At 40.4% G+C, this 71,836-nt stretch overlaps 5 protein-coding genes and 1 non-coding gene across 6 annotated transcripts; 1 reads left to right on the top strand and 5 right to left on the bottom strand.

Annotated features, from left to right (window-relative positions):
* Positions 1-17,506: 17,506 nt before the first annotated feature.
* On the bottom strand, positions 17,507-17,896 carry LOC113755769. Its single transcript, XM_027299678.1, has 2 exons — positions 17,701-17,896; positions 17,507-17,637 (listed from the first exon to the last, which is right to left on the bottom strand). Exons 1-2 carry the CDS (start codon positions 17,894-17,896, stop codon positions 17,507-17,509), a joined length of 327 nt encoding a protein of 108 aa, XP_027155479.1.
* Positions 17,897-18,799: 903 nt separating this feature from the next.
* LOC113755768 lies at positions 18,800-21,029 on the bottom strand. The gene is made up of 4 exons (XM_027299677.1): positions 19,975-21,029; positions 19,781-19,843; positions 19,087-19,411; positions 18,800-18,976 (listed from the first exon to the last, which is right to left on the bottom strand). Exons 1-4 carry the CDS (start codon positions 21,027-21,029, stop codon positions 18,800-18,802), a joined length of 1,620 nt encoding a protein of 539 aa, XP_027155478.1.
* A 360-nt stretch (positions 21,030-21,389) lies between these two features.
* LOC113755767 lies at positions 21,390-22,586 on the bottom strand. The gene has a single exon (XM_027299676.1). It carries the CDS (start codon positions 22,584-22,586, stop codon positions 21,390-21,392), a length of 1,197 nt encoding a protein of 398 aa, XP_027155477.1.
* Positions 22,587-35,016: 12,430 nt separating this feature from the next.
* LOC113755766 lies at positions 35,017-36,266 on the bottom strand. Its single transcript, XM_027299674.1, has 2 exons — positions 35,883-36,266; positions 35,017-35,766 (listed from the first exon to the last, which is right to left on the bottom strand). The coding sequence occupies exons 1-2, from the start codon at positions 36,264-36,266 to the stop codon at positions 35,017-35,019; spliced, it is 1,134 nt and encodes a 377-aa protein (XP_027155475.1).
* Positions 35,594-35,700, top strand: LOC113755770. The gene has a single exon (XR_003465737.1). It is a non-coding gene; the product is annotated as a small nucleolar RNA R71 (small nucleolar RNA).
* Positions 36,267-65,791: 29,525 nt separating the features above from the next.
* Positions 65,792-71,334, bottom strand: LOC113755765. The gene is made up of 2 exons (XM_027299673.1): positions 70,435-71,334; positions 65,792-68,713 (listed from the first exon to the last, which is right to left on the bottom strand). The coding sequence occupies exons 1-2, from the start codon at positions 71,332-71,334 to the stop codon at positions 65,792-65,794; spliced, it is 3,822 nt and encodes a 1,273-aa protein (XP_027155474.1).
* Positions 71,335-71,836: the final 502 nt, after the last annotated feature.

Below are 71,836 nucleotides of genomic sequence, written 5' to 3'. Positions count from 1 at the left end.
TTCGTCAAAATACAAAAAATTAAATTTGATTTTCCAAGAAACAATATTTTGAACTTGTTTTTTTTGATTTTTTTGAATTTTTCTGATTTTTCGAGAGAATCTTTTTCACAAATAATTTGCCCCAGTGTAGGGCCCTTCTCCCTTCTTTCTCCTCTCTTTCTTCGGCATCGGCCTTCCATATCACCAGACGCTCTTTCGTCGATTTCAACTATGAATACCTGCACAGGGCTTACATGCACTCAAATGAGCGTGACTGATTTGAAAAAATGCATTATTTTGATTCTTGGACGAAATCCTCAATTGGACTACAAAAATATTTGCCCCTGTGTGGGCTTATTTTGCGAAATTTTGCAAATAAAAATTTTGCCCCAGTTTGGGCCCATTTGATTGCAAAAATTGGTTTAGATGATTTCCCATTTACTTGAACAAAGAAAAACCGCACTTTCTAAAATTTAGAAAAGAGTGCACATATACAATATTGTGAAGAAACTTTAATCGTCAAGTTTGAACTCATGCAGAGATTTCATGATGAATTCCTCGAAATAACACCAAATTTAAGAAGAAGATTTCTTCCTTACTTTTAGCATTGGTGCTTAGGGTAACGGGTCACCACTTCTGGTTGACTCATCTTTTCAGGACCAATCAAGTGACTTTATTTTTGAAATGGCTAAGGAAATGGGAGATAAGAATCTGTCTCATTTTTGTGCCCCAGTTGTATGTAATCCATTCAATGTCACATCTTAGTGAAAGCAAAGAGTTTGTTACCCTTATTTTCAAGAAAACTTAGTCAACATACAAGCTTTCTAGGCTTGTAACGTATGGACAGAAGTGATAGCTAAACATGTGGAAACTGGTTATACCCTCATGATCATGAGTGATCGATGGGTTTTTATGAGCATAATCCTCACTTTGGATTGTCATGAAGGAATAAGTCAACGATGGACTTTATTAGCTTGTAATGTGGATTGAAGACGACAGCTAAAGAAATAATTTCCAAAGGATATTGCACCGAAGATCGCATTTTTCAACACTGCCCTCATCTGGACTCCAAATTCTTGGACTTTGTTTAACTTTTTATCATCACCCAACAGGGTCTTTCAGCATCAAATCTTTTTGCACCTTTCTTTTGCATTCATTTCGCTCATTTTTCTTTTCTTTTTCCCCCTTCGCGGGGTTTCACATGAAGAGCAGTGTCAACCTCACACCTAATCAATTCAGAATACAGCTAAAATTTTCCGGCATCAGAAATTTTCTTGACAGGGCCATTGCAAAGAACAGGAGTCAGGACTTTCGGCTTTGTAATGGGGTCAGGTGGGGTGCTTAGAAAAGTTAAGGCCTGAAAACGGATTTCAAAAGTGGTTTGAAGAATCTGAGATCGCATTGTTGCGCCAAACCCTATTTTAGGGTAAAATCAGAATTTGCCTCGGTTTTTGCTCAATTGAGGCTTTTCACTTTCATTTCCTTTTTCCTTTTGACTTTTCGGCCTTTTGCCATTCTTTTGAACTTTCATAAAATTTGCCCCAGTTTATTTTTGAACTGAGGTTCTCTTTTCTTCCTTTGTTTTTGATCTTGTTGCTTTTCACTTTTCACTTCTTGAAATTTTCTTTTCAACTCAAACTCGCCCCCAGTGTGGGGTTTGCGATTCTCAGGGGTTGCCAAACGAAATAATTTATTCTGATGGCTCAAAAGGGATAACTAGGGATAAAGTGTTTGATTGGAAAAGAAGATGGCCTGACTTGTATTCCATTCCTTACAACAACTCTGAAAGGAAACTTTCGTTAATGCGAAATTTTTTGCGTGTATCTGAATTAATTGACTGAGGAAGACCCTTGCTCATCCATATTTGTGAAACATAGGCGATTCACATGGACAAAAACCCTTCCTTTTCTTTTTTCAAACTTGGAACCCAAGTGGAATCAAATTTCCCCAATTTGCAGTTCCCTCCTTATTCTAGCATTTTTGCTTTTTCCCTTTTTTCCTTTTTTCTTTTTTGTTTTTTTTTTGAAAATTCTCCAATCTCCCTCCCCAATGTGGGGTACGACCATGAGTGCATTAGAAAAGAACCACCAATTTTAGCTCAAAATGGGGATGCAAGGGGTGATCAGTGTTTAGGTTGTAGAAACGACGGCCAAAGCATCATTCTTACACCTCATGACAACCAAAGTAACGAAACGGTTATTGAAAATCCATTCCCCTATTTGATATTTGAAAATTTTCCAATATAGGGTAGTGATCATTAGGGCTCTTATCTGAAACGAAATTATTCTTTTCATAGGCTCAAATGGGAGAGCAAGTGATAAAAATCTGTATAGGTAGAGAAAAGAATGCTCGAAGTATCATTCCAAATTTTCAAAACAAACAAGAATAATGCACATTTTTGCTTTCACTTAGATGTGAATTGAATCGATTAAACACAATGGATATTTTCAAGCAAAGATGGCCCCAATTTGCGATTTATCAATCAATGTGACTGATTTTATTTTGGGGTTCAGTGAAGGAAAAAAGATATCTCATTGGGCCTTCTGAATGACCTCTTTTAATTCTGAACACTCTTATTGTGAATTTTCAGGTCGGAGGTTGAAAAAATCCCAATTTAGTCTTATTTCTTAAAATTCATCATGAAATCTCCAATGAATAAGAATAAAGAATGAAATGTACATAAATATACACAAAACAATGATTGTCCAAACAGTTTATTGCTGAAAAAGTTTGAAACAAATTTTCTCATTCAATTACGATACAAGTGAGAAGGGAGAAACTTGTAAAGAGCTCCACATATACACTTTTGTCTCCTTTTCAAATATACAAAATTTCCCTTTGGAAAACAATTACAACATCTCTCAGAGGGTTTTCATCGTAGGATCCGCCCAAGAATCAAATAACACTTGTAATCTTCAAACTTTATTGGATTAAAATTATCATCAGATATAGAAGAACATTTTCGTCTTATTGAAATATTTTTATGAATGCAAGGGAGGGGGGAAACAAAAGAAAAATACCCCGAGTTAGTAGACAAAACTGCAAAATCGGTATGCATGTCCTATGGGGGGAACCCTTTTTATGCCAAGGGTAGGCCTAGCATGAAAATGCAATCCTCTAAGGTAGGCACCATACCATACCTGATGGATCTGATCAACTCATTGAGCGAAAAATAATTTTGAAAGAATTTGGTCAATTAGGGTGACGAGAGATATTTATCAAAATGAGGTCAACGTCCGAATGGATGGATCACTTTTGATCGGTACAAGAATTTGCAAAAACGCACGGGTTTGACCTTGACGAACTTCCTATCGAAAAGATTGGAATTCGTTGATAAAATTTCTCAGCGAATTACGGGTCAAAACCCTAATTGATCAAGTGGTTAGATGCAATGGACGGTTTTCTTCAAAATTGACTAGATTTTCCAATTTGGAATTTGACAATGAAACCCTAATAGGGCAAATGGGTTGAATGAAATTGACAATTTCTTTAAAATCGACCAAATTACCCTAAAAAGGGAAACAGGTCAAATGAATTGAATGAAATTTATCCAAAATTAATCAGATCACCCTAAAAAGGGTAAATTGATCAAATAGATTGAACGAAACTTGATTTATTCAAAATCGGCTCGGTTGCCCTAAAAATGGGTAAATTGGTCAAATGAATGAAATTGAATTAGGGATTTATTCAAAAATCAGCCGAATGACCCTAAAAAGGGTAAATTGGTCAAAAGACCCTAAAAAGGGTAATTTGGTCAATTAAATTGATAATTTATTCAAAAGCGACCGAATGACCCTAAAAAGGGTAAATTGGTCAAAGGACCCTAAAAAGGGTAAATTGGTCAATTGAATTGACGATTTATTCAAAATCGACCGAATGACCCTAAAAAGGGTAAATTGGTCAAATGAATTGATGATTTATTCAAAAATCGACCAGGCGACCCTAAAAAGGGTAAATTGGTCAAATGAATTGGATGAAATGAATTTATTCAAAAATGATTAGATTGAACCAAAATTGAATGAATTGGAAAAAATGGATTGGATAAGATGGATGATTTGTTCAAAAATCGATTGAATTATTCGCCCACTGGGTGGTTTCAAGAAATCATTAAAATGCCTTGGTCTATGAGCCTCTAAAATCAAAATTTGGCCTCTATATTTATCGTCTCAACAATGAGGAATCATTTGTGAATTTTCTTCGAATTAATGTCCTTTTACGCAAGGGAATTTTACCAATTTTGAGAAAATGGCCAAAAAGTGATTATTAGATGCTCATATTCCAAAAATTGCTTCATGAAAATGATCGGATCTTTACCTTACCTTGTGCACTACCCCTTCGGATGGTACAAGAAAGGTAAACGTGCAAGTCTCATTTTGGATTATATATTCGAGACATGGGGTGGTTTATTCCTAACACGGGATCCCCTAAATGGCATTCCCTTTCTAGGGTTTATGCGTGATGCCAGTTTATTAAAGCGATATAAATATGTGACAAATATGGCCTAAAGGATATAAATAATGCAACGGGGGAAAAGGTCTAAACATGAAATGTATTTACTGAAAGGTAAGTGCAAAGACTGAAATTTAGACATGTGAGCTATCTAGTGGATGAGTCACTAAAAGAGTGCCAAAGAGGCCCCTTATTGCTATGGCACATGAATGCAGGCCAAGAAAACAAAAAAATGGTTAGTGCAATTGATAGTACACATAACACATTATAACAACAAGATAAAGCAATCAAAGAAACAAAGCAATAAAAAGGAAAAAGGGGTTGGACCCCTCCCCTCGTGAATAGTGTCCCTAACAGGATAAGGCAGACTCTACCTTAGGCAATTCTACTATGGATGCATGAGGTTGGGGTTCGCTAATGCATCTAGACTCGATAAGCTCAGGTCCCCGAGCCTTCAGACTTAGAAATCAAGGGTCATCAATCCCAAGATTCTTTGTCGGTGGCTCGAGCGATTCCCCAAACACCGCTACGCACACATCGTGTCACGGCTACGTGTTTGAGTGAATCTATCAAAACCTCAATCTTCGACCAAAAGCTAAAGGCTATCAACCAATAGCTTTAAGCGGAAGATTGAGTGACCCATTGGAACATGCTACACACACATCGTGTCGTGATCACATGTCCAAGTGAGTCACTTAATCCTAATAGGGTGGAGTGGCGTGACAAGCCACTAAAGAAAAATAAAAGGGATAAAAGAAGTAAACCGTATGCTCGTATGCTAGTGCTCGTTTGGAGGGGAAGGGTCAAGAACCAACGCGAGGTTCTAGGGTGACCCATACCTCCCAAAATGCAATGCAAGCGCGAGATAACAAGTAAACATTCATTCAAACATACATTCGTGAGTCGAGGGATTGGTTTGATTACGTACATAAGAGGACAAAAAGCCCTAAAATGAGAAATGCAACCCTAATATCCACATGCTATACATAAAAGGGGTAGAAAAAGGAAAAGAATGGCTAAATCAAATGCTTGGACCCACTTAGGAAGTCCCCAGTGGAGTCGCCAACTGTCGCGCCCCACTTTTCGAAATGATTGAATGTGTGATGGTGTGTGAGTGTGTGTGATATACATGTGAACGTGTGCGGAATGAAAAGTAAAAGGCCATGGGACTTAGAATGCGACGATTTGGCCAAGTGAAGTTCAAAAGGGTTTTGGTATCAAAAAATGGAGTCGCCACTTGGTATAGAGTTAGGGTGTACCAAGTCACCCAAAAATGATTTTTGTTTTTGAATAAAAAAAAAGTAAATAAACCCTTTTTGAGAACTTTTGGGTCTGCGTAACCAAAAGAGGGATCGGGGGTCACATTTGACGAAGGGGAAGGCAAGGATAAAAATCCAAGGCACCCCTTCGACCTAGCCAAGGCTAGTTGCGTGACTTAAACCAATTTTCCTAATTTTTCTACCCAATGTATGTTCGCACGTTGGATATGACTATATGAATGCAAAACGGAAAGGAAAATGCAATCCTAAATTCTACGATGTCTCTCGTGAGGCTTTTGGTCCCAAACCACATGAATTGTGGCGGCCAACAAAGGAAAACCCCCATAGAGGTCGATTTAATGCAAATGAGACTCAAATGTGCAAGTGTGGAAGTGTATGAAAGAAATTAAAAATCCAAGTGTTTGTGTGCAAGTGTATGAAAAGGTGCACGTGTGCAATTGTATGAAAATTCCAAGTGTTTGTGTGCAAGTGTATGAAATATAGTGATAAGTGCATATAGGTGTAATTAAATGCAATTTTGTGAAGTAGAAATCAAAATGAACAATAAGGAAAGGAAAATGTGAATTGAAAAGAATGAGTGAGTGATAAATGAGAATGAATGAACCTAAGGGAATGCATCAGGTCGGGTATGGGAATGACTCCTAACTTGTCGACTTCGATTTTCCCTTTGATTAGAAGGCAAAACTAGCGTGCTAAGGCTATCGAGTAGCCACACTCGCTCGTTTCCCTTATCAGAAGGGGACCCTCAAGCAAATGGACCCTACAACTATCATGATATGCAAAAATCCTAAAATGAAGGGAAAGGGGGTTCGAGGAGCATGCCAAGTGATAAAACTAAGAAAAATGCATGATATGTGGTGAACAAGCAAATGATATGCTAATGAGGGGAAATCCCTAAGGGTCTAGCGTTGGACTAGCCCATTCTATGAATTCCGACTAGCGTTGGACTAGCGGAAACGTACATTCATCCATTCCATTCATTCATGGCTATGAAAGCAAGTAGACATGCCAAAATACTCGTAAACACATAGCATGTAGCACTTAGCATGCTCGACTAGATGCAAGAGCCTAATAAAGCAATTAAACATGTAGCAACAAAAACAAGCAAGCAAGGGGAAGGGGAAATGGACCAGGTGCTCTCCGAGCGCTATCTATTACAAGCCAAGAGGTGTACACATACCCCATAAAACATAAAGGGGAAAGGGTAAATGGACCAGATGCTCTCCGAGCCCTATCTATTACAAGCCAAGAGGTGTACACATACCCCATAATGAATAACTTAAATAAAAGTAAAGTAAATGAAATAAATGCAAGGAATTAAAGAAGGGCAAGGAAAGCGAAGTAGACATGCATATTCACATAACACGTAGGAGCACGTAAGGTCAAATGTAGTGCAAATGAGGGATAGAGTGTACCTCCCTTGAGTCGGGGCCCTAATGGAATGAAATTGTTTATTTATCCTCCAAAATCAAAGAAAAGGTCAAGGTACCAATTTATTTGGGAAAAATTAAAGGAAATAGGCAATCACAAGTTCACTTAATCGTAAAGCCCCTAAAGTCATGACTTGAGTGAAATTGAAACAGAGCATAGTGATTAATTAAAAAAACAAGCAATGAAGTTGTAGAATTAAAACTACCAAGGACAAAATTGAGGGGATTATTCAATTAATTGGGTCATAGCAGCATTAGATGGAAGTCAAAGGGTTGGAGTGCAATTTTTGGAAGTTATTTTCCATGCAAAACCATGCAACCTCACGTGAAGAAGACTTCTGCAAATATTATCTTAGGCTTTGAAGCCTTTACAACTTTGCATGACAGATTTTTAAAAAAAACAAAACTAAGACTCTCAAATCAAACCCAACTTCAAGTTCCTACCAAACTTATCATGCGCGCACGAGCCAAAACAAAGATGATCTCTATGCAAATCTGGTACAAAACCATTCCAGCAAACAAAAGGATTTTCAGCAACAATGAATGAAGCTTGCTGCAATTTCCTTAAGCAATCGAAAAAATGTTTTCGGCAAGCATTCAATCCAGATTCAAGTAATTTTTGGACTCCAAACAAGTGAAACTTACAATGCACGAACCTAGCATGCAGACATGGAACTAGCAACGACCCCCCTAGCTTCTACATCCACCGAATGCAAATGCAGAAAGAAATAAACAAATTCTTAAAGAACTTTCTTTTCCACACCAATGCAGCAAACTAGAGGAAGCCTGCTGCAATTTCCCAGCTATGATTAGCTATGCTTATGATGTTCATCATCAGATGTAAAACATGGCCAAATTCCAGCCAAACAGCAAAGTTACGATCTCAAACATCAAACCAGAAATGTTTTGACAGTTCACGCATCTGGTTAGTGGCTTATGGAACTAGCATGGACAACGTAAGGTGAGCAAACAGGAAAGCAAAACAGCAGCTGTTCTTCATGCGCTGGGTTATTTGGTGCAAGTATGCAAGTTCTTTGCTAAGCATAACTAAGAATTTCCAGCGAACATTAAACTCCAGCATAGACTAAAATTTCCAGCAAAACAGCAAACATTCCCAACTTTCAGATCTGCAACTCTAGCCCTTAAAGCTATTTAACCCAGCCCAAGAGAATGAGTACCCCAACAGAAACGTAGCCATAAGCAAAATCACGGAAGACATGCTTCAAAAGCTTGACAGGAACTGAATTTTAAGGAGAAAACTTACAATGCTTCTCGGTTTCTGAAGCTATCTTGAATCTGGAGTGGTGGTGGTGCTGGTGGTGGTCGACGGACAGCAGCAGCAACAAATACGGACTGGTGGTGGGAGGTTCGCGGGAGGTGGTTATGAGTAGCGATTGTTCGGCTTTCTTTTCCCCTGCCTCACAAAGCTCCCTTTTCTCTAAAACCCTTCTCGGCGCTCCTGGTTTTCCTTTCTCTTTCCGTCACTCTCTTTCGGCCTTTCTGTTTTCTAGCCCTCTCCAGATTTCTCTCACAGATTTCCCTCGGTTTTGGTTCTCCTCACCGCCTCCCTCTTTTCTAGCCACTCCCTCAAAGCTACCCTTTCCCTATCCGAAAGACCCAGCCGCCACCCTCTCTTCTCTGTTGGCCGTTTTCTTTCTATACTTCCAGCCGTCATGCTCTATCCCCGTATCCTCCCCTCTGTCCAGTTTTGCTCCCGTCTTTTCTTTCCGCTCCCGTTAGCTGCAAAACTCTCCCCACGATGAAGCTCTTTTTCTCCTTTTTTGCGGCTACCATTTCCTTTAGCTTTTATATCCCCAGTTCAACCCTAAGAACCTCTGTCCTTTTTCTGTATTTTGCAGCTTCAGGAGCCGTCCCAGATTTTTTTTTTGCAAACGGCGCAAGTCCGCAGCTTTCATGCTGCGGCAACAATTTTCCTTTTTTTTTTTTTTTTTTTTTTTTTTACTTTCAACTTAATAAATACATAAATGATAAAATATAAATAATAATAATAATAACAAATTAACAAAAACCAAGTAATAATAATAATAAGAAGAAAACAAAAATAACTTTAACCAAAAACTAAACAAAAATGGCCATTTTTAATTTTTTCCAATTTTGCATTTTTCATCATTTTCTTTTTCTCAAAATAACTTAATAAAATAACTAAAGTGCCCAACGATTGAATTTAAAGAAATAAACATATTTTTGTGAACAAATTTCCCTTTTTCCTTTTCCTCTTTTTTCATTTTTCCAACCCAACTAAAGCCTATTTTTTTTGAATTTTTCCTCTTTTTCCTCTTTTTTTCATTTTTTATGATTTTTCATTTTCATTTTTCTTTCAAGAAAGCATTGAATAAAAACAAAATGACTAAAATGATTTTTCTTTTCTTTCTAAAAACTCTATAAACTTAAAAACTAAAAAAAACTAAAAACTAAAAACTAGAAACTAAAATCTAAAACTTAAAAGTGATTAAAAACCTAAAATGACAAAATAAAAATGAATAGACAAACTAAAAGGGCAAAATGAATAAAACTAAAATAAAATAACAACTAGAAATGCAAAACACACAACAATGAACTAAATGCAAGCGATCTAAAATAAAAATCATGAAGTAGATGCCACATACAAATTATTCAAAATTTGGTGTCTACAGCCACTAGTTGTCAACTGAACGAATAATTACGGATTCAATTCAACTAACGTAGCAGTAGGCTATTAGATTAAATTAAATATTCTACCATTGATACTCAATTAATAAAATAACTATAAACAATTAATCCAAGAAATGCACGAATAGTAACGAATTGGAAGAAATAATGAAAATTCGATTAGATCTCACAGATATTATGGACCGTGCCCTCGCGTTAATCTTTGGGTAGAGAAGAAACCTAGCCACTCCTCATCATATCAATCTCGCGTGGTTCAATTGATTCCATCCACACAATTGCCAAAGATTAATAAAGATGAATTAACGAAGGAACCGAGGAGAAAAGCCTTCTTTCACTTTGTTTCGTGTTTATACCCAAGCAAAAGGTAGAAGCCCAGGTCTCACAAAAGACGTACGAAACACAAGGAGCAAAAACCGAAAACTCCAAGTCGTCTTCCAGGGGTAGCCACCGAAAGCTACTCCCAATTGCCTAGAACTAGAGCTAAAAGTCAAAAAGAAAAAGACGTCTAGCGCCTGGAAAAGAAAACTAAAGCTAATCTATTCATTAGACGTGAATCTGGCTTTCTAATTAATCCCTTGTAGCCGCCGCCCAAAAAAGAAGAAAAGACGTCTGGAGCAAGGCTTTGCCTAAGGGTTTTGATCCCCTGCATCTAGTCCATGTGGACCTAACCTCATAATTGCCCACTTTTTGCTGCTACCAATCTCGCGGGTCCGACTTTTGGGTAATTTCCTACAATTTCTGGCGTGGGCACGCCCTGAGATGAAGGGTCTTCTGAAAATTTGTCTCAAGAGATTACTTTTAACACCAATCACCTACAATTCACACAAATATCAAATACGAGCAAAATCTCAATTCTTAGCATCATGAGTAGTCAAAATTAGGACAGAATAATAGTGCAAAATGTGCCCAATAATTGCTCTGTCACATCTTTTCAAAATTAGAACTAGATTATCAAGATATTCATCAAAACTATTCCCGTATACACTAAAATCATCCATGAACACCTCAGTAATCTTTTCTACATATTCAGAGAAAATACTTACCATACACCTTTAGAAAGTTGTTGAAGCGTTGCAGAGACCGAAAGGTATCCGACGGTAAGCAAATGTACCAAATGGGCAGGTGAATGTAGTATTTTCCTGGTCCTCCAGCGCTATCGTGATCTGAAAGTAACCTGAAAAACCATCCAAGAAACAATAGTAAACACGACAAGCTAATCGTTCTACCATCTGATGAATAAAAGGGAGAGGAAAATGGTTCTTTTTTGTGACGAAGTTTAGTCTCCAGTAGTCAATGCATTGACGCCAGCCAGTAGCTTTCCTAACCGGAACCATGTCACCTTCCTGGTTCTCCTCTACGGTCACTCCCGCCTTTTTTGGGACCACTTGAACAGGACTCACCCAAGGACTGTTCGAGATAAAAAAAATGATCCCCACCTCCAGGAGTTTAAGTATCTCTTTTTTCACAAATTCGATCATCAGGGGATTCAACCTTTGCTGTGCCTGTCTTACTGGTTTCGCATCATCTTCGAGCCGAATCCGGTGCATGCATAAGTACGGACTTATTCCCTTGATATCTGTTATGCTCCACCCAATTGCCTCCTTATGATCCTTAAGGATTCGCACCAATTTGTCTTCTTGATTTGGAGATAAATGTGCAGAGATGATCACCAGAAGCGTCTCTCGGTCTCCCATGAATGTGTATTTTAGATGTTTCGGGAGAGACTTAAGTTCTAACTCCGGTGCCTGCACAACTGAAGGAAGCAACTTTGTCTGAGTTTCTGGCACAAAAAGAGAAGTAAGCTCATACTGACAGGTGCCGAACCTATGCAATAATAATAAATTTAACCTAACTACCACCTGAATCAGTCAATAATCCATTCTAGTACTGGAGCAGGGACTCTAGGTGTGCAATAGGTTACTTGATTCACCCTGTTCTCAAAAAGTTTACTTAATCCGATATACTTGAATTAATTATTTAACCGAATTCACTAACTAGTAGACAGTGACAAGTAGGGTCGTCTTCTCAGCGACTAGCAAGAAATTTGTTTCTTTTTGAGTCAAGATTAACCGGAGGAGGGGTTTTGGGATTAAATGCCAACTAAATAAATGAAATGCAGAAAATAATTAATTAAAAGAAATAATTGGGAGAACTCTAGCCAAGGGTTCACTTCAGAATTGGTTTATGCACTGATCATCGATTCACAGATAATTTCAACATTTATTAATAGATTAGTTATAGTTGTCATGAACGCGATAAACAACCAACCTTTCCTTAATTTTTCGATAGCTAAGGTACGACCGTTAACTATTTCTCTAACTCAAAAATAACCCTAGATACGACCGTAGGATTTAATTTCAAGATTGCATTAATAATTAGAAAGGCCCCATCCTAACTAATAAATACGCTACGAGGGTTTATTTAAATTAGATCATATATCCCCTTGATATAAATCCAATTATGCCAGTTGCTACTAAGACAGAGATAACGAACAATTACGGATTCAATTACCCCTATTTAGCAAAATAGCCTATATGAATAATTAATTATTGTGCACTAACCAATCATACACAAGGCTATAGCAATTAAAAGCAAGGAACATATAAATATTAATAAATGAAGAAAATAATTAAAAATGGTTTAGATCTCACAGTAACTACTGAACCAATTCGTCAGTTGCCCCTTTGACTAGAATTAGGGATTTAGTTCCCCATAATTTGAGAACAAGCTGCGCGTGTGGAGTTTGGAAAAGTTTTCAGATCAATTTTCCCTTGCTTCGGTCAACACCAAGAGAAAGCGCAAGGAATTTTTATTGCTTCCAATTTTCCGCCAAAGCATACAAATACGATAGTCTGATGTTGTCTCCCAATATCGATCAGAATTGAGTAAAAAGCAAATCCACAAAGTCCACAATGGCGGCTGCCTCTTAATTGCTCACAATGCTACGAGGAAAAGCTTTTTTCAATTGCTTCTTACTCAATTTGGTCAATACAATTGGAAAAGCTGTTTGCCAAGTCAACAATTGGGGCTTGTGTCCCCTGATTCTTTTTTTTTACAGAGCTCCGGGCAAACCCCCAATCGAAGGCAATAAGAACCAAAAGAAAACCTAAGCCAGACGAAAATTTTTTTTGCAAAAGCCTACCTACAGTAGTCTAATACTTCCCTCTTTCTGTTTTTGGTCCCACCGAAATTCAAGGAGGGGATTTTCCCCTATCGGAAATTGTTATTCAAAAATTAAAACACAGCTCCCTCAAATAAAATAAAATAAAGTCTATTACAATTAAGTTTCTTCAGCTTCTCAAGCGGACCCCACTACTTGAGGTGCCCCACGTACGACAAATCTTCTGAATTTTGATTCTAAGCACTTTTCAGCATCAAATCCTGCAGTTGGCACTAAAATCATATCTGAGTAGAATCCACTCAATTAGTGAAATATTTAGTCAAACAATTGTGCAATAATACCCAAAATACCCAACGAAAATGCACCCTATCAATCTTTCCCACACCTGAACTATGCTTGCCCTCAAGCATAATTAACTCAGAAGTGCAATCAAGATATCAAGCAATTTACAGCAGTTCATACCAAAATTGGCATTCCAAATTCCTCAAAAACCCCATCGAAATCAAAATATACCAAAATCAACAATTCTCGCAGTTTAAAGTGCACTCATTCACTCCAAAGTGTATAGGATATGTATATAAGATGGCTCTCAAATCAACACAATAGAATGACACTACCATAAGTTTGCTCATATATCATATCGCCACCACTTATGAATTTAAATGCAGCAATCAAGGGACTTGCAAGGTTGTAATGGGCTGGGGTGAGAAGGCCGGATAAAAAGGATTAAGAAGGGTGTAAAAGTATAAAGAAAATGCTCAGAAATTCATTACATAGATTCTTGCACATTTGGATCATCAAGGCATCTCAACCATCGCACAAGTGAAGTAAGAATTGACACTTGCCACAACTTTCGACTTTTTCTTTCTCCTCTTTTCATTCATCTACTTCCCCTCTCCTTTTTTCCTTTTTCTTTTCTCCCATTTTCTCTTTTCTTTTGTTTTCTTTTGTTTTTGTTTTTGTATAACTCCCAACCAACACCATAAAAATCAACTTTACTTGTTGATTTCTTGCACTTTGTCTTCTTTTCACATTTTTTCTTTTTCTTTTTTTTCATACATACATGTAATACCTCTCAAATAATACTCCAAATTTCTATGTAATGGAATCAAAGCACTTCTTCACACGAGATTCAAAAAGAAAGTCTAAAAAGAGGTTTTATGGCTAAAAACTAGGGTCTCAAGTGAAGAATAAGGGTTAAGGCTCAACTTGGCTCTCTAGTGGTAAATAATCTAAGGGTTGGTTTTAAGAAAGTCCAAAAATGGCTCAATTCTAGGTGCCCTATCATTTTAATGCATTAAACTCATTTAAATGTGGTCTTGGTGTGCATAACCGAGCAAGTTGTAGAATGACAAACCATGTGCAATAACGACTCAAACAAACGAAAAATTAGGCCCAAAAATCGCACAAGTGATCAAATTTATGTCAAGTTCAGCATATTCATCAATCAATTCATCATCGAGGAAAATGGAACACCCCATGGCATGAACTTACTACTTATACTCATATCTCAATTGCATTCATCACAGTTTAAAGAAAGGAACTACTAAGGCAAGGAAAAATTTAATCAGACAACTAAAAACACAACTAAAACATAGTTAACCCTGCCCACACTTAAACCTTGCATTGCCCTCAATGTAAGCACAGAAAGATCAAAACAGAGGTATTGGGGCAACGATACTTCCCTTAAACGGAGGAGGGCAGAGGTGAACTAAGGCTGTGGAGGGCATGGTGGGCGAAAACCCACGTGGTGGAGGTACTGCACTAAATTCTGGGCCATTCCGGCCATTTGACGCTCCATCCGCTCCATACAAGTGTCCATGTGCTGCATCTGGAACCGAAGGGCTGCAAACTGGTTATCGGTGGAGAAAGACGGTGGAGGTGCCAAAGAGGACGGTCCAGGGGCATCCGTTGAAGGATCACCAGTCTCCAAGGCGGTGGATTTGGAAACTTTGCGCTTCGGAGCAACATAGATTGGCCCCAGAGGGGCGAACTGAAAAACGCCATTTACCTGCTGTACAAGACCCATTTTTTCCAAGGAAACTAAATCTAGGGGCTCCATGGTACATGCCCGATGCAAATTATGATTATTCAAGTCCAAAATCCCAAGATTTATGGGTAATTGAGTGATATAAGAGCCCAAAATTAATGGCTTATTTTTCTTACTCAAGACAGTTCGGAGGTGCAAGGCGAACCAGCAACCCAAATTGACCTTAATCTGAGCGACCATGCAACAAATGAAAAAGAATTCGAATTTTGTCAGAGTACCCGAACTGTCCTTTCTACCCGAAAAGTTATAAGCCATAAATCTATGCAAATAACGGTAGGCGGGGCTCTTAAGAAAAGATGCCTTAGACTAGCTCGGATCATAGTTTTGTCGGTCAACCGACATTTCTTTCCAATAACCAGTGTTGTGAGAGAAATATGGCTCCGTGTATTCGCACGGACTGTGCATATACTCCTCACTCTGGGAGTAGGGAATGTCAATGAAACCAAGTGCCAAATTAAAATCAGTGATAGATTGTGTGAATTCCCTACCCATCAACCGAAAACGCACAACTCCAGGAGTGGTAACGGAAAATTCATCGGGGACATTAAATTCAAAAATAGCATAGAATTCCCATGTTAATTCAGTAAAAGTAGGCAGAATGATAGCAGCATATCGGGTCCAACCTATGGCAGCTAATTGCTTAGCAACCTCATCCTTAAGATTCAGTATATCAAGTGTAGGGCCGTGAATGTATTTACAAGGAATTATCTTCCTTGTGCAGGCCGAGGCGTACCGCTCCTTGTCGACAGATCGATTGAAGGTCAAATGAGCGCCAAAATGGGGTGGAAAGGAGATATGAACCTCCCTACTCCGTTCAAGGCCGGTCCGGGGCCCTCCCGGACTAGTCGCTGGGGCAGGTCCCCCCAAGGGGACCGTAGGCTGTGGGGTGGAGGTGGAAGGTTTGTTCTTGCCTTTATTCTTTGATTTGGTCATTTGATAGCAGATAACAGGACAGAGGCAAGGGAATGATGTTCACAAGAGGTCAACAAATAGCCAACAACAAAGTAAATGATTCCCAGGCACAGCTCCCAATCACAGACAAGTGCAGCAACGGACAATAAACTCATTTCAAAAACTAATTAAACCTGTAAACAGCAAAATATTCCCCAAATACTACCAATTCAACCCAAAAATCAATTAATTAGACAAACACAACAAAATTCCCCCAAAAACTAATTAAACCGGCAACCAGAGTAACTTTCCCCAAATATTACTGGTTGAACACAAAATTTAACAAATAGTCAACAATCAACCACAGATATATCACAACACCCAAACAAGCACAAAATTCTGTTCTCAGCTAATTAAAAACTAATAATCTGGCCTCAGCTAATTAAAAACTAATAATCTGGCATCAGCTACTTAGTGACAGAAAAATAAAGAAAGAAATCACCGGAGGGGAGAACAACAACAACAGCGGGTACGGTGGTAGAGGAAGGCGACGCGCATGGACCTCACGCGCGTAGGCTGAGGTACAGGAGGCTGCGTTGTTGCTACCGGGCTCGCTTGGGCGCGAGCTGATGGATAGGAGAGCGCGAGGAGACACGCGCACGCACAGTGCGCCTGGATGGCAGGGGCTGGAATGCGCGGAGGGCGTCTGGAGCGCACGGGCTCGCTCGGGTTTGCTGCGCGCTGAAGCTCGCTGGGCCTGGCGCGAGCTCGACTGAAGGAGAGAGGCTTGCGTGCTGTTGGGTCGCTTGGCTGCGCGCGACGGAAGCTCGTTGTTGTTGCGGCTGGGCCTGGACGCGATAGGCTCAGCTGCTGAAGGTGCGCACCTGTGCCGTGTGCTTTATGCGCACTGGTCTGGGGCGCGCGAGGGGAGAACGCGGCTGGGCGCAAGCTGCTAGCTCGCGGCGGTCGTGCGGAGCTGGAGGATGTCGCGCGAGCTGGAGGGGGGGCGGCGGACAACAAGGAGTGGGCGGGCAACGAGAAGAGAAGGAATGAGAAGAAAAGGAGTGGGCGGCGTGGACAGCGGACAAGGGAAAAGACAAGGGAAAAGAGAAAGAAAGAAAAGAAGGAAGATGAAGAAAGAAAAAGAAAAGAAAGAAGAAGAAGAAAAAGATTAGGGCTTCGAGTCTTTGAATTTTTTTTTGCAAGGGCAATTTCATCTTTTCACCCTTTTTTTTCAAGGAACCCCCGTCTTAGGCGTGGGCACGCCTAACTGCCCCCTAGTCTTCTGACCAATCTTCGAAAATTAAGTTTCTTAGGCGTGGGCACGACTAACTACTGTAGAGTTTTCTGACCGCAGACTGAAATTTTCTTCCCTTAAGCGTGACCACCTAGCGTGGGCACGCTTAACTGCTCTAGAGTCTTCTGACCGTCGCCTTTCAACTCTTTTTCTTAGACGTCACCACTTAGCGCGGGCACGTCTATCTGTCAATTTCCTGCCACAGAACAACAAACTACGAAATAATACCAAAACTTAACAAAAACTTCAAAAATATACGAAAATTAAAACAAATAGCCTTGGGTGGCCTCCAAAGTAGCGCCTTTCTTTAACGTCTTTGGCTAGACATGGCCGAAACCCTCAAACGAGATAAATTGGATTCTTGAAGTGTACAACTTCTACTTCTTCAACAGAGAATCCTTCATAATAAGGTTTTAGACGATGGCCATTCACCACGAACTTTTTCTCCGTCTTTAAACTTTGGATCTCCACTACACCATAATGAAACACATTAGAAACGACAAATGGACCAATCCAACGAGAACACAACTTACCAGGGAAAAGTTTAAGTCTCGAGTGATACAAAAGGACTTTTTGCCCCACTACAAATGATTTTCTTGAGATTTGCTGATCATGGAAGATTTTGCTTTTCTCCTTGTAAATCGTGGCATTCTCGTATGCTTCATTTCTAATCTCTTCCAATTCTTGTAGCTGTAATTTCCACTGAACTCCCGCCTCTTCAAGATCCATGTTACACTGTTTCACTGCTCAGAACGTCTTGTGTTCGAACTCCACGGGAAAATGACAAGCCTTACCGAAGACAAGTCTGTACGGGAATATTCCAATCGGCTTTTTATACGCGGTGCGGTACGCCCATAGCGCATCTTCTAACTTTACGTTCCAATCCTTCCTATCGGGCCGCACCATCTTCTCCAAGATTGATTTAATCTCCCTGTTTGTCACTTCGACTTGACCATTTGTCTGCAGGTGACACGGTGCGGACACCTTGTGGAGTACGCCGTATTTTCGGAATAAGGTAGTGATAGTTTTATTACAAAAGTGTATCCCCCTATCACTTACCACAGCTCTTGGCATTCTAAAGCGAACAAAAATACTAGATTTTAAAAACTCTACAACCACTCTAGAATCGTTAGTATAGGTGGCTTTGGTTTCCACCCATTTAGAGATATAGTCAACCGCAAGTAAGATATATAAGAAACCAAAAGATGATAGAAAAGGACCCATAAAATCTATTCCCCAAACATAAAAAATTTTAACAAACAACATGGGGGTTTGAAGCATTTGGTCCTTACGAAAAATATTTCGCACCCTTTGACACCTATCACAGGATTTGCAAAATAAGTGCGAATCTTTAAAAAGAGTGGGCCAGTAAAAGCCACTCTCCAACACTTTGCGAGCTGTTCGCTTGGGCCCAAAATGCCCTCCACAAGCAAACGAATGACAAAAATTTAAAATGGAGTGAAATTCACCTGCACTTACACACCTTCTTAGCACTTGATCCGAACATTGTCTCTAAAGGTAGGGGTCATCCCAAATGTAGTATTTGACATCACTCTTTAACTTGTCTTTCCTAGTTTTCGGCCAACCTGCAGGCAATTGATTAGTCACTAAGAAATTTACTATATCGGCATATCAGGGTGCAGACGAATTAACGGCAAGTAGTTGTTCCTCTGGAAATGTCTCTCTCAATGGTTGCTCCTCCTTATGTGCGGGCAAGCGGCTCAAGTAATCAGCCACCCAGTTCTCTGCCCCACTCTTATCTTTAATCTCCAAGTTAAACTCTGAAGTAGCAGGATCCATCTGATGAGCCTAGGTTTTGCATCCTTCTTTGTCATCAAGTACCTTAAGGCTGCATGATCAGAGAAAACTGTTACTTTTGCGCCTAACAAATAAGATCTAAATTTTTTTAATGCAAAAACCACAGCTAGTAATTCTTTCTCTGTCGTAGAGTAGTTGAGCTGAGCTCCATTCAATGCTTTCGATGCATAGTAGATTGCATGTGCCGCCCTGCCAATTCTTTGCCCCAACACCGCTCCCACTGTGTAGTCACTCTCTTCACACATAATTTCGAATGGGAGGCTCCAGTCTGGAGGTTGGATAACGGGCGGCGATGTCAATGACTCCTTCAATCTGTCAAATGCCACCTTGCACTCCTCGGTGAAGTCAAACGCTACATCCTTTTGCAATAGTTTGAACAGGGGCGCTCCAATTTTGAGAAATCTTTGATGAATCTCCTGTAGAACCCTGCATGACCCAAAAAGGAACGCACTTCCCGTACACTTATGGGGTAAGGTAAAGCAGAAATAATATCGACTTTTACCTTATCTACCTCTACACCCCTAACCGACACTACATGCCCTAAAACAATACCATGCTCCACCATGAAATGACATTTTTTCCAATTAAGAACTAAATTTGTCTCTATGCATCTTTTCAAAATCAAAGCTAAGTTATCAAATCATTCATCAAAACTATCTCTATATACACTAAAATCATCCATAAACACCTCAATAATCTTTTCTACATATTCGGAAAAGATACTCACCATGCACCTTTAAAAAGTCGTTGGAGCATTGCAGAGGCCGAAAGGCATCCTCCGGTATGCAAACGTACCAAAGGGGCAGGTGAATGTAGTTTTCTCCTGGTCTTCCGGTGCTATTGCGATATGGAAATAACCTGAAAAACCATCAAGAAAACAGTAATAGACACGACCAGCTAACCTCTCTATCATTTGATCAATAAAAGGGAGAGGGAAGTGATCCTTTTTTTTCACTGCATTTAATTGCCGGTAATCGATGCACTAGTGCCATCCTATAGGTTTCCTCACCGAGACTATCTCGCCCTCCTGGTTCTCTTCTACCGCCACTCCCGTCTTTTTCGGGACCACCTGAACTGGGCTAACCCACGGACTGTCCGAGATGGCGAAGATGATTCCCACTTCCAGCAGTTTAAGTATCTCCTTCTTTACCACTTCGATCATTAGTGGGTTCAATATCCGTTGCGCCTGTCTTACCGGTTTTGCATCATCCTCAAACTGGATCCGATGCATGCATAAGGAGGGTTTAATTCCCTTAATGTCTGCTATGCTCCACCCAATCGCCTCCTTATGATCTCGAAGAAGACGAATAAGATTGTCTTCTTGCCTTGGTGACAGGTGAGTAGATATGATGACTGGTAGCGTCTCATTGTCCCCGAGAAATGCATACTTCAAGTGCTTTGGGAGAGACTTGAGCTCCAACTCAGGTGCCTGCACAACAGAAGGCAACAATTTCGCCTGAGTTTCTGGTACAAAGAGAGAAGTAAGCTCATACCTTGGAGAAATTGATGGGAACGAATGCAGTGCTTCAACTGCACGGTATAACTCATCACTTATTTCTACATCAAGAGTTGCTCCCAACTCAAGATGTTTGGCCAATGCCACTGCCAGTGCATCGCCCCCATCCAATTCAAATGTGTCCTGTACAAGGGGCTCAATAATACTCAAAGTAAAATTAGAGTTAGCCTCATCCGGGTATTTCATCGCATCAAAGATATTGAAATTTACAATTTCACCATCAAACTCCATCGACAAAGTACCCTCATTCACATCTATTTTTGTCCTAGCAGTGCTTAAAAATGGTCTACCTAGCAAAATAGGTGACGGATTTAATGACCTCTCATCCCCCATATCTAGGACATAAAAATTTGCAGGAAAGACTAACTCATTGACCTGTACCAAAACATCTTCAACTAACCCCTCTGGGTAAGCGTTGGTACGGTCTGCTAGTTGGATTATAATGCCCGTGCCTTTTAATGGCCCAAGATTAAGAGAAGCATAAATTGTCTTAGGCATAACATTAATTGACGCCCCCAAATCCAACATCGCTTTCCTAATTGGGGTACCTCCTATTTTGCAGGGAATGGTGAACATACCTGGGTCTCCACATTTTGGTGGGAGTTTCCTTTGGAGTATAGCTGACACATTTTCTCCCACCGCCACTCTTTCATCATCCCTTAACTTTCTTTTGTGGGTGCACTAATCTTTCAAAAATTTGGCATACTTAGGTATCTGCTTGATCGCGTCCAATAAGGGAATATTAATCTCCACTTTTCGGAACACATCTAAAAGCTCTTTTTCTTTCTCTACTTTCTTTGTCTTTTCCAACCTAAAAGGAAAAGGAGGTAAGTTAGATTTAATAGTGGGTGGAGAAGTGCAGGTTACCTTAGGATCCTCGTGAATACGTCATTCCTCTTTAATTTCCTTCTCTATCTCCTCCTCACTTTTGCTTTTTGAATTTTTCACTTTAGGTCCTTCCAGTTCCTTGCCACTCCTCAGTGTCATGGCACTTACATTCCTGAGATTTGCCTTGGGTTGCGATGGCAACTTCCCATAGACGTGGGACTCCAAGCGGTTGATGACAGTTGCCAGTTGGCTTATTCGAGCATCTTGGTCCTTCATGCCCGCTTTGGTGTCCTGCTGGAATTGGGTAGTGCTCACGGTTAAGACTCTAGTCTCCTGCTGGAGTTGAGTGGTATTCGTGGTCAAGGATCTGATCTCCTGCTGAAGCGGAGTAGTAGTCGTGGCCAAAGTTTTGATAATATCCTCCAGAGAGCTTCCTGAATTGGAGGCCGTAGGTTGAGGTTTTGTTTGCCATGACTGCTGAAATCCTGGTGGACGGTTTGGGAATAGATTTTGTTGCTTGTTCCCGTAACTGAGATTAGGATGATCTCTCAAACCCGGATTGTACGTATTGGAATACGGGTCATACTGCCTGCGGGGCGCGGGCACGCCCCCTGCCATATTTACCTGTTCCGCCCCATTCTCTTGCAAAAGGGGGCATGTATCCGTACAGTGGTCCATACTCGTGCAGATTTCACATACTTTCGCTCGCTGCGTATTTCCTATGGCTAATTGCCTAACAGCTGACGTCAACTCCGACAGTTGCTGCTGAATGGATGATGTTTTTACCTCGTTGACTCTGCGGGTGGGGTTGCTCTCACGGGAGCCAAATTGTTGAGAATTTTCTGTCATGGCTTCAATTAGGTCCCATGCTTCCTTCGGTGTCTTGTTCGCCAGTGCTCCTCCACTTGCAGCGTCAATGATACTCTTGTCAGTTGACTGGAGCCCTTCATAGAAGTACTGGATCAACAGTTGTTCACTAATTTGATGCTGTGGGCATCTAGTGCACAACTTATTGAACCTTTCCCAATAGTCATACAAGGACTCTTCGGGACATTGCTTGATGCTGCATATTTCCTTCCTCAAACTTGCAGCTCGGGATGTGGGGAAGTATTTTTCTAGAAATTTCTTTTTCAATTGTACCCATGTGGTGATCCTACCTGCAGGTAGGTAGTACAACCAATCTTTTGCTGCATTCTTGAGCAAGAAGGGGAAGGCTCTAAGTCTAATTTGCTTCTCGGTGACCCCAGGAGGTTTCATGTTAGAGCAAACCACTTCAAATTCCTTGACGTGTTTGTGGGGTTCTTTACCGGAGAGGCCATGGAACGAGGGTAGAAAGTGAATCAACCCCGATTTCAGCTCGAAGAAGGTGTTCTCACCCAGAGTTGGGAATGTAATGCACAAGGGCTGGTGAGTCAACTCCGGGGTAGCCAGCTCCCTTAAAGTGTGACGACCCCACTTCTCCCAAGGGCGAACCCAAGGGTATCGGCGGGCCGCCTGCCTAACTCGCGCCAGGACTCAAAACTTAAAGAAATAAAACTAGATAAATCGAAAGAGCACTATATACAATATATACAATCCCAAAAGTTATATTTACATCTTCAAAAGTCTCGAGTCCAACCACTCTAATACACTATAACCCCAACCAGCAGAAGATAGACCCTAAGAAGGGTCCTTATACAAACCACCAAAACAAAAATAAACATCCTAACTGTTCAACTATTACAAGCCAATCTAACTATACTAGTATACGAGCCAAAAGTCCCCGCGTCGGCCCCTGCTAAGGAAAACAAAAGAAAAGGGGTAAGCTATATGCTTAGTAAGTAAACAGAGGCGAAAGCATAAATTTCACGTAACAACAGTCACACAATAGGAGTAAAGCAAAAGCAGAAAAGTAACATCACATAATAAGGATACAGGTGGTTCCAAAGCCAATTCATATGCCATGCGTGATCTCCTGCCGACACTCCGTCGACCACACTCAATGGTCCGTAGAACTTCACTTGTACACCCACCGACACCTTATCACCCTCACTGGCCAGTCACCTCACAAACTTGCTCGAGCGAACGAAATTGAACTTGCGGCGCAAGCTCGGTTCACAAACTTGGTCACCTTCTCGGTGAACCGGATTCACAAAATTGGTTCATAACATGAACCTACAAACTTGGTGACCTCAGACTAAGTTGGACTGACTTCGACCAAGCCCTAACCGGCTCGAATAGTCCATACAGGTCTTAGATCGGGCCCACGAACTCACAAACTTTGCAAACTTCACAAACTTTACTCGAAAGTCGCCCCGAGCCACAAGCTCAAGGGTTTTGGTTCCAAAAGGTTCATATACATATGCCAAGTACAATTATACATTCAAATTAGGGTTTAGGTCGAGTGCGATAAAGTACACCCTCGCCTAAGTACCCTTTTCACACATCTCAAACACATAGCAAAGAAAACACACTAAACTGGCCTGAATACTTACCCAAAATCTGAAATAGCAAAAACACGAAGTCGGATCGAAATGAACAGCTAGTAGTGGGCCCCACCAGTTCCGCCCAGCTCACCACCGTCTGACATAGAAGATTGTGTCACATAATATCGCAAACGGCTACTATCGTGCCTAAAACAAGCAAAACGGCAAAAACGACACGCGCGCACGTAAATATGACGGACGGAAACGGAAACGGCCGTTAGCGGAACCGGCAGATTTGACACTCGTTTCTAGTTTACTCATAAGTTGAGCTACGAATATCGGATTAAGGCGTATGAGACGCCATATCGAAGCTTAAAGGATGAACAACAACTGTTATGAAGACATCCAGAACTGAAACTGGAGGCTTCAGTCCCAAATGAACCAAACACAATCACTTACGAAATCTGGCCAATGCACAAATGGTCAGTTTTGAGTGCAAAATGTTTTCTATGCTACACATGGTCAAAAGAGCTGAAAATTGGCAGTTAGATGGTTCATTCCAAATGGAACAACTTTCATGAAGGTCGGCAATCCAAATTCAGAACGGAAATTGGTCATCAGGACCAAAACAGATCTGACCAGAAAATGGTCATTTTCACGGGCAGGCCTTGTTTGCACGGCTATATCTCAGGTTTTATAAATCTGATTCATGAAATTCCAAGGGCGTTAGAAAGCTCTGATATAGGGCTATAAGTTTGGTGTTTTGGTCGCAAGCCCAAACAGCTTGTAACCTAGTCAAATGTGAAGCCAAAGTTCCAGTCGTAAACTGTCCGGATATAAGAACAGTCCTGACATGAATTCTTATTTCGATCATAACTAGAGCTACGGGACTCGGATTTTGACGCACTTTATAGCGTTTCGAAGCTGTGACCAAGATCTACATTTCTTATGATAGAGTCAACCCAGATCGTACTCTATCAAAATCGAAAAAGTCACGGTCAGAAACTTTCCAAAAACGTAACAGAATTTGACGGTCAAAACAGGTCTGAGTATTTCGTTTATAACTCAGGATATACTAATCCGTTTAACCTGACATTTTACAGGAATATCCAAGACTTAAGGGGCTACAACAATGTAGAAGGCCACTCAGTCCAAATCCTAGCACAACTAGGTCAAATATGCAAAATACGAAACCAGAATTACCAAAACAGGTTTGCAAATCACATAATGCTGTAATGAGTCCAACTCAGTCTATACAAGTCCAAATGCATTGATTCCAATGGAATATGGTAGCTAAAACATTCCTCTATATTTCATCAGAAGACACCAACATCCAAATCCAAAGTAATTCCAGTCAAAATAGCCAAATACAAACGCAGTTCTGCCATCCTGATCAACCCAGAACAGCCACAGTAAAATCGACATATCTCACTCTACACTAATCCAAATGACCTGAAATTTTACAGGCACCTCAAACACATCAATACCTACAACTTTCATGTTTTAAGCAAAATCCAATTCGGCCTCTAACCCTATGATCCAAAACCGGACAGAATAAGGGGTGATAAAACCCTAACTTTCCACAATTCAATCCAAACCCAAAATTGGTTGCAATTATCACTAATTCACACCTACTAGAGTCATTCCCCCTCATTATCAACCATCGTAGATGACCACAACATCACATTCATATTAAACCAGAAAATTCCTCAAAAAATATAAAAACTTCACCAAATCACTTCAAATCAAGAAATAAATCACAAATATCATCACTTTAGCCACTACTAAGCATAACTTAAGCATTATTAGGTGTAGGAGTATGTTCAATCATCACTTACCTAGTATACAAGAGAAGAGAAGTTGTAGACCACCTTAGCTTTTCCAAAAATTTCACCAAACTCACCACTCACACCAAATGGACAGGTTGTATGGAGTAGAAATTAGTTTAGGCAATTGGTTTGGATGATTTGAGCTAGTTGAAAGCTTGAAGTTTGAAGAAGTTTTCTTCCTTCTTGGCAAGAGAGAGGGCCGGCTATGTAGGAGGTAAGAAATGGTAATTTTTGTACAATTTTTAAGATATTTAACCATTTTGGTCAAAAGTCAAAAACATGAATAGTAAATCATAAAGTATAACCAATAAGAGAGTGACACTTGTCACCTCTTAAATGCATTCATATCCCTTTCTTTTCCTCTCACATCAATCAAATTTCACTCTCTACTTATCTTTTAACACCCGATAAATTTCACACAGTATCCGGAATTTAACCTAATTGGCCGAATTTTTCCGAACTTTCCGCACTAGCGGGTCCCACGTCCGATATACGTTCTTATTTTCTCAAAATCTAACCAATACTAGAAAAATCATCTAAAAACTATATTTACTCATAAAATTATCTGGGAAATTTTTCTAATAAAGAAAATGTAGAAAAGGCGGGCGATAAATAATCTTCCACTTAAACTTTCTAATATTGTAACACTAGAGGTTTGCTAATCATTCAAACTTACTAAACCTTTGTAATTAAAACAAATCCTATATGTACTTACGTCAAGGCACACACTAGAATACCAAATATAAATTATAACTTGAACCTTATAATAATAATACGTAAACTAGGATTTTCAAACTTAACCGAATTAGGGTTTCCTTCCTAGCCATAAAACCCTATTTTCCATACCGAATATCAAATAACCCTAATATCGACTTCCGATCGGACTGGGGCCTCACAATCTCCCCCACTTAGGACAATTTCGTCCTCGAAATTAATTCGTTGATCAAAGCGTACCTTCAAAACCTGCCGAAGGGTCAATCGCCTCCTGTTGACCCATTGCATACACTCTTGCTGGCCCTTTAGGTCGATTGTCCCCTGCATTTGACGGCTTAGTTGTGGTCCCTTCAGTCGGTGGCTTAAATCCTTCCTTTTTCATCTTAGGGCACCGGGCAATCAGGTGTTCGGTGCTACCACATTTGAAGCATTTGCGTACCGAACTATTCTTCCAGCAATTTTCATCGGTGTGATTGCCCCCACAGAAACCACAGGTTGACTTGGCGGCTGTACTTGCCCCTCCACGCTGGACACTCCTCGGCCCCTCTTGCACTACCTGACCCCGCACAAAGTTATTCGGGGTCCCTGCAGGTCGTGGACCATCCGTACCTTTATTTATCTTGGCAGGTGGCTCGTTTCGCGAGCTTTGTCCGACCATGGAATCATTTGAGCTAGGTTGCCTTCTTTTCCGATCGTGGAAGGCTTTAACCTGTCCTCTGGCAGTCTCAATCCGCTGTGCTTTTTCTAGCGCTTGGCTAAACGTGTTCAACTGAGCAGCTGCTAGCGATTCCTGGATTTCCACATTTAAACCTTGAACGAATCGACGGATTCGTTTCTGCTCCGTTAACACCAGCTCTGGGGCAAAGCGAGAAAGTTTAGTGAACTGAGTTTCGTACTCCGCCACGCTAGATGCACCTTGACGCAGGTGAATAAAATCATCTTCCCGTTTCTCTTGCACGATGGGCGGCAAATACTTCTCATTAAATTCTCGGGTAAAATTGATCCAGGTCCAAGGGGTTTGTTCCCGCTCCCACTTAGCTCTGATCACATTCCACCAGGCTCGAGCGGCCCCCTCAAACTGGAAAACAGCAAAAGATATCTGCCGCTCTTCCGAATACCTAAGCGCGGCAAATATATCGAGCATTCGGTCCATCCAGGTTTCTGCTAAATCAGGATTAGGTCCTCCTATGAACTTAGGAGGTGCAAACTTTTGGAACAGTTCTAAGGCACGGTCCTCGCCCTCATGATTATGTCCCGGATTATGTCCAGGATTCCCAGTACTGCTTCCTTGACCTTGGGGATTTGCCATGCGTTCTAACAGATCGGCCATCCGCTGGATGGCTGTAGCTATTTGATCCGGCCCGTTTCCATTATTTCCTTCAGAGCCTTGTCCTAGCCCTCTAGCTCCACTTGGAACACCGGAGTCCATCTAGTGTACAAGTCTATAATTCGGAACAGTACGTATACTTATTATCCAGACTATGAGCAAAAGAAGAGACACAAAACTTACGCACAAAAGGCACACAAAAGATAAGTTCAAAATTCTATTCAAATATATACACGTATTTACAAAGTCACACCAAAAGATTTACACATTACCGACCTCCAGTCGGTACAAAACCCAATATACACGAGCACTCCGGCTCCAAAAATCTAGTTAGTCGGCCAAATAACAAAAGGAATTAGCCGAATTAGTTCTAACAAAAGTCATACACTAGCTAAACAAAAGTACAAAAGCGACCCTAATCGCATCCCCTAGGGCCCAGGTTCCCAACGGAACCTAACGTGTCCACCTCGTCCATCCTCTCTGGACCGGTGGCTTGTGGCGGTGCCTCTGCGGCTAGATCTAGAAGGAGCTCGCAGTCGACCGACATACTCCGAGCCCTATCCCTCAGCTGCCTCTTCATAGCGAAGAGGTGCTGGTGTGTGTCCTGAAACTGACGGTGCAAAGCATCCGTCCTCTCCCTCTCCTCTCGGAGACCCCGCTCCAAATCCCTAATACGCATCGCCTGCCCAAGGCCAACCTCTCTAGCCTCGTCTAGCTGTCTAAGCAGGCGGCGTCGCTCGTCGTCCACAGCCAAGACGACCTCGTCAAGGTAACAGTATGTGTACCAACATCCACAAGGTCGGTGCGCCACCTGACCAAAAGGGGAGTATAAAGTGTAAGGCTCTCCAGGTCTCTGCCGATAGCGGATCGCCCGCTTACGCAGCACTCGATCCTCTACGCCTCTCGAACTCGGAAATCTCGGTCCCACGCCACTGGGTCCCGCACCACTCGAACCGCCCGGATACATACCTACAAAACATTAAGTCGTCAGTCAACCAGCATTTCAGCTTAAAGATATCATTCAACTTAAAATGATCAAATATGCCTAGTGCCTATCGCGTATATCCCACTTGCCCAAGTCCTCTAACCTAGGCGCTCTGATACCAACTGTGACGACCCCACTTCTCCCAAGGGCGAACCCAAGGGTATCGGCGGGCCGCCTGCCTAGCTCGCGCCAGGACTCAAAACTTAAAGCAATAAAACTAGATAAATCGAAAGAGCACTATATACAATATATACAATCCCAAAAGTTATATTTACATCTTCAAAAGTCTCGAGTCCAACCACTCTAATACACTATAACCCCAACCAGCAGAAGATAGACCCTAAGAAGGGTCCTTATACAAACCACCAAAACAAAAATAAACATCCTAACTGTTCAACTATTACAAGCCAATCTAACTATACTAGTATACGAGCCAAAAGTCCCCGCGTCGGCCCCTGCTAAGGAAAACAAAAGAAAAGGGGTAAGCTATATGCTTAGTAAGTAAACAGAGGCGAAAGCATAAATTTCACGTAACAACAGTCACACAATAGGAGTAAAGCAAAAGCAGAAAAGTAACATCACATAATAAGGATACAGGTGGCTCCAAAGCCAATTCATATGCCATGCGTGATCTCCTGCCGACACTCCGTCGACCACACTCAATGGTCCGTAGAACTTCACTTGTACACCCACCGACACCTTATCACCCTCACTGGCCAGTCACCTCACAAACTTGCCCGAGCGAACGAAATTGAACTTGCGGCGCAAGCTCGGTTCACAAACTTGGTCACCTTCTCGGTGAACCGGATTCACAAAATTGGTTCATAACATGAACCTACAAACTTGGTGACCTCAGACTAAGTTGGACTGACTTCGACCAAGCCCTAACTGGCTCGAATAGTCCATACAGGTCTTAGATCGGGCCCACGAACTCACAAACTTTGCAAACTTCACAAACTTTACTCGAAAGTCGCCCCGAGCCACAAGCTCAAGGGTTTTGGTTCCAAAAGGTTCATATACATATGCCAAGTACAATTATACATTCAAATTAGGGTTTAGGTCGAGTGCGATAAAGTACACCCTCGCCTAAGTACCCTTTTCACACATCTCAAACACATAGCAAAGAAAACACACTAAACTGGCCTGAATACTTACCCAAAATCTGAAATAGCAAAAACACGAAGTCGGATCGAAATGAACAGCTAGTAGTGGGCCCCACCAGTTCCGCCCAGCTCACCACCGTCTGACATAGAAGATTGTGTCACATAATATCGCAAACGGCTACTATCGTGCCTAAAACAAGCAAAACGGCAAAAACGACACGCGCGCACGTAAATATGACGGACGGAAACGGAAACGGCCGTTAGCGGAACCGGCAGATTTGACACTCGTTTCTAGTTTACTCATAAGTTGAGCTACGAATATCGGATTAAGGCGTATGAGACGCCATATCGAAGCTTAAAGGATGAACAACAACTGTTATGAAGACATCCAGAACTGAAACTGGAGGCTTCAGTCCCAAATGAACCAAACACAATCACTTACGAAATCTGGCCAATGCACAAATGGTCAGTTTTGAGTGCAAACTGTTTTCTATGCTACACATGGTCAAAAGAGCTGAAAATTGGCAGTTAGATGGTTCATTCCAAATGGAACAACTTTCATGAAGGTCGGCAATCCAAATTCGGAACGGAAATTGGTCATCAGGACCAAAACAGATCTGACCAGAAAATGGTCATTTTCACGGGCAGGCCTTGTTTGCTCGGCTATATCTCAGGTTTTATAAATCCGATTCATGAAATTCCAAGGGCGTTAGAAAGCTCTGATATAGGGCTATAAGTTTGGTGTTTTGGTCGCCAGCCCAAACAGCTTGTAACCTAGTCAAATGTGAAGCCAAAGTTCCAGTCGTAAACTGTCCGGATATAAGAACAGTCCTGACATGAATTCTTATTTCGATCATAACTAGAGCTACGGGACTCGGATTTTGACGCACTTTATAGCATTTCGAAGCTGTGACCAAGATCTACATTTCTTATGACAGAGTTGATACCCAGATCGTACTCTATCAAAATCAAAAAAGTCACGGTCAGAAACTTTCCAAAAACGTAACAGAATTTGACGGTCAAAACAGGTCTGAGTATTTCGTTTATAACTCAGGATATACTAATCCGTTTAACCTGACATTTTACAGGAATATCCAAGACTTAAGGGGCTACAACAATGTAGAAGGCCACTCAGTCCAAATCCTAGCACAACTAGGTCAAATATGCAAAATACGAAACCAGAATTACCAAAACAGGTTTGCAAATCACATAATGCTGTAATGAGTCCAACTCAGTCTATACAAGTCCAAATGCATTGATTCCAATGGCATATGGTAGCTAAAACATTCCTCTATATTTCATCAGAAGACACCAACATCCAAATCCAAAGTAATTCCAGTCAAAATAGCCAAATACAAACGCAGTTCTGCCATCCTGATCAACCCAGAACAACCACAGTAAAATCGACATATCTCACTCTACACTAATCCAAATGACCTGAAATTTTACAGGCACCTCAAACACATCAATACCTACAACTTTCATGTTTTAAGAAAAATCCAATTCGGCCTCTAACCCTATGATCCAAAACCGGACAGAATAAGGGGTGATAAAACCCTAACTTTCCACAATTCAATCCAAACCCAAAATTGGTTGCAATTATCACTAATTCACACCTACTAGAGTCATTCCCCCTCATTATCAACCATCATAGATGACCACAACATCACATTTATATTAAACCAGAAAATTCCTCAAAAATATAAAAACTTCACCAAATCACTTCAAATCAAGAAATAAATCACAAATATCATCACTTTAGCCACTACTAAGCATAACTTAAGCATCATTAGGTGTAGGAGTATGTTCAATCATCACTTACCTAGTATACAAGAGAAGAGGAGTTGTAGACCACCTTAGCTCTTCCAAAAACTTCACCAAACTCACCACTAACACTAAATGGAAAGATTGTATGGAGTGGAAACTAGTTTGTGTGATTGATTTGGATGATTTGAGCTAGTGGAAAGCTTGAAGATTGAAGAAGTTTTCTTACTTCTTGGCAAGAGAGAGGGCCGGCCACAAGGTGAAAGAAAATGGTGATTTTTTTGTGAAATTTTTAGATATTTAACCATTTTGGTCAAAAGTCAAAAACATGAATAGTAAATCATAAAGTATAACCAATAAGAGAGTGACACTTGTCACCTCTTAAATGCATTCCTATCCCTTTCTTTTCCTCTCACATCAATCAAATTTCACTCTCTACTTATCTCTTAACACCCGATAAATTTCACACAGTATCCGGAATTTAACCTAATTGGCCGAATTTTTCCGAACTTTCCGCACTAGCGGGTCCCACGTCCGATATACGTTCTTATTTTCTCAAAATCTAACCAATACTAGAAAAATCATCTAAAAACTATATTTACTCATAAAATTATCTGGGGAATTTTTCTAATAAAGAAAATGTAGAAAAGGCGGGCGATAAATAATCTTCCACTTAAACTTTCTAATATTGTAACACTAGAGGTTTGCTAATCATTCAAACTTACTAAACCTTTGTAATTAAAACAAATCCTATATGTACTTACGTCAAGGCACACACTAGAATACCAAATATAAATTATAGCTTGAACCTTATAATAATAATACGTAAACTAGGATTTTCAAACTTAACCGAATTAGGGTTTCCTTCCTAGCCATAAAACCCTATTTTCCATACCGAATATCAAATAACCCTAATATCGCTATTTGTTTCTTTTCGAATCAGGATTAATGGGGAATTTTTGGGATTAAATGCCAACTAAATAAATGAAATGCAGAAAATAATTAATTAAAAGAAATAATTGGGAGAACTCTAGCCAAGGGTTCACTTCAGAAGTGGTTTATGCACTGATCATCGATTCACAGATAATTCCAACATTTATTAATAGATTAGTTATAGTTGTCATGCACGCGATAAACAACCAACATTTCCTTAATTTTTTGATAGTTAAGGTACGACCGTAAACTATTTCTTTAACCAAAAAATAACCCTAGGTACGACCGTAAGATTTAATTTCAAGATTGCATTTATAATTAGAAAGGCCCCATCCTAACTAATAAATACGTTACGAGGGTTTATTTAAATTAAATCATATATCCCCCTGACATAAATTCAATTATGCCTGTTGCTACTAAGACAGAAATAACGAACAATTACGGATTCAATTACCCCTATTTAGCAAAATAGCCTATATGAATAATTAATTATTGCGCACTAACTAATCATACACAAGGCTATAACAATTAAAAGTAGGGAACATATAAATATTAATAAATGAAGAAAATAATTAAAAATAGTTTAGATATCACAGTAACTGCTGAACCAATTCGTCAGTTGCCCCCTTGACTAGAATTAGGGATTTAGTTCCCCATAATTTGAGAACAAGCTACGCGTGTGGAGTTTGGAAAAGTTTTCAGATCAATTTTCCCTTGCTTCGGTCAACACCAAGAGAAAGTGCAAGGAATTTTTATTGCTTCCAATTTTCCGCCAAAGCATACAAATACAATGGTCTGATGTTGTCTCCCAATATCGATCAGAATTGAGTAAAAAGCAAATCCACAAAGTCCACAATGGCGGCTGCCTCTTAATTGCTCACAATGCTACGAGGAAAAGCTTTTTTCGATTGCTTCTTACTCAATTTGGTCAATACAATTGGAAAAGCTGTTTGCCAAGTCAACAATTGGGGCTTGTGTCCCCTGATTCTTTTTTTTATAGAGCTCCGGGCAAACCCCCAATCGAAGGCAATAAGAACCAAAAGAAAACCTAAGCCAGACGAAATTTTTTTTTTACAAAAGCCTACCTACTGCAGTCTAATACTTCTCTCTTTCTGTTTTTGGTCTCACCGAAATTCAAGGAGGGGATTTTCCCCTATCGGAAATTGTTATTCAAAAATTAAAACAAATCTCCCTCAAATAAAATAAAATAAAATCTATTACAATTAAGTTTCTTCAGCTTCTCAAGCGGACCCCACTGCTTGAGGTGCCCCACGTACGACAAATCTTCTGAATTTTGATTCTAAGCACTTTTCAGCATCAAATCCTGCAATTGGCACCAAAATCATATCTGAGTAGAATCCACCCAATTAGTGAAATATTTAGTCAAACAATTGTGCAATAATGCCCAAAATACCCCATGAAAATGCACCCTATCACATACCTTGGAGAAACATGTGGAAATGAATATAAGACTTCAACTGCATAGTGTAACTCAGCCCTTATATCCACATCAAGAGTTTCACCCAATTCAAGATGTTTGGTTAGGGCTACTTCCAATGCGTCTTTACCATCCAATTCAAAAGTTTCCTGCACAAGAGACTCAATAACACTCAAAGCAAAGACTAAGTTAGATTCCTCTGGATACTTCATCGCCTCAAAAATATTAAAATTCACAGTTTCACCATCGAATTCCATTGATAAAGTACCCTCATTCACATCTATTTTAGTCCTGACAATGCTATGAAACGGTCTACCTAACAAAATAGGTGACAGATTTAACGACTTTTCATCTCCCATATCCAGGATAGAAAAATCTGTTGGGAAACTAACTCATTTACCTGAACCAAGACATCCTCAACTAGCCCCTCCGGATAAGCATTGGTGCGGTCAGTTAGTTGGATTATGATGGCTGTTTCTTTTAATGGCTCAAGATTCAGGGACGCATAAATGGTTTTTGGCATCAAATTAATTGATACCCCTAAATCCAACAGAGCTTTCCTAATCGGTATATTTCCTATTTTGCATGGGATCATGAACATATCTGGATCCCCGCACTTGGGTGGGAGCTTCCTTTGGAGTATGGCTGATACGTTTTCTCCCACCACTACTCTTTCGTACCCTCTCAACTTCCTCTTATGGGTGCATAAATCTTTGAAAAATTTCGCGTACTTCGGTACTTGCTTAATTGCCTCCAGTAAGGGGATGTTGATCTCTACCTTCCGGAATACATCCAGGATCTCTTTCTCCTTCTCCGTCTTCTTTGTCTTCTCCAACCTGCATAGAAAAGGAGGTATATTAGATTTAAAGGGTATTGATGGAGTAAGAGTTATCTTAGGGTCTCCACGAATGCGTACTTCTTTTTCCATCTTCTTCTCGATTTCTTCTTCACTTTTGCTCTTTAGGTTTGTGGCGTTAGGCCCCTCAACTTTCTTGTCACTCCTCAATGTCATGGCACTAACATTCTTCGGATTTGTCTCGGGTTGCGATGGCAACTTTTCAAAAACTTGGGACTCTAAGCGATTAATTGCAGTCGTCATGTGACTTATTTGGGTCTCCAGATTTTTTATACCTGATCTAGTTTCCTACTGGAATTGAGTAGTACTCGTGATCAAAGATCTAGTTTCTTGCTAGAGCTGAGTAGTACTCGTGGCCAGACTCTTGATAATATCCACCAAAGAGCCTTCTGAATTGGAGGGCGGAGGTTGAGGCTTGGGTTGCCATGATTGCTGAAATCCTGGTGGACGATGTGAGAAAGAATTCTGTGGCCTATTCCCGTAGTTGAAGTTGGGGTGATCTCTCCAATCCGGATTATACGTATTGGAGTACGGATTGTACTGCCTACGAGGTGCGGGCACGCCTCCGGCTATGTCTACTTGTTCAGCTCCATCCTCTTGCAACATGGGGCATGAGTCAGTGGGATGGCCCATGTTTTTACAGATTCCACAAAACTTTGCTTGGTGCACGTTCCCCACAGCTAATTGCCAAACAAAAGATGTTAGCTCCGATAGCTGTTGCTGAATGGATGTCGTCTCCACCTCGTCACGGAAGCCAAACTGTTGAGAGTTCTCTGCCATTGCTTCAATAAACAACCATGCTTCTTTAGGTGTCTTGTTTGCCAGTGCTCCACCACTCGCAGTATCAATGATACTTCTGTTAGATGACTGAAGTCTCTCATAAAAGTATTGGATCAATAGTTGTTCACTAATTTGATGCTGTGGGTATCTAGTGCACAACTTATTGAACCTTTCCCAATAGTCATATAGGGATTCTCCAGGGTACTGCTTAATACTGCAAATCTGCTTTCTCAGACTTGCAGCTCGGGATGCAAGGAAGAATTTTCCAAAAATTTCTTTTTCAGTTGGGCTTATGTTGTAATACTACTTGCAGGTAGGTAATATAACCAATCATTCGCTGCATCCTTTAGGGAAAAAGGGAATGCTCTAAATTTGATCTGCTCCTCAATAATTCCTGGAGGCTTCATGCTGGAGCATACCACATCAAACTCTTGAATGTGTTTATGGGGCTCCTCACCCGAGAGACCATGGAACGTGGGTAAGAGGTGAATTAATCCTGACTTCAGTTCGAAAGAGGTATTCTCAGTTAGAGTTGGAAATTTAATGCACAAAGGTTGTTGGGGTAATTCCGGAGCAGCTAACTCCCTTAGTGTTCTTGTATTTGCCATAAGTATATCCTCTTGACCTGGATCACTTGAATCTTCACCACTTGAATCTATTGATTCAATCTCAGGATCAAGTCCCTGATATGCAGTGCTAGATTGCTCCTCTCTGAGCTGCCTAGTCTCTTTCGTAGTTCGGCGCGCGATTTTCTCTACCTTAGGGTCGAAAATCAAATCACCTGTACGAGAAGAACGAGGCATAAATTAGAAAAATGTCAGATAAATCCAACGAAAACAACTTAGAAAGAAACAAAATTAACCAAAACACCGTTCCCCGGTAACGGCGCCAAAAATTGACAGGTATCGAGCCTGTGTAATAATAATTACTAAAAAGTCCTATTTACCACCACAATTAATTATAGAACAAATCCAAGTACTGGAGTAGGGACTCTAGGTGTGCAATGAGTTACTTGATTCATCCTGTTTCCGAAGAGTTTGCTTGATCCGATATACCAGAATTGTCTATAAAAGTATTAAATTTGCATACAATGGCAAGTAAGGTTGATTCCACAGGGAACGGATAGGAAATTGTTTCTTTCCAAGTCAATAGAGCAAAATTGGGGGATATTTAATGGAATGAAAATAAAAATAAAATAAACAAAATTCAAAAGTTAACTCAACAAGTATAATTTACTAAAAATGGCAATTAATGAAATTCTACCCAAAGGATCAACTTTTCAGGCACAGTTCAATTAAATGATCATCGATGCAAAGATATTTCATTCATTCGTCACTAGGTTGGTTATAGTTATCAATAAACTTTGACAACCAATTCTTCTTTACTTTTTCGTCACTAGGTTGTGATTTTTCATTTTCATTTCTCTTTCAAGAAAGCTTTGAATAAAAACAAAATGACTAAAACATATTTTTGATGTCTTCTTTTTCTTTTTTTTCTAAAAACTCTACGCTAACTTTAAACTTAAAAGCTAAAACCAAAAATTAAAACTAAAAGTAAACAACGAATGCAAGCAATCTAAAATGAAAATCATGAAATAGATGCCACATAAAATTATTCAAAAATTTGGTGTCTACAAACTGTCGCGCCCCACTTTTGAAATGGTGTGAGTGGATTGTGTGGTGTGTGGTGTGCAATGTGAAAAGTAAAAGGCCATAGGACTTATAATGCGACGATTTGGCCAAGTGAAGTTCAAAAGGGTTTTTTGTATCAAAAATGGAGTCGCCACTTGGTATAGAGTTAGGGTGTACCAAGTCACCCAAAAATGATTTTTGTTTTTGAATAAAAAGTAAATAAACCCTTTTTGAGAACTTTTGGGTCTACGTAACCAAAAGAGGGATCGGGGGTCACATTTGACGAAGGGGAAGGCAAGGATAAAAATCCAAGGCACCCCTTCGACCTAGCCAAGGCTAGTTGCGTGACTTAAACCAATTTTCCCTAATTTTTTCTACCCAAGGTATGTATCGCTTATTGGATATGTCTATATGAATGCAAAAACCTAGACCTAGGGGGATTGGGGGAAATTTCTCTTCAAAGGTTGAGTGGTGCCAATCACATTAATTGTGAAGCCCAATAATGATCCTTTTGGAGAGGTCACACCTAAACCTAAATGACGTGAAAAATGAGTGGAATGCATGCCATGTGAAAGTGTGAGTTTGTGTGAAGTGAGAAAAATGATAAAAGTAATAAGATAAGAGTGAAGGTGTGCAAATGTAGATGAAAGTACTCGTGTGCGAGTGAAAGTGATAAAAAGGTGCATGTGTGCAAATGAAACAAAAGTGAAAGTGTAATGATAGAGTGGATTGAGAATGCATGAGCCTAGGGAATTCATGCATATTGGGTACGGGGAGACCTAAATCGTGACTTGATTTTCCCTTTGATTAGAAGGCGAAACTAGCGTGCTAAGGCTATCGAGTAGCCACACTCGCTCGTTTTCCTTATCGGAAGGGGACACTCAAGCAAAATGAACCCTATAGCTAGTATGGGATGCAAAACCTAAAATGAGGGGAAAAGGGGGTCGAGGATCATGCCAAATGATAAAACTAAGGAAAAATGCATGATATGTAGTGAACAGGCAAATGATGTGCTAACGAGGGGAAATCCCTAAGGGTCTAGCGTTGGACTAGCCCATTCTATGAATTCCGACTAGCGCTGGACTAGCGGAAACGTACATTCATCCATTCCACTCATTCATGGCTATGAAAGCAAGTAGACATGCCAAAACACTCGTAAACACATAGCACTTAGCACTTAGCATGCTCGACTAGATGCAAGAGCCTAATAAAGCAATTAAACATGTAGCAACAAAAACAAGCAACCAAGGGGAAGGGGAAATGGACCAGGTGCTCTCCGAGTGCTATCTATTACAAGCCAAGAGGTGTACACATACCCCATAAAAGCATAAAAGGGAAAGGGTGAATGGACCAGATGCTCTCCGAGCACTATCTATTACAAGCCAAGAGGTGTACACATACCCCATAAAAACTTAAATAAAAGTAAAAAGCAAGTAAATGCATGCAAGGAGGTAAGGAAAGCGAAGTAGACAGGCATATTCACACAACACGTAGGAGCACGTAAGGTCAAATGTAGTGCAAATGAGGGATAGAGTGTACCTCCCTTGAATTGACGCCCCAATGAAGTGAAATTATTCAATTACCCTCCAAAATAATAAAAAGGTCAAGGCACCACTTTATTTAAGAAAAATTAAAAGAAATGGGCAAAACAAGGCTCACTTAGTCATAAAGTCCCTAAAGTCATAACTTAAGTGCAATTTAAGCTAAGCATGGTAGTTAATTGAAGCAAACAAGCAATGAAGTTGCACAAATTAAAATTATCAAGGACCAATTTGATGAAATTATTCAATTGATTGGGCCATAGCAGGAGAAGGGGAGACTTGGGGGGTGAGGATGCAATTTTCTGGAATTAGTACATGCATGCGTGCAAACGTACGAAAGCATTCTCTGCATCAAACAAACCAAGTGATTATCATGCCAATTCATTCAACAGCTTCCATGATTTCTCAACAAGATTCGGCAAGCAAGATCCATTCAAAGCTTTCAACCAACTTCAATTAACAAACATGGCTAAACACCTCTGAAAAATATAATTCATGGCAGCACTTCATGCTAATGACAACTAGAAACAGTGGCTGCAACAACAAAATAGAATCTGCTGCGTTTTCACTGTCCTCAGGTTTCTGCAAAGTTTTCGGTCAACAATCTTGCTGCAATGTTCCCTCTTGTTTGTGCATCCGCAAATCATGAGACATTTAGACGAAAACATGCAATTCTATCCTTAATTAGTTACACCAGATTCAGCTAACAAGATGACCAAAAAAAAAACTAGCTTGTATGGGCTGTTATGGGAAGAAAAGAAAGCAGCAAATGATGAAGACGAAATGCAGCAAAAGAAAGGACGACACTTGCGGCTTCCTGTTGCAACCCTGCGGCTCCACTCATACACACAAAAAAAAAATGCACTAAGCTCATAGGTTTATCAACCCCAAACCAGTAAATATCTCAAGCGTTTAGTTAGCATAACCTGAACAAAGTTTTTGATTTTTGCACGCAAGCAAACAAATGCCAAAGACCTCTTTACTTCTGCAATTGCTGCTGCTACTTCCGCAGCTTACAGCAACTCAGAAAAATAATAAAATGCAGATGCAAACATTCAGCAAAATTGTTCAGCCAAAGAAACCCAGCACTAGTCAAATATCCTCAAACATGGATCTACTCTCTTTTATACAAAATCATGCTGGACAGAAAGCCAAGGAAAGAAAACTTCGAGCTTTGGGCAATCGAAAAAGAAAATCCACGCTGCTGCAACAAGCCAACTTCAAGCTTGTTGCAGCAAGCTTTCATGCACAAAATCTGCAACCAGACGAGGACCCATGCAACCGTGTGACCAAGAGTTTACATCATTAGACATTTAGACACAAAACATCCTAGAAACAGGCGACAAGGTTCATCAAAACCCTTTACTAGCCTTGAGCATGGAATTCACAGAATCAGGGAAAAGAATGCGCATACAGAAAGCTAGGGAAATAAAAATTCTGCAAATTTGTTCGTGCAGATGAAACTTATCCGAACCTTATGCATTAATTTATTTCCATCAGAGTCATAAGTTCAGCATAGAGGCTAGGAGAGGGACTTGGGATGAACATTCATGATAGACCACATTCGAGTTTCTGTCTCTCAAAACCAGTCCAAGCTAAACAAATCCAAGCATAAAAACAAGCAAAGCCGCAAGCTTTCTGCAATTCCCTTTCGGCCAAGACGTAAAACAGGTAAGAATCCAATACCTGAATGGAGAAAAGGCTCAAGATGATTCGGCCAGAAACCTCAAAACGTCAGCGAAAGAGCGCGGGCGATGACACAAGCCCTTCTTCGTCTTCGCGACTGAAGACCCTTTTGGTTTCGCTCCTCTCCAGCAGCCAACAGCTCCCCTAACAATCTTCTTTTTCCATCCTCAAGCTCACAGCTTTTCACTCAGCCCCCTACCACTCTCAGTCTCTCTGGTTTTGCTCGTTCATCAGCCCTCTCCCCTGTCCTAAAATTTTCTCGCCGTCACTTTTTGTTTCTCCAAGAAACTCTCTCGGCTCTCTCTGATAATTTTAGCCGTCGACCTTTCTTCCATCCCCCCCCCCCTGCGGCTGTCTTGCCTTTTTCTATTTATATCAAATGATCCTCCCTTCAACCCTAAAACCTCCGTCCTTTCTTCCTGTATTTGCAGCCCAAGGGGCTCACCCGAATCTTCACTTTGCAAGTCGCGGCAACTTGCATGCCGCGAATCAATTTCTTTTTTTTTTCTTTTTTTTTTTTAAAAAAAAAACTTAATAAATACAGAAATGATAAAATATAAATAATAATAACAAATTGACAAAAAACCAGGTAATAATAATAGTAATAATAATGAAAATAATTTAAAAACTAAACAACTAAAAACAACAAAAATGGCCATTTTTCCATCTTTTCACATTTTCTTTTTTCATTTTCATTCATTTTCTTTTCTCAAAAATAACTTAATAAAAATAACTAAAGTGCCCAAAGATTGAATTTAAAGAAATAAACATATTTTTGTGAACAAATTTTCCTTTTTCCTTTTTCTCTTTTTTTTCATTTTTCCAATCCAACTAAAGCCTATTTTTTCCTTTTTCTTTAATTTTCTTTTCTCCTTTTTTGTGATTTTTCATTTTCATTTCTCTTTCAAGAAAGCTTTGAATAAAAACAAAATGACTAAAACATATTTTTGATGTCTTCTTTTTTCTTTTTTTTCTAAAAACTCTACGCTAACTTTAAACTTAAAAGCTAAAACCAAAAATTAAAACTAAAAGTAAACAACGAATGCAAGCAATCTAAAATGAAAATCATGAAATAGATGCCACATAAAATTATTCAAAAATTTGGTGTCTACAGTTTGCCCCTCTTTGTCTGAGTTTTGAAAAAACTTGAGGCAAAGAAGTAGACACCAAATACTTACCTGTGTTATTCGGCTGCGAAAGATTCCAACGAACAGGAATTCTAATACGGGGCTGACCCGAACATGAAAAATAAAACGGGACTTACCCGAACAGAAATTTAAAACGGGACTGACCCGAACAGGAATTTTGAAATCGGGACTGACCCGAACAGGAATTTAAAATTGGGATAGACCTACGGGATAGACCCGGACAAAAATGTAAAATTGGGATAGACCCACGGGATAGACCCGGACAAAAGTGGGATTGACTAGAGATAGGAAATTCAAATCATGGGACTGGCCCGAACAAGCTTTAATCACGGGACTGACCCGAAAATGCTTTTGATCATGGGACTGACCCGAAAAATGCTCTTGATTGTGGGACTGACCCGAAAATGCTCTTGATCGTGGGACTGACCCGAATGAGCTTTTGATCATGGGACTGACCCGAAAATGCTTTTGATCGTGGGGCTGACCCGAATGAGCTTTTGACCGTGGGACTGACCCGAATAAGCTTTTGATCATGGGGCTGACCCGGATAAACTTTTAATCGCGGGACTGACCCGAACAGGCTTTTTTGATCGAAAATGCTTTTGAACTGACCCGAAAATGCTTTTGATCGTGGACTGACCCGAAAATGCTTTTGATCGTGGGACTGACCCGAAAATGCTTTTGATCACTGATGGATCATGGGACTGACCCGAAAAATGCTTTTAATCGCGGGACTGACCCGAACAAGCTTTGAATCGCGACTGACCCGAACAGGCTTTGAATTGCGGGACTGACCCGAATAAGTTTTGATCATGGGACTGACCCGAAAATGCTTTTGATCGTGGGACTGACCCGAATAACCTTTTGATCATGGGACTGACCCGAAAATGCTTTTGATCGTGGGACTGACCCGAATAAGCTTTTGATCGTGGGACTGACCCGAACAGGCTTTGAATTGTGGGACTGACCCGCATGTGCTTTTGATCATGGGACTGACCCGAAAATGATTTTAATCGCGGGACTGACCCGAACAGGCTTTGAATCGCGGGACTGACCCGCGGCTAGTGGCGATGCAAAATGAAATGCGCACTAGTGGGACTGACTTACAGCTAGTGGCAGAGTAAAATAAAAAATGCCTTGACAATCGGTCAGTAGGATTAAACCCGAGCCTGCCGTGATAAAATTTGTGTTGATTTTTGATTGATGATTTTTCTTTTTGCTTTTCTTTTTGACTTTTGAAAATCTTTCCAAAAAATTAATTTGCCCCAGTATGATGAATTTTTGCAATGTGAGTCCAGAGTTGATTCTGTATCGCTATGCTGTTGCATTTTTGATGAAATTTGCTTGCGACATTTTCATTCTGCCTTTGTTCACCGGAGGACTCTTTCTGGCACCGATTCCAGTGCGAGGTGTGATTACTTTCATCTGTGCATGCAGTTTTTCTGCAAAAGAGAAAAGAAAACAAAGAAATTGCCACCATCATTTGATCCGTTTTCCTTTGAGAATCGTGTAAACATGAGTCTTTCGATGCCTTTATCAACTTTTGTTGTGGCAGCCGATTGGGTTGGATTTTTCACCCTAAGGCTTTTCCGATTTACAAACTGATCAGGTATGTGCTTTGCCATATTGTGAAGTCTGCGTAACTGACTTTGTTGAACCTTAACCCTTTTCAGGAGATGACTGAACCCAAGTATGCTTCAAATAAACCACGGGGATTGTTATTCACCAAAATTCAAAGATAAAGAATGAAGTATGCAAGAAAATTCACATGTCATACAAGAATGCACACATAACCATTTTGTGCTTAAATTCTACAAAAATACCATGAATGCAAGAAATTTGGTAAAAATGAATTTCCTAAGCATGGATTTGCCAAAGAATGTTTTACAAAATGACACAGCTTTGGCCCAAGGATGCGTATTCGAATCTCTGAATATCCTTGTTCTGGAATTCAATATTGGCAGGGGTATGACAAAAATGAGGAGAAATCCAAATGGTTCAAACCACCAGTTGTTCCTCCTTGTGCTTGCTCATTGCGGAAATCTTACCTTGGCGCCCTTTCGGGTTTTCACCAAGGTTGCCCCCACTCCTTTTCTTTTGTTTTGTTTTTGTTTTTGTTTTTCTCTTTTCCTTTTCTTTTTCTCCTTTTCTTTTGAGGTTGCCCTTTCGGGTTTTTACCTAAGGAAGCAATGGAAGAGCTCAACCTTAATCGCCTCAGGAGTATGAGTTAAAGATTTCTGACATCAGTAAAATGCACTTCCCCTTGTAAGATTAGGCGAAGGCATTATGGACATCACTTGTCAGTTGATTAGCAAACTTTCCAATAGAAATACAGCAAGTGACGAAAGCCAGGACTTTGGGCTTTTGTAATGGGGTCAGGTGGGGTATTTCAAGAAAAGTTGAGGCTTGAAAGCAAATTTGATGAGAGGTGTGAAATAACCTGAGATTGCATCATTTTGAGATCATCTCCAAATTTTGAACAAAACTGAGGAGAATTTGCCCCAGTTTGATTGAATTCTTCTCTTTGTGCTTTTCATTGCATTTTCCTTCAAAAACTAAATTTGCCCCAGTGTGGGGTTCTTTCTTTTCCTCTTTTTTCTTTCATCTCTCTTTCAAAATAAATTTGCCCCAGTGTGGGGTTTGCAATCCTCAGGGGCTGCCAAACGAAAAAAAAATTATTGTTCTGATAGCTCAAAAGGGATGGTTAGGGATGAAATGTTTTGATTGGAAAAGAAGATGGCCTGACTTTTGTTTCGCCCCTTGCATGATTTCCAAAAGAAATTTGCATAATCAGAAATAAAACTTCTTACACATGTCTGAGTTGATAGGTTGAGAGATTGTTTGTCCGTCCATCTCTTCAAGGATAAGTGCTCCACTCGGTAGCACTTTTTTGAATGACAAATGGCCTTACCAGTTTAGGCCAAATTCGTCTTTGATTTCATCTTGCATTGGCAAATCTCGCTTTAACTCTTTGTCCTTCTTCTCTAAAGGACCGGTGGCGGACCTTTTTGTTATGAACACAGGCCATACGACATTCAACTGCCTTTCATCCATCAAAATCAATCGTCGGTGACGCTGCTTTAACCAATCAGCTTAGAACTTGGCAGAGGAGGGATTTCTTGATGAAAGGCTTTCTTAACGAAAGGATTTTCAATGAAGAGCTTTCTTAATGAAGGGATTTTTCAATGAAGGATTTTTAATGAAGGGATTTTTCAATGAAGGATTTTCTTAATGAAGGGACTTTTGGATGAATGGTATTATCGGAATCCAGAACAGTGATATTCAAAGGGTCAAATAATTTCATCTTTGGCCATTTAAAAGAATTAAAATTCAGGACAATAATCAAATAAACAAATTGTGCATTTAATAGAAAAACTAATCCAAGCGGAAACAAGACAAAAATTTAATTGCGAAAGATGTTCTCATGAAGCTATTCACATATGCAAGAAATGGGTTTTGTGAACTTTAGTAAATAACAATCCCTAGATTTATCAAAATTCCCTTCAAGAGGGAAGATACTCGGCCATCCAAATTGTGCAAAGCTCCTTCAGGATTTTCAAATTTCGTCGTTGGAGGTGGATGCCTCGAAGGTGTCCTGGTGTTCAGGAAAAGGATTTCTACTTATGATCGGCCCTTGTTCACCTCTTTTCCTTAGCACTATTTCTCCTGCCTCGATCATGTCTTGGACTTTGTGCTTAAGTGCCCTGCAATCGGCGGTTGAGTGGCCAGGTACTCCCGAATGATAGGCACAAATAGCATGTGGATTGTACCCAACAGGCATGCCATGAAGGTAAGTTGGAGGGGGAATCACGCCTATTTTGTTGGCAACCTTCAATTGCTCATACAATTGGTCCAAAGGCCTGCCTAGGTTGGTGAAGGTTCGGGTACGGCTTTGATTGTAGGTTTCAGTGGGTCGGGGATAGTTGTAGATGGGTCTATTTGGTGGGGGAAATCTTTGGTGGTAAGGAGGCCGAGGACGAGCTTGTTGAAAGCTTGGTTGAGGTATTTGTAAAGGGGTTGTAGGCGGGTTGGCATAATTTGAGCGAGGTCGAGGATGAGTGATATTGGTGTGGTAAACAGGATGAGGATTTGAGTAGTAGGGGTAAGGGTTTGAGTTGGTAGGGTATTGTCGAGGTCTGGGTCTTGGGACAGGGTTTTGATTCCAGGTGAAGGCAGTTTCCCCCTCTTTCTTTTTAAATTGCGGGTTCTTCTCACTAGTCCCCTGTCCTTGCAAAGCATCCAACTGGGATTTGAGGGCAGAGACATTAACAATCTTCCCAGCTTTCACGAAGTCATCGTACTCCTCAAGTTTATTGACAATGGCAGCGAACGAGCATCCAGTCATGCGGAAAATTTCTTCAAAATACGGGGGATCATGTGCTTTAATGAAAGTGCGTATGATTTCGTCCTCAGTCATCGGTGGCTCGACTTTGGCAGCTATCTTCCTCCACCTCTTGGCATAAGTCTTGTGATCCTCGGAGGGTTTTCTTTTTGTTCCTTCCAACGTGGTTCGTGTCGGAGCCAGCTCGCAGTTATACTCATATTGCCTTACAAAAGTATTGGACAAGTCAATCCAGGTTTTTATTTCTTCGGACTTCAAATTTGAGTACCAGTCGAGGGCATCCCCCTCCAGACTTTCCGGGAACAACCTTAGAGGCAGGTTCTCGTCGTCTACCGGCTTTCCCAACTTGTTAGCAAATAGTCGGAGGTGTGTCTTGGGATTACCCGTCCCATCGTATTTGTTGAACTTCGGAGTTTTGAATCCCTCAGGCAATTGTACATTGGGAAAGAGACAAAGCTCATCGTAGTCCAGGACTCCTTGCTTGTTCAACCCCTGACTCTTCCTCATAAACTCATCAAAACGATCAAGGCGTTTGAGCAGCTTTATATCAATGGGAGCAGAAGATTCCCCCATTTCTGCCTTGGTTTGAACAATATGGTCTGGTAGGAATGGCTCAGCAACAGGGTAATAAAAGGTATGTGGCTCAGGTGGTATATTTGAAGTGATTTGGGGTGGTGGACCTCGCGTGTGAGTAAGAAAAAATGAAGGATGAGGAGGGTAAGTGTATGGCAAATTTGTGGTGGGATAGGTGAAAGTTTCTTCGGGTGCAATAGGAAATGATGGAGTAACAGTGGCATGGGCCGAAGGTAGGACAAATGACTCTTGCTCAGGCTGTCTGGCGGGTACAGGTTCGGGTCGAACTCCGCTGCTAATTAGCTCATCATTCAACTTCCTTTGGGCGGCCATCTCATACGCCATCTCTCCAAACTTGGTAAGCATCTCAGTCAACTGAATCCCCGAACTTGCAGTCTCGGGTTGAGCGGTAGTAGCAAACTTATCTGACCGTTCCGGTTGTGAACTCATGTTTACACGACTCCTCTGGGCTCTACTGCGGGATCGCGTTATGATGGGGCTTCGACGAGAAGCTATGTTGAAATATCACCTGAGAATTTTTGACAGATTGCCTTTAGGTTCAACCCTCACTTAATTATTCCAAAGAAAATAAAGAAAAGGAAAAGAAAAAGGCAAGAGTTAGTAGATATCCAGAAAATTCGGATGCATGTCCTATGGGGGAACCCTTTTTATGCCAAGGGTAGGCCTAGCATGAAAATGCGATCCTCTAGGGTAAGCACTATATCATACCTGACGGATCTGATCAACTCATTGAGTGAAAAATAATTTGAAAAATTTGGCCATTGGAGTGACGAGAGATTTGTCAAAATGAGGTCAACGTCCGAATAGATTGATCACCTTTGATTTGCAAAACACATGGGTTTGACCTTGACGAACTTCCTATCGAAAAGATGGGAATTCGTTTTGACAAATTTTCTCAGTGAGTCAAAACTCCAACTGATCAAATGACTGGATGCAATGGATGCTTTCCTCAAAATCGACTAGGTTTTTCAATTTGGAATTCGACATTGAAACCCTAATTGGTCAAATGAAATTGACAATTTATTAAAAATCGACCGGATTACCCTAAAAAGGGAAACAGGTCAAATGAATTGAATGACATTTAATTTATCCAAAATTAATCAGATCACCTTAAAAAGGGTAAATTGATCAAATAGATTGAATGAAACTTGATTTATTCAAAATCGGCTCGGTTGCCCTAAAAATGGGTAAATTGGCCAAATGAATGAAATTGAATTAGTGATTTATTCAAAAATCGGCCGAATGACCCTAAAAAGGGTAAATTGGTCAAAAGACCCTAAAAAGGGTAATTTGGTCAATTGAATTGATAATTTATTCAAAAGCGACCGCATGACCCTAAAAAGGGTAAATTGGTCAAAAGACCCTAAAAAGGGTAAATTGGTCAAATGAATTGACGATTTATTCAAAATCGACCGAATGACCCTAAAAAGGGTAAATTGGTCAAATGATTTGATGATTTATTCAAAATCGACCGAATGACCCTAAAAAGGGTAAATTGGTCAAATGAATTGATGATTTATTCAAAATCGACCGAATGACCCTAAAAAGGGTAAATTGGTCAAATGAATGGTTTATTTAAAATCGATTATGAATTGACAAAATGGATCGATCGAATCGGCCGGCCATTGGTGGTTTCAGAAAATCAGTCTATGAGCCTTCTAAAATCACAATTTGGCCTCAATTTATTTATCATCTCAATAGGAGGAATCATTTGTGAATTTCTTCAAATTAATGTCCTTTGCGCAAGGGATTTTTACCAACTTTTGATAAAATGGCCAAAAAGTGATTATTAGACGTTCATATTCCAAAGATCGCTTTTGAAAATGATCGGATCCTACCTTACCTTATGCACTACCCCTTTGGATGGTACAAAATGTAAACGTGCAAGTCTCACTGGATTAAGTATCCGAGACACAAGGTGGCTTATTCCTAAACACGGGATTCCCTATGTGGCATTCCCTTTCTATGGTTTATGCATGATGCCATTATATTAAAGCAGTAAAACATGCAATTTGAAATGAAATCATGATCTAAAAGGACCTTTTATACGCCAAGGTAGGCCTAGAATGATATGCAATTACTAATCTATGAATGCAATATACCAAATCTTAAAACGTACAATAACCTATCTACGAGGGTAGGTTCTAAAAGAAGGTCATGTCAGACCTCTTATTTGCTAGAGTTTGTGAATGCAATGGGGACACAAAACCAAGAAAAGTTAGCTCAGCCAGATTAATGCACATAACACATTGCAGCAACGAAATAAATACAAAGAAATAAAGCAATAAAAAGGAGAAAGGGGTTGGACCCCTCCCCTCGTGAATCGTGTCCCTAATAGGGTAGGGCCGACTCTACCCTAGGCAAGCTATCATGGATGCATGAGGTTGGGGTTCACTAATGCATCTAGACTCGATGAGCTCAGGTCCCCGAGCCTTCAGACTTAGAAACCAAGGGCCACCAATCCCAAGGTTCTTTGTCGGTGGCTTGAGCGATTCCCCAAACACCGCTACGCACACATCGTGTCACGGCTACGTGTTTGAGTGAATCTATCAAAACCTCAATCTTCGACCAAAAGCTAAAGGCTATCAACTAATAGCTTTAAGCGGAAGATTGAGTGACCCATTGGAACATGCTACACACACATCGTGTCGTGATCACATGTCCAAGTGAGTCGCCTAATCCTACTAGGGTGGAGTGGCGTGACAAGCCACTAAAGAAAAATAAAAGGGATAAAAGAAGTAAAGCGTATGCTCGTATGCTAGTGCTCGTTTGGAGGGGAAGGGTCAAGAACCAACGCGAGGCTCTAGGGTGACCCATACCTCCCAAAATGCAATGCAAGCGCGAGATAACAAGTAAACACACATCCAATCAACCAATCACACATACGTGAGTGAGGGAATAGTTGGATACGCGCGCGAGGCAAAAAGGCCCTAAAAATGGAAAATGCAAGCCTAATATCCAAATGCAATGCATAAAAAGGGTAGAAAAAGGAAACGAATGGCTAAGTCAAATGCTTGGACCCACTTAGGAAGTCCCCAGTGGAGTCGCCAACTGTCGCGCCCCACTTTTGAAATGGTGTGAGTGGATTGTGTGGTGTGTGGTGTGCAATGTGAAAAGTAAAAGGCCATAGGACTTATAATGCGACGATTTGGCCAAGTGAAGTTCAAAAGGGTTTTTTGTATCAAAAATGGAGTCGCCACTTGGTATAGAGTTAGGGTGTACCAAGTCACCCAAAAATGATTTTTGTTTTTGAATAAAAAGTAAATAAACCCTTTTTGAGAACTTTTGGGTCTACGTAACCAAAAGAGGGATCGGGGGTCACATTTGACGAAGGGGAAGGCAAGGATAAAAATCCAAGGCACCCCTTCGACCTAGCCAAGGCTAGTTGCGTGACTTAAACCAATTTTCCCTAATTTTTTCTACCCAAGGTATGTATCGCTTATTGGATATGTCTATATGAATGCAAAAACCTAGACCTAGGGGGATTGGGGGAAATTTCTCTTCAAAGGTTGAGTGGTGCCAATCACATTAATTGTGAAGCCCAATAATGATCCTTTTGGAGAGGTCACACCTAAACCTAAATGACGTGAAAAATGAGTGGAATGCATGCCATGTGAAAGTGTGAGTTTGTGTGAAGTGAGAAAAATGATAAAAGTAATAAGATAAGAGTGAAGGTGTGCAAATGTAGATGAAAGTACTCGTGTGCGAGTGAAAGTGATAAAAAGGTGCATGTGTGCAAATGAGACAAAAGTGAAAGTGTAATGATAGAGTGGATTGAGAATGCATGAGCCTAGGGAATTCATGCATATTGGGTACGGGGAGACCTAAATCGTGACTTGATTTTCCCTTTGATTAGAAGGCGAAACTAGCGTGCTAAGGCTATCGAGTAGCCACACTCGCTCGTTTTCCTTATCGGAAGGGGACACTCAAGCAAAATGAACCCTATAGCTAGTATGGGATGCAAAACCTAAAATGAGGGGAAAAGGGGGTCGAGGATCATGCCAAATGATAAAACTAAGGAAAAATGCATGATATGTAGTGAACAGGCAAATGATGTGCTAACGAGGGGAAATCCCTAAGGGTCTAGCATTGGACTAGCCCATTCTATGAATTCCGACTAGCGCTGGACTAGCGGAAACGTACATTCATCCATTCCACTCATTCATGGCTATGAAAGCAAGTAGACATGCCAAAACACTCGTAAACACATAGCACTTAGCACTTAGCATGCTCGACTAGATGCAAGAGCCTAATAAAGCAATTAAACATGTAGCAACAAAAACAAGCAACCAAGGGGAAGGGGAAATGGACCAGGTGCTCTCCGAGTGCTATCTATTACAAGCCAAGAGGTGTACACATACCCCATAAAAGCATAAAAGGGAAAGGGTGAATGGACCAGATGCTCTCCGAGCACTATCTATTACAAGCCAAGAGGTGTACACATACCCCATAAAAACTTAAATAAAAGTAAAAAGCAAGTAAATGCATGCAAGGAGGTAAGGAAAGCGAAGTAGACAGGCATATTCACACAACACGTAGGAGCACGTAAGGTCAAATGTAGTGCAAATGAGGGATAGAGTGTACCTCCCTTGAATTGACGCCCCAATGAAGTGAAATTATTCAATTACCCTCCAAAATAATAAAAAGGTCAAGGCACCACTTTATTTAAGAAAAATTAAAAGAAATGGGCAAAACAAGGCTCACTTAGTCATAAAGTCCCTAAAGTCATAACTTAAGTGCAATTTAAGCTAAGCATGGTAGTTAATTGAAGCAAACAAGCAATGAAGTTGCACAAATTAAAATTATCAAGGACCAATTTGATGAAATTATTCAATTGATTGGGCCATAGCAGGAGAAGGAGAGACTTGGGGGGTGAGGATGCAATTTTCTGAAATTAGTACATGCATGCATGCAAACGTACGAAAGCATTCTCTGCATCAAACAAACCAAGTGATTATCATGCCAATTCATTCAACAGCTTCCATGATTTCTCAACAAGATTCGGCAAGCAAGATCCATTCAAAGCTTTCAACCAACTTCAATTAACAAACATGGCTAAACACCTCTGAAAAATATAATTCATGGCAGCACTTCATGCTAATGACAACTAGAAACAGTGGCTGCAACAACAAAATAGAATCTGCTGCGTTTTCACTGTCCTCAGGTTTCTGCAAAGTTTTCGGTCAACAATCTTGCTGCAATGTTCCCTCTTGTTTGTGCATCCGCAAATCATGAGACATTTAGACGAAAACATGCAATTCTATCCTTAATTAGTTACACCAGATTCAGCTAACAAGATGACCAAAAAAAAAAACTAGCTTGTATGGGCTGTTATGGGAAGAAAAGAAAGCAGCAAATGATGAAGACGAAATGCAGCAAAAGAAAGGACGACACTTGCGGCTTCCTGTTGCAACCCTGCGGCTCCACTCATACACACAAAAAAAAAATGCACTAAGCTCATAGGTTTATCAACCCCAAACCAGTAAATATCTCAAGCGTTTAGTTAGCATAACCTGAACAAAGTTTTTGATTTTTGCACGCAAGCAAACAAATGCCAAAGACCTCTTTACTTCTGCAATTGCTGCTGCTACTTCCGCAGCTTACAGCAACTCAGAAAAATAATAAAATGCAGATGCAAACATTCAGCAAAATTGTTCAGCCAAAGAAACCCAGCACTAGTCAAATATCCTCAAACATGGATCTACTCTCTTTTATACAAAATCATGCTGGACAGAAAGCCAAGGAAAGAAAACTTCGAGCTTTGGGCAATCGAAAAAGAAAATCCACGCTGCTGCAACAAGCCAACTTCAAGCTTGTTGCAGCAAGCTTTCATGCACAAAATCTGCAACCAGACGAGGACCCATGCAACCGTGTGACCAAGAGTTTACATCATTAGACATTTAGACACAAAACATCCTAGAAACAGGCGACAAGGTTCATCAAAACCCTTTACTAGCCTTGAGCATGGAATTCACAGAATCAGGGAAAAGAATGCGCATACAGAAAGCTAGGGAAATAAAAATTCTGCAAATTTGTTCGTGCAGATGAAACTTATCCGAACCTTATGCATTAATTTATTTCCATCAGAGTCATAAGTTCAGCATAGAGGCTAGGAGAGGGACTTGGGATGAACATTCATGATAGACCACATTCGAGTTTCTGTCTCTCAAAACCAGTCCAAGCTAAACAAATCCAAGCATAAAAACAAGCAAAGCCGCAAGCTTTCTGCAATTCCCTTTCGGCCAAGACGTAAAACAGGTAAGAATCCAATACCTGAATGGAGAAAAGGCTCAAGATGATTCGGCCAGAAACCTCAAAACGTCAGCGAAAGAGCGCGGGCGATGACACAAGCCCTTCTTCGTCTTCGCGACTGAAGACCCTTTTGGTTTCGCTCCTCTCCAGCAGCCAACAGCTCCCCTAACAATCTTCTTTTTCCATCCTCAAGCTCACAGCTTTTCACTCAGCCCCCTACCACTCTCAGTCTCTCTGGTTTTGCTCGTTCATCAGCCCTCTCCCCTGTCCTAAAATTTTCTCGCCGTCACTTTTTGTTTCTCCAAGAAACTCTCTCGGCTCTCTCTGATAATTTTAGCCGTCGACCTTTCTTCCATCCCCCCCCCCCTGCGGCTGTCTTGCCTTTTTCTATTTATATCAAATGATCCTCCCTTCAACCCTAAAACCTCCGTCCTTTCTTCCTGTATTTGCAGCCCAAGGGGCTCACCCGAATCTTCACTTTGCAAGTCGCGGCAACTTGCATGCCGCGAATCAATTTCTTTTTTTTTTTTTTTTTTTTTTTAAAAAAAAAACTTAATAAATACAGAAATGATAAAATATAAATAATAATAACAAATTGACAAAAAACCAGGTAATAATAATAGTAATAATAATGAAAATAATTTAAAAACTAAACAACTAAAAACAACAAAAATGGCCATTTTTCCATCTTTTCACATTTTCTTTTTTCATTTTCATTCATTTTCTTTTCTCAAAAATAACTTAATAAAAATAACTAAAGTGCCCAAAGATTGAATTTAAAGAAATAAACATATTTTTGTGAACAAATTTTCCTTTTTCCTTTTTCTCTTTTTTTTCATTTTTCCAATCCAACTAAAGCCTATTTTTTCCTTTTTCTTTAATTTTCTTTTCTCCTTTTTTGTGATTTTTCATTTTCATTTCTCTTTCAAGAAAGCTTTGAATAAAAACAAAATGACTAAAACATATTTTTGATGTCTTCTTTTTTCTTTTTTTTCTAAAAACTCTACGCTAACTTTAAACTTAAAAGCTAAAACCAAAAATTAAAACTAAAAGTAAACAACGAATGCAAGCAATCTAAAATGAAAATCATGAAATAGATGCCACATAAAATTATTCAAAAATTTGGTGTCTACAGTTTGCCCCTCTTTGTCTGAGTTTTGAAAAAACTTGAGGCAAAGAAGTAGACACCAAATACTTACCTGTGTTATTCGGCTGCGAAAGATTCCAACGAACAGGAATTCTAATACGGGGCTGACCCGAACATGAAAAATAAAACGGGACTTACCCGAACAGAAATTTAAAACGGGACTGACCCGAACAGGAATTTTGAAATCGGGACTGACCCGAACAGGAATTTAAAATTGGGATAGACCTACGGGATAGACCCGGACAAAAATGTAAAATTGGGATAGACCCACGGGATAGACCCGGACAAAAGTGGGATTGACTAGAGATAGGAAATTCAAATCATGGGACTGGCCCGAACAAGCTTTAATCACGGGACTGACCCGAAAATGCTTTTGATCATGGGACTGACCCGAAAAATGCTCTTGATTGTGGGACTGACCCGAAAATGCTCTTGATCGTGGGACTGACCCGAATGAGCTTTTGATCATGGGACTGACCCGAAAATGCTTTTGATCGTGGGGCTGACCCGAATGAGCTTTTGACCGTGGGACTGACCCGAATAAGCTTTTGATCATGGGACTGACCCGGATAAACTTTTAATCGCGGGACTGACCCGAACAGGCTTTTGATCATGGGACTGACCCGAAAATGCTTTTGATCGTGGGACTGACCCGAAAATGCTTTTGATCGTGGGACTGACCCGAAAATGCTTTTGATCGTGGACTGACCCGAAAATGCTTTTGATCATGGGACTGACCCGAAAATGCTTTTAATCGCGGGACTGACCCGAACAAGCTTTGAATCGCGGGACTGACCCGAACAGGCTTTGAATTGCGGGACTGACCCGAATAAGTTTTGATCATGGGACTGACCCGAAAATGCTTTTGATCGTGGGACTGACCCGAATAACCTTTTGATCATGGGACTGACCCGAAAATGCTTTTGATCGTGGGACTGACCCGAATAAGCTTTTGATCGTGGGACTGACCCGAACAGGCTTTGAATTGTGGGACTGACCCGCATGTGCTTTTGATCATGGGACTGACCCGAAAATGATTTTAATCGCGGGACTGACCCGAACAGGCTTTGAATCGCGGGACTGACCCGCGGCTAGTGGCGATGCAAAATGAAATGCGCACTAGTGGGACTGACTTACAGCTAGTGGCAGAGTAAAATAAAAAATGCCTTGACAATCGGTCAGTAGGATTAAACCCGAGCCTGCCGTGATAAAATTTGTGTTGATTTTTGATTGATGATTTTTCTTTTTGCTTTTCTTTTTGACTTTTGAAAATCTTTCCAAAAAATTAATTTGCCCCAGTATGATGAATTTTTGCAATGTGAGTCCAGAGTTGATTCTGTATCGCTATGCTGTTGCATTTTTGATGAAATTTGCTTGCGACATTTTCATTCTGCCTTTGTTCACCGGAGGACTCTTTCTGGCACCGATTCCAGTGCGAGGTGTGATTACTTTCATCTGTGCATGCAGTTTTTCTGCAAAAGAGAAAAGAAAACAAAGAAATTGCCACCATCATTTGATCCGTTTTCCTTTGAGAATCGTGTAAACATGAGTCTTTCGATGCCTTTATCAACTTTTGTTGTGGCAGCCGATTGGGTTGGATTTTTCACCCTAAGGCTTTTCCGATTTACAAACTGATCAGGTATGTGCTTTGCCATATTGTGAAGTCTGCGTAACTGACTTTGTTGAACCTTAACCCTTTTCAGGAGATGACTGAACCCAAGTATGCTTCAAATAAACCACGGGGATTGTTATTCACCAAAATTCAAAGATAAAGAATGAAGTATGCAAGAAAATTCACATGTCATACAAGAATGCACACATAACCATTTTGTGCTTAAATTCTACAAAAATACCATGAATGCAAGAAATTTGGTAAAAATGAATTTCCTAAGCATGGATTTGCCAAAGAATGTTTTACAAAATGACACAGCTTTGGCCCAAGGATGCGTATTCGAATCTCTGAATATCCTTGTTCTGGAATTCAATATTGGCAGGGGTATGACAAAAATGAGGAGAAATCCAAATGGTTCAAACCACCAGTTGTTCCTCCTTGTGCTTGCTCATTGCGGAAATCTTACCTTGGCGCCCTTTCGGGTTTTCACCAAGGTTGCCCCCACTCCTTTTCTTTTGTTTTGTTTTTGTTTTTGTTTTTCTCTTTTCCTTTTCTTTTTCTCCTTTTCTTTTGAGGTTGCCCTTTCGGGTTTTTACCTAAGGAAGCAATGGAAGAGCTCAACCTTAATCGCCTCAGGAGTATGAGTTAAAGATTTCTGACATCAGTAAAATGCACTTCCCCTTGTAAGATTAGGCGAAGGCATTATGGACATCACTTGTCAGTTGATTAGCAAACTTTCCAATAGAAATACAGCAAGTGACGAAAGCCAGGACTTTGGGCTTTTGTAATGGGGTCAGGTGGGGTATTTCAAGAAAAGTTGAGGCTTGAAAGCAAATTTGATGAGAGGTGTGAAATAACCTGAGATTGCATCATTTTGAGATCATCTCCAAATTTTGAACAAAACTGAGGAGAATTTGCCCCAGTTTGATTGAATTCTTCTCTTTGTGCTTTTCATTGCATTTTTCACTATTGCATTTCCTTCAAAAACTAAATTTGCCCCAGTGTGGGGTTCTTTCTTTTCCTCTTTTTTCTTTCATCTCTCTTTAAAAATAAATTTGCCCCAGTGTGGGGTTTGCAATCCTCAGGGGCTGCCAAACGAAAAAAAAATTATTGTTCTGATAGCTCAAAAGGGATGTTAGGGATGAAATGTTTTGATTGGAAAAGAAGATGGCCTGACTTTTGTTTCGCCCCTTGCATGATTTCCAAAAGAAATTTGCATAATCAGAAATAAAACTTCTTACACATGTCTGAGTTGATAGGTTGAGAGACTGTTTGTCCGTCCATCTCTTCAAGGATAAGTGCTCCACTCGGTAGCACCTTTTTGAATGACAAATGGCCTTACCAGTTTAGGCCAAATTCGTCTTTGATTTCATCTTGCATTGGCAAATCTCGCTTTAACTCTTTGTCCTTCTTCTCTAAAGGACCGGTGGCGGACCTTTTTGTTATGAACACAGGCCATACGACATTCAACTGCCTTTCATCCATCAAAATCAATCGTCGGTGACGCTGCTTTAACCAATCAGCTTAGAAGCTTCTTGATGAAAGGAACTTCAATGAAGAGCTTTCTTAATGAAGGAAGGATTTTTAATGAAGGGATTTTTCAATGAAGGATTTTCTTAATGAAGGGACTTTTGGATGAATGGTATTATCGGAATCCAGAACAGTGATATTCAAAGGGTCAAATAATTTCATCTTTGGCCATTTAAAAGAATTAAAATTCAGGACAATAATCAAATAAACAAATTGTGCATTTAATAGAAAAACTAATCCAAGCGGAAACAAGACAAAAATTTAATTGCGAAAGATGTTCTCATGAAGCTATTCACATATGCAAGAAATGGGTTTTGTGAACTTTAGTAAATAACAACCCCTAGATTTATCAAAATTCCCTTCAAGAGGGAAGATACTCGGCCATCCAAATTGTGCAAAGCTCCTTCAGGATTTTCAAATTTCGTCGTTGGAGGTGGATGCCTCGAAGGTGTCCTGGTGTTCAGGAAAAGGATTTCTACTTATGATCGGCCCTTGTTCACCTCTTTTCCTTAGCACTATTTCTCCTGCCTCGATCATGTCTTGGACTTTGTGCTTAAGTGCCCTGCAATCGGCGGTTGAGTGGCCAGGTACTCCCGAATGATAGGCACAAATAGCATGTGGATTGTACCCAACAGGCATGCCATGAAGGTAAATTGGAGGGGGAATCACGCCTATTTTGTTGGCAACCTTCAATTGCTCATACAATTGGTCCAAAGGCCTGCCTAGGTTGGTGAAGGTTCGGGTACGGCTTTGATTGTAGGTTTCAGTGGGTCGGGGATAGTTGTAGATGGGTCTATTTGGTGGGGGAAATCTTTGGTGGTAAGGAGGCCGAGGACGAGCTTGTTGAAAGCTTGGTTGAGGTATTTGTAAAGGGGTTGTAGGCGGGTTGGCATAATTTGAGCGAGGTCGAGGATGAGTGATATTGGTGTGGTAAACAGGATGAGGATTTGAGTAGTAGGGGTAAGGGTTTGAGTTGGTAGGGTATTGTCGAGGTCTGGGTCTTGGGACAGGGTTTTGATTCCAGGTGAAGGCAGTTTCCCCCTCTTTCTTTTTAAATTGCGGGTTCTTCTCACTAGTCCCCTGTCCTTGCAAAGCATCCAACTGGGATTTGAGGACAGAGACATTAACAATCTTCCCAGCTTTCACGAAGTCATCGTACTCCTCAAGTTTATTGACAATGGCAGCGAACGAGCATCCAGTCATGCGGAAAATTTCTTCAAAATACGGGGGATCATGTGCTTTAATGAAAGTGCGTATGATTTCGTCCTCAGTCATCGGTGGCTCGACTTTGGCAGCTATCTTCCTCCACCTCTTGGCATAAGTCTTGTGATCCTCGGAGGGTTTTCTTTTTGTTCCTTCCAACGTGGTTCGTGTCGGAGCCAGCTCGCAGTTATACTCATATTGCCTTACAAAAGCATTGGACAAGTCAATCCAGGTTTTTATTTCTTCGGACTTCAAATTTGAGTACCAGTCGAGGGCATCCCCCTCCAGACTTTCCGGGAACAACCTTAGAGGCAGGTTCTCGTCGTCTACCGGCTTTCCCAACTTGTTAGCAAATAGTCGGAGGTGTGTCTTGGGATTACCCGTCCCATCGTATTTGTTGAACTTCGGAGTTTTGAATCCCTCAGGCAATTGTACATTGGGAAAGAGACAAAGCTCATCGTAGTCCAGGACTCCTTGCTTGTTCAACCCCTGACTCTTCCTCATAAACTCATCAAAACGATCAAGGCGTTTGAGCAGCTTTATATCAATGGGAGCAGTGTCGCGCCCCATTTTTTGGTAAAATAAATAAATGGTTTAAAAAATGTATTTTTTGATTCAATTGGAAAATGAATTGTGATTTAAAGAAAAAATGGGTCTAAATGGGGGGTTGAGAATGCGACGATTTGACCCAAATTTATAGTTTAAAAAGGGTTTTTGAAATAAAAATTGGAGTCGCCACTTGGTAATGAGTTAAGGTGTACCAAGTCACCAAAAAATGAATTTTTAAAGAAAAAATAGGAAAAAGTAGTAAGAAACCCCTTTTAAACGACTCCTAGTCCACGTAAACCAAAGAAAAAGGTTCGGGAGTCACATTTGACGAAGGGGAAGGCAAGGATAAAAATCCAAGGCACCCCTTCGACCTAGCCAAGGCTAGTTGCGTGATTTAACCCTTATTTTCCTAAACTTTTCTACCCAAGGTATGTATTGCAAGTTGGATATGACTAATGGATGAGAAATGCAATCCTAAATCTAAGAAATGTCTCTTATGAGGCTTTTGGTCCCATTCACATGAATTGCGACGGCCAAATAAGGAAAGCCCTCATAGAAATCGCAAATAATGCAAATGAAGACTCAAATATGTGCAAGTGTGAAAAGTGTAAGAAAAGTGCATGTGTGCAATTTGAGAAAAGTGTTTGTGTGCAAATGGATGAAAATATAAGTGCTCGTGTGTAAGTGAACGAAAATAGTAAATATAAGTAAAATGGGTGCAATGTGTGAAAGGACAAAATAAAGAAAGTGAAGAAGTGTGTGATTATGGCATGTGGATTTAAGATATATATTTAGTGAGAGAAATAGTGAGAAAATGATATGAAAATGCATGAACTTAGAGGAATGCATCAGGTCGGGTACGGGGATGACCTCTATTTTTTTGTGATTTCAATTTTCCCTTTGATTAGAAGGGAAAACTAGCGTGCTAAGGCTATTTTGAAGCCACACTCGCTCGTTTCCCTTACCCAAGGGAGTTTTCACGCAAATGAACCCTATAACTAGCATGAGATGCAAGTCCTAAAGTGAAGGGGAAGGGGTTTGAGGAACATACCAAATGATAAACTAAGGAAAAATGCGTGATATGTGGTGATCATGCACTTCATGAAAAAGGAAAAAAAATCTATTGTGTCTAACATTGGACTAGCCCCTCCTATGAATTCCGACTAGCGTTGGACTAGTGGAAACGATAAAAGAAGCCACAACTAGCGTTGGACTAGTGTGGTGACGTACATTCATTCATTCCATTCATCCACACTATAAAAAGCGAGTAGACATGCGAATCACTTATAAACACGTAGCACATAACACTTAGCATGCTTGACTAGATGCAAAATCCTAATAAAGCATTTAACATATAACACATAGGCATGCAACCATTACATTTGCTAACTAAAACAAAAGGGAAAGGGAAAATGGACCAAATTACTTGCTACGCCCTATCTATTACAAGCCAAGAGGTGTACACATACCCCATGAATAAATAAAAGAAATACTTAAAATGAAAGGAATTAAAGCAAATTTAAGAAAGCCAAGTAAACATGTAATTCTCAATTAGCACATTAGTCCACATAGGAGAGAAACAAAAGGGGTAAAAGAGATTATACCTCCCCGTTGGTGATACTAAGGAAGTAAACAAACTCAACTCGGCTAGATTCAACCAAGAAAAGACTAACTTAGGCTAAAATCACCAAAAACAAAAGATTAATGCACCAATTTAGTGATAAGATATAAACTAAACAATTTGAATCCATCAAAACATCAAACTTTCCCTCAATTGCAACTCAATGAAGTCAAAACTACTTAAAGACCAAGGCAAAAGGCATGATCATCCGATCCCTAAGCATAACATCTACTAAAGACCCAAAAGCAAGCACTACTCAATCATTTGAACCTAATTGAAACCTTTAAAAACACAAAAAGTTCCCCAAGTAAATAACAAGGTTCAAACAAACATTATGGAGTTTTGAAGGTCCAAGAGTGAACAAGGGTCCATGAATGATTTAAACATGCATTTTGAAAACTCGATAGCCACCATTAATCAACCAAATAAAACTAATTGAAAAATTTAAGAGCTTCAAAAATCCCAAAAAAACAATGAAAGGCCAAATGATGACTCAAAGTACACCCACCTTAGGACCTAATTGTAAAGAAATGAGAACATGCTTGGGCTTTTGTGGAACATGGAGAAGCTTGAGGGACTAAATTGATTAAGTATTCAAATTACTTGGGCCATAGTGAGCTAGGGGGGACTTGGGGGGTTCAAAGGCAATTTTGAAACAATTTCCATGCAGGTTCATGCAAGCTACGTGAGCAAACATTCTGCAACCAAAACAAATATTTCTGCAGCCAAGAAACCATCGCAACTTGCATTCTCACGAACAGATATCAACCTCAACACTCATTTTGATCAAAAATCTTTCAACCAAACATTCAAAGTTAATCTAAACATCATAACACACACATTCAGAATTCAAACAAACTCAAATATAGAAGAAAACTGATGCAAAGACAGAAGGCAGCTCATGCATTCAGCATATTTTTCCAGCCGCAGCTTTTCTTTCCATTTCAATCGTGCAAACCAGATTTATAATTCAAATACAAAGCTTTGATTAGATATTTCTCAAAACAACATCTTAACTCTAACTAATTAACAAGCTGCTTAACTTAACTCCAAACCAACAAGAACAACGAAGGAGCTAATCATCAAAGGTAGAAAGAAAACTAAACAGCAAAAGAATGAAATAGAAAAAAAACGCAGCAAACTTTCTGCAATTCGGCACTTTACAAAATCCAGCTTTCAAACACAATCAAATCCAAACACAAGGCTTTAAACTAGGCAGCAAGCCATCATCCAAACAAATAGAAAGAAAAACTGAGCAAAATCCAGTGCAAACACAAATAAAATACGTTCAGCAAGTTGAAAAATCTGGAACATATAAAACTGATTTGGCAAGTTGAAATGCATTTTCCAGCAAGTGCTTGGGCATGAATCCGAATTTACCTCGGTTGAATCATTGTGTTAAGTACCCAAAACTAACATGCAAGGCTACTTAATGAAATTACTATCATTTCTAGTTCAGATCAAATTCGGACAGCTACTATAAACATCCACAAATCCAGAAATTCTGTTCACCATTCTTGGATGAACTTGCATGTAGCCGCTCACTATTTCATTTTTTTCTTGCTTAGCCGAACCAATAAACTTCCTGCAAAGCTTAATCATCTAATTTTAATTAGTCAAACACCTAACCAAGTGAAAATCAACCACTTTCCAGCAAATTTCATGCTAAAATACCCATGCAATTTCCAAAACAGCTCCATCGGCTAAGCTGGAAAATTGATTTAGCAATCCAGCAACTTCCAATAACATTTCCAGCCATGCAATCAAAATTCAGACCACGTAGCTTACATGTAACATCAAATAAGAAACTATCTATCAATTTTGATCCATAAGCAAATTCGGACAACATCAAAACATTACTCAACCAGAATTTCAAACAATCCTGCTCCCGGTTGGCTTGCATGCAACCTGATTTTGTATCTTTTCAATTTTCTGACTTAATCAAGGTTAACTACCTTCATGCAAATCCTGATCATCCAGGTTTTAGTTGATTAAATGTGCATCTAGACTCAGATTATCACAGATTAGCTAATTAGAGTTACAAATTCCAGCTTAAACTTTCGGCAGCTCCAATTCTTCCAAACCAGATTTTTTTAAGTCTCAATTCCTCATCTAACCTCACAAACCCACATGCATGCGTATAGACAGCTGCATCAACCTATAAACAATTCATCTAAGTCCAGAATTTACCTTAGCTTGAAGCCTAAAACCCACGACTAGCAGCTGCAATCTTTTCTTCCTCTCGGCTATCCAGAAATGCCGCCTGCCAGCTCCTCCTCTCCCTTGCTCCAACTTGCGACTAGGATGGAGGAGGCCTGGTTTTCAGACCCTTCACCAGCTCACGGGTACAAGGATACAAAGCAGCAGGTTTCTTTTTTTTTTTTTTTTCAGCTCACGAACAGAAAAGAACGAAGCAAAGAGTTCGGCTCTCACTCTTTCTCACTCTCGGATTGTGGCAGACAAGGGAAACAGAAGTGCTGTCTTAACTGCTGTAGTGAGTTGGGAGTGATATAGTAGTGTGCATTAGTGGATGTGAGTCGGCTTAGAGCTGGAAAGTGCTGGAATGTGAAGTGTAATTGGAACCGGCAGAAATAGGATTGATTTTTTCTTTTTTTCTTTTCTCAACTTAATAATTTAACAAAAATAATAGTAAAACTAAATAATAATAAAAACAACAATTTTAATTACAAACACATCAAAATAAACAAACTAAAAATAACAAAATTACCATTTTCGATCTTTTCTTTCATTTTTCATCATTTTTCATCATTTTCCTCTTTTCTCTTTTTTTTTCACAAATTTTACGTTAAAACTTAAAACTAAAACTAAAACTAAAACGTGAACAAAATTAATATGACAAATAATTAGCAAATAAAAGACAAATAAAAAGGTAACAACTAAAATGCAGACAATCTAAAACAAAATCATGAATTAGATGCAACATACAAATTATTTAAAAATTTGGTGTCTACAGTTTGCCCCTCTTTGTTTGAGTTTTGAAAAAACTTGAGACAAAGAAGTAGACACCAAATACTTACCTGTGGTATTCGGCTGCAAAATAATTCGAACGGACAGGAATTTTTAAAAAAACGGGACTGACCCGAACGAGGAACTTAAAACGGGACTGACCCGAACAAGGAATTTAAAACGGGACTGACCCGAACAAGGAATTTAAAACGGGACTGACCCGAACATAGAATTTAAAACGGGACTGGCCCGAACAGAATTTAAAACGGGACTGACCCGAACAGGAATTTAAAACACGGACTGGAATTTTTAAAACGGACTGGCCCGAACAGAATTTAAAAACCGGGACTGGCTCGGTCGCTGAAGTCGATGTAATGTATATATACGGGACTGGAAATTTAAAACGAGGACTAGGCCCCGGCAACAGGGAATTTAAAACGGGACTGGCGAGTTACCTAACGGTATGTGGTAGTTATATAACTTCCCCCGAACAGGAATTTAAGAACGCGGACTGACCAGATCATCCACCGAACAGGAATTTAAAAACGGGACTGACCCGAACAAGAAGTTTAAAAAAACGGCGCACATGGCCCGAACAAGGAATTTAAAACGGGACTGGCACCAGACCGAAACAGGAATTTAAAACGGACTTGACCCGAACAGGAAAATTTAAAACGGGACTGAACGCTCCGAACAGGTAATTTAAAAAGGACTAGACCCGAACAAGAATTAACAGGAATTTAAACGGACTGGCCAGCACCCGACACAGCGCACCACCTTTAAAAACGGACTGACAGGCCGAACAGGAATTTAAAAACGGGGACTTGACCCGAACAGGAATTTAAAACGAGACTCACTGGCAGTTTAAAAATATTGAGTTTTTTTTTTTTTTTTCTATGTGTGGTTTTTTTTTTACCTGAGAATAGTTCAACTTTTGTACCAAGAGGGAAATTTGGATTTCTGTGACTGAAACGATAGCTGATGCTGTTTCTTATGATCGAGTCTTGCAAATAACATCTATCCTTGTTTACTGGGAAGCTTTGTCTGACATCGGTTTAGGTGCCAAAAAGAGAGTGACTGCTTTTGTTTGTGAATGCAACATTCCTGCAAGAAAAGAAGAAATAATGGACTTGCCACCATTGTTTGATCCGGTTTGCCTTGAGAGAATCGTGTAAACATAAGTCTTGTGATGCTTTTATTTCGGCTCGGCGGCGTCTGCCTTAGTCGAACTTGAAACCTTTCAATTTCTGAGACTGATAAAATACGGATTTACCACGTCACCCAATCCAGGTGGTAGCTTTGTTGTATGTTACTCCCTGTAACTGATGATTGAATCCCCTATCTTTGCACAAACCTCAGGGTTTATCATTCATTTGAATTCGATGGTGCAAGAATGATGCATGAAAATTAGTCATATAAAATCAACGTATATGCAAGATGATTTCCTATGTTAAGCAAAAATGAGCATGCAAAAGAATGTATACAATCATAAGCATTCATACACAAATAATTGAGAACAACCAAGAGGTTTATAAAGATACATTTTGCAAAAGAATATTTGTAAAGAATAATACAAATTTAGCCGATGACTATCATATTCAAGACTTTGGATATTTTCTCCTTGGAACCCGATATTGGCAGAAGTATCACAAATATGAGGAAAACCCTAAATGCACCAGGTCACCAGCTGTTCCTTCTTGAGCTTGTCTGTTGAGAAAACCTACCTTGGCGCCCTTTCGGGTTTTCACCAAGGTTGCCCCCACCCTTTTTGTTTTGCTTTTCTTCTTCTTCTTTTTTTTTCTTCTTTTTTTTTTTTTTTTTTTTTTTTTTTTTTTTTGTTTTGTTTTTTTTTTACGAGGCGCCCTTTCGGGTTTTCACCTAAAGAATAAAGACACATCTCGACCATGATTGACTCAGAAATATGAGTTAAAGGTTCCAGGCATCAGTAAAATGCACTTCCCTTGTAGATTAGGAGAAGGCATTACGGACATCACTTGCCAGTTGATTATCAAATTTTGCTAATAGAAATGCAACAAATGACGGAAGCCAGGACTTTGGGCTTTGTAATGAGGTCAGGTGGGGTGTTTTTCCAGAAAGGTTAAGGCTTGAAAGCAAAATCGATGCCAGGGGTAAAATAAACTGAGATTGCCCAATTCTGAAATCATTTCCGATTTTGAACGAAACCGGGGAAAATTTACCCCAGTTTGATCGGATTTTCACTCTTTGCATTTTCTTCATTGCATTTTCCTCGCTTTTGCATTTTTCTTTGAAAACTAAATTTGCCCCAGTGTGGGGTTCTTTTCCCTTTCTTTTGCTCATCTCTCTTTCAAAAATTAAAATTTTGCCCCAGTGTGGGGTTTGCAATTCTCAGGGGTTATCAAGCGAAATTTGTCAATTCTGATGGCTCAAAGGGGACAAGTAGAGATAAAATGTTTTTAGTGTAAAAGAAGATGGCCTGACTTGCATTTCGCCATTTGCATGAATTTCTGAAGAAAATTTGCATTATCAAATGAAAAACTTTTTGCACATATCTGAGTTGATGGGTTGAGGGAATGCTCGTCCATCCATTTCTGCTAAAATAAGGGCTCCGCCAGGTAATACCTTTTGGACGATGAACGGCCCTTGCCAGTTTGGAGCAAATTTGCCTTTAGCTTCATCTTGCATCGACAAAATTCGCTTTAGCACTTTGTCACCTTCTTCAAATGCCCGCCGATGGACCTTTTTGTTGTAAGCCCGGGCCACACGCTTTTGATAACACTGACCATGACAGATAGCGTTGAATCGCCTTTCATCGATCAACGTCAATTGCTCATGGCGCTGCTTTATCCAGTCAGCCTCCTCCAATTTAGCCTCCATAAGGATTCGCAACGAAGGAATTTCAACTTCGGCTGGTAATACAGCTTCCATTCCATACATTAGTGAATAAGGTGTTGCCCCAGTTGATGTCCGAATAGAAGTCCGGTACGCCATGAGTGCATAAGGCAACTTTTCATGCCAATCGCGATGCTTTTCTGTCATTTTGCGGATAATCTTCTTCAAATTATTATTTGCGGCTTCTACAGCTCCGTTCATCTGAGGCCTATAAATGGCAGAATTGCGGTGTTTGATTTTGAACTGCTCACATAGTCCATCTACCATGTCATTGTTCAGATTCTTGGCATTGTCCGTGATAAGCGTTTCGGGTACTCCAAAGCGACAGATGATGTGATCTCTCAGGAAATTGGCCACTACCTTCTTCGTGACATGTTTGAATGACTCTGCTTCAACCCATTTGGTAAAGTACTCGATCGCCACCAATATAAATCGATGTCCATTTGAAGCGGGAGGATCGATTGTACCAATCACGTCCATACCCCACATTGAACAGGGCCATGGGGCGGTCATGCTATGCAACTCAGTGGGTGGAGCGCGTATAATGTCACCGTGCATTTGGCATTTTATACATCTCCGGACAAAGTCTATACAATCATGCTCCATAGTAAGCCAGAAGTATCCGGTTCTCATGATTTTCTTTGCTAGCAAATGGCCATTCATGTGAGGTCCACAAACGCCACTATGCACTTCTTTCATCATATATTGAGCCTCATCCTCATCAATGCACCTTAAAAGGTTCAAATCCGAGGTTCTTTTGTATAACACTTCTCCATTTAAGAAGAATTTGGAAGCCATTCTACGCAGAAAATTCTTGTCTTTTGTACCAGCATGCAGAGGGTAAGACCCAGTTTTAAGAAACTCCTTAAGATCACTATACCAAGGAACATTGTCAAAAGACTCATTTGCAACCCAGCAATGGGCAGGCTTGTCTTGAAGTTGAACTTGGATTGGTTCGATCTTTAATTCATCTGGATACTGGATCATGGAAGCTAAAGTGGCCAAAGCATCAGCAAATGCGTTTCGGGCTCGAGGGAGATGTCTGAATTCCAAATTTTGAAATTGCTTGGCCAGAGTGAGCAGACTACAATGGTAGGGTAGAATTTTTGAATCTTTGGTTATCCATTGCTTCAAAGTTTGGTTCACGAGCAAATCTGAATCACTAAAAGCTATCAACTCCTTGATTTCCATTTCCAAAGCCATTTTGAGACCAAAAATGCAGGCTTCATATTCAGCCATATTATTCGTGCAAGCGAATTGCAATTTGGCAGCGGCAGGGTAGTGCTTCCCTTCGGGTGACACCAAAACAGCTCCAATTCCAACTCCGAGGGAATTCGAAGCTCCATCGAAGAAAAGCCTCCATTCAGGACTTTGTTCACTTATATCATCTGCAGCGCTTACAAATAGGACCCTCTCGTCAGGGAAATAAGTACGGAGTGGTTGATAATCATCATCCCTTGGATTTTCCGCCAAATGATCAGCTATAACTTGCCCCTTGACCGCCTTTTGTGAAGTGAAAACAATGTCGAACTCTGATAGAATTATCTGCCATTTGGCCAGGCGTCCGGTCAGCATCGGCTTCTCCAAAAGATATTTCAAAGGATCAGACCGGGAAATAAGATACGTGGTATGACTCAACAGATAGTGTCTCAACTTCTGGGCTGCCCAGGCCAATGCACAGCAGCTTTTCTCAATGAATGAATAATTAGCCTCGTACTGCGTGAACTTTTTGCTTAGATAGTAAATGGCTTGTTCTTTCCTTCCGGATTCATCGTGCTGACCTAGAACACACCCTACTGCTCCATCGAGTACAGATAAATACATAATCAAAGGTCGGCCCGGTTTGGGCGGCACTAAGACTGGTGGATGCAACAAATAATCTTTAATCTTGTCGAAAGCCTGTTGACACTCCTCATTCCAATACAACGGCACATTCTTTCTCAATAATTTGAACAACGGCTCGCATGTGGCAGTTAGCTGGCCAATGAACCTCCCAATAAAATTGATCTTCCCTAAGAAGCTTTTCACGTCCTTCTGAGTTTTCGGCACTGGCATATCTCGAATTGCTTTGATTTTTGCCGGATCTATTTCTATGCCCTTCTTGCTAACAATGAATCCCAACAGCTTACCCGCAGGTGCTCCAAAGGCGCATTTTGCAGGATTTAGCTTCAAATTGTACTTCCGTAACCTCTCGAATAATTTCTTCAGATCAACCAAGTGGTCCTCTGCCCTTTTAGACTTGATTATAATATCATCCACGTAGACCTCCATCTCCCGATGGATCATATCATGAAACAGGGTTGTCATGGTCCTCTGATATGTTGCTCCAGCATTCTTTAAACCGAAAGGCATGACTCGGTAGCAAAAGGTACCCCAAGGGGTAATGAAAGCAGTTTTCTCCCTATCCTCTTCTGCCATCAAAATTTGGTGGTAGCCAGCAAAACAATCACAAAAGGATTCAATCTCATGTCCGGCAGTATTGTCTAAGAGAATGTGAATATTTGGTAGAGGGAAATCATCTTTAGGACTGGCTTTATTAAGGTCTCTATAGTCAACACAAACTCTCACCTCTCCACTCTTTTTTGGAACAGGAACTGGGTTTGAAAGCCAAATAGGGTAATGGGAAACAATGATAATGTTGGTTTGGAGTTGTTTTTCAATTTGTTCTTTTATTTTGAGGCTTATATCTGGTTTGAATTTTCTGGGTTTTTGCTTTACGGGTGGAAAAGAAGGGTCTGTGGGTAACCTGTGCACCACCACGTCAGTTGAAATGCCAGTCATATCATCATAGGACCATGCAAAGACATCTTGGAACATAGTCAAAAATTCAAGCATCTCCTTTTTCTGCCTCTCATTCAAATGAATACTAATTTGCACCTCCTTAACTTCATCCTCAGTGCCAATGTTAACCTTTTCTGTTTCTTCCAGGTTCGGTTTTGGTTTTTCCTCATATTGTTCAAGGTCCTTTGCAAAAGAATCGAATACCTCCTCATTATCACTCTCGCTTTGGAGTTCGGATTCACAGACCTCCAAGTCATGAGTGATATAGAGATTGTCGTTATTGAATTCCAGAATTGTGATATCCAAAGGGTCAAATAATTTTATTTTTGGCCATCTGAAAGAATTAACGAATGTGGGATAATAAGCAAATAAGCATACAACAAACAAATGGTCAGGCAATACAACGAAGATATAAACAAATGAATAAACAAAACAACATGACAAGAATAACTTGTACATTTTCATAAAGACCTTTGATTGAAAGCAAATTGAAACGAAAACTTAACAATATTTACATGCACAAACGTTAGTTAAAAGGAAAATTGTTTTCATTGGCTATTTACAGATGCAACTTTTCATGAATTCACATGAATGATAAAACCCCTTTCAGTTTACCGAAACTCCTTCCGAACGGGCAGGAACTCGGCTGTCCAATTGGGAATTGATCCTTCGGGGATGTCAGGAAATTCAGCTTCGCCTGGAACACTGTCTTCAAATGTTGCCCCAACGAACAATTGGGCCAAACTAGCTTCAATTTCGTCAACTGGGTTGATTTCTGACATGATCACCTCGGCTGGTCGTGGGAAAGTATAATGCAGGGGTGGAATGTCAAGAGCCCTTTGCCTTCCTTCTTTCTCCGCTTTCTTGCGCTCCTTCATTTCTCTGATATCCTTAGCAGTTGGTCGGAAACCCAAACCAAACGAATCATTTTTCTCCACAATCTCCACTGGCTTTAAAATCCCCTGCAGATCTCGTCCCAGCCCTTTGTCAAATTCATAGCCTCCACGGATCATCTCCTTAGCCATCATGACACTGGCCCTTGATAGAGCTTGCTCCTCCTTTGTTATCCAACTAACGGAGACAATATCAGATGTGCTATGAGGGGTCACTGTGGAGCTTCGGCTACCCTCTTCTTTGGACTCGGAATCGATGATTACAAGGCAATCCTCTTCGGCAAATATAGTTATCAGCTTGTCATTTACTACAAATTTCAACAACTGATGTAATGAAGAAGGCACCGCCCCAGACTTGTGAATCCATGGCCTGCCAAGCAAAACGTTGTAAACACTAGGAAAGTGCATGACTTGGCAGGTTATTTGAAACTGGGCGGGTCCCATTTCAACTACTAAATCCACTTCTCCTATTGGCTCTCTTTGTGCTCCATCAAAACCTCGAACGATGGTCCCTGAAGGCCTCAGCTTGATGTCTTGCAATCCCAGCTTTTCTAAGGTGCTCCAAGGACAGATATTAAGCGCGGATCCATTATCAATCAAAACCTTCGGCAGCCTTTTCCCATTGCACCTAACAACTATATACAGGGCCTTGTTATGTCCAATGCCTTCCGCCGGCAATTCATCGTCAGAAAAAGTAATTTGCTTGGTGAATAACACACTCCCAACCACGTGCGAAAAATTATCAACAGAAATGTCCCTAGGGATTTGAGCTTTAGTCAATACCTCGATCAACGCATCCCTATGCACATCTGAAGAAAAAAGTAAATCCAACATGGATATCTGGGCAGGTGACTTGCTTAGCTTCTCAATCACATTGTATTCACTTCTCTGGAGCCTTTTAAGAAAATCCAAGGCTTCCTTCTCAGTGATTGTTGGTTTAACAGGCGGTTCGGAGTTATTTGCTCGAATCGGACCGGCATTTTCAAATGGACTTGCAATCTTCCCCGATCTGGTAACCACTGACACTTCCTTCTTTGCGATTGACTTTTCCCCAATCTGTACATCAGACTCATCATAATTCCATGGTACCTGTTGCAGGCTTAAAACAGGCTCTTGCTTCGGGAATTCAATGACTACGGGCTCCAAAGCCTCATTCTCAGCTGGCGTGAAATCCAAGATAAAAGGGCTTCCATCCTTTTCGAATGGCAACTCTATGATGAATGGCTGGTCTATGACCCCAAATACCTCAGCTTCCCTTGCCAAAACTTTGACCTGTTCCATATACTCCGTGTCATCCAGAATAACCCCAACGATATTAGCGTGCTCCGGCAAGGGGTTTCTATTTACGTTCGGTCCTTGTGCCTCTCTTCTCCTAATTACAATTTTCCCAGCTTCAACCATATCTTGAATTTTATGCTTAAGAGCTTTACAATCCAAAGTCGAGTGTCCAGGTGCCCCCGAATGATAAGTACAGACAGCTTGCGGGTTATACCAGGCGGGCATGCCATATGGATAGGTAGGAGGGGGTACCGTACCAATTTTCCCGGCGGCCTTTAACTGTTCATATAATTGGTCTAAAGGCCTACCTAAATTGGTAAATGTACGGCTAGGGGGTCGGTTGTAAGGTTCAGAAGGGTGAGATTGGTTGTAACCAGGTCTATTCGGTGGAGGAAATCTTGGGTTATATGGTGGGCGAGGTCGGTTTTGGGGTGGATTTGGTTGGGAAATTTGAAAAGGGGCTGAAGGTGGGTTAGGGTAGCTTGGGCGAGGTCGAGGATACTGGATATTAGTGGCATATACAGGGTACGGGTTTGGATAATAAGGGTAATGGGTTTGGTAGATTGGGCTGTGTTGGTATCGAGGTCTGGGTGAAGGATTTTGGTTCCAAACAAAGGTTGCATCCCCCTCCTTCTTTTTGAACGGTGGCTTTTTCACATTGCTTCCTTGACCTTGTAAAGCATCCAACTGAGATTTAAGGGCGGAAACATTGACAATCTTCCCAGCC

Source organism: Coffea eugenioides, unplaced genomic scaffold (assembly GCF_003713205.1).
Source record: "Coffea eugenioides isolate CCC68of unplaced genomic scaffold, Ceug_1.0 ScVebR1_1712;HRSCAF=2612, whole genome shotgun sequence".
In the NCBI taxonomy this organism is placed as follows: Eukaryota; Viridiplantae; Streptophyta; class Magnoliopsida; order Gentianales; family Rubiaceae; genus Coffea; species Coffea eugenioides.
The sequence above is the reverse complement of the archived record's forward strand: the minus strand, read 5'-3'. Positions and strand labels throughout refer to the sequence as shown.

Excerpts from the sequence above, each read along its gene's own strand:
- LOC113755767 (XM_027299676.1), bottom strand. The coding sequence starts at position 22,586 with ATGAAACCTCCTGGGGTCACCGAGAAGCAAATTAGACTTAGAGCCTTC.
- LOC113755766 (XM_027299674.1), bottom strand. The coding sequence starts at position 36,266 with ATGCCTCGTTCTTCTCGTACAGGTGATTTGATTTTCGACCCTAAGGTA. Across the intron at positions 35,767-35,882 it reads ACATTCAAGAGTTTGATGTG|TATTACAACATAAGCCCAAC; the intron begins GTATGCTCCAGC and ends ACCTGCAAGTAG.
- LOC113755769 (XM_027299678.1), bottom strand. The coding sequence starts at position 17,896 with ATGGATCTTGAAGAGGCGGGAGTTCAGTGGAAATTACAGCTACAAGAA. Across the intron at positions 17,638-17,700 it reads GAGACTTAAACTTTTCCCTG|TGGAGATCCAAAGTTTAAAG; the intron begins GTAAGTTGTGTT and ends ATTATGGTGTAG.
- LOC113755768 (XM_027299677.1), bottom strand. The coding sequence starts at position 21,029 with ATGTTGGATTTGGGGGCGTCAATTAATGTTATGCCTAAGACAATTTAT. Across the intron at positions 19,844-19,974 it reads GTGAGGAAACCTATAGGATG|GTTATTTCCATATCGCAATA; the intron begins GCACTAGTGCAT and ends ATGGTTTTTCAG. Across the intron at positions 18,977-19,086 it reads AGAAAGAATTACTAGCTGTG|GCTCATCAGATGGATCCTGC; the intron begins GTTTTTGCATTA and ends TGCAAAACCTAG.
- LOC113755765 (XM_027299673.1), bottom strand. The coding sequence starts at position 71,334 with ATGCCCGCCTGGTATAACCCGCAAGCTGTCTGTACTTATCATTCGGGG. Across the intron at positions 68,714-70,434 it reads ATGGGAAAAGGCTGCCGAAG|GTTGACTATAGAGACCTTAA; the intron begins GTTTTGATTGAT and ends GTGAGAGTTTGT.